We start from the raw sequence: 70,612 nt of genomic DNA, 5'->3' as shown, positions 1-70,612 counted from the left end.
CTATGTCTCCCCTAAAATGGGGTCCCTCCAGTGCAGGATCTCGGAGACCACAGAGTAGGGCTCATCCCCTCTTCTCCTCCCTTTAGGTGCCAAGGCCCAGGCTCTGAGCAGGTCCGCCATTTCACGCGCTCTGAATCTGGGTGCATGTGCCCCCTGAGGCCCTCTGCTTGCCTGAAAGGGTGGCTAAAGGCCTGTGCTGACACCAGCCGCCTGTGGCAGGCCATTGCATAACAGCAGCCTGGCCACAGGTTTCCGATGATTCAGCACTGAGGCCTACCCAGCCCTCCAGCCTCGGTGGGGCTGGACTTAGGAGGGGCCTCCTCAAAATCAAGGGGCAGGAGGCTCAAGGGTCCTGCTTCACCCAGGGACCCCACGGGGCAGCCCTGATACGCTGGGGAGAGATCGCAGTACTTGGGCCTCTCCTGGCTGCCCAGGCCTGGCCCCTCCAGGTGTTTAGACTGGGTGCAGGTGCCTGGACTTGGGTCCCAGCCTGGGCTGGGCCCGGGTGTCATCCTACTACTGGGAGCCCATGGTTGAGGCTTAGACCTCTTGAACAGGGTTGTGGCCCAGGAGGAGAGGGACCAGGGAAGGGACTCCAGGGGCCAGCCCTGGGGATGGGGGGTCGGCTGGGTAGTTCTTTTTCAGACCACTAGATGTCACTTCCATTTCAAAGGAACCCACTGGTAGGAATTTTCTCGGTTGGGTCCCCCCTCCCACTCCAAGTCTTAAAGATACACAGACCACAAGAAAACTTCTCTTTCCCTGAAGACCAAGACACTGGAACCCTGACCAGTAGCTGCCCTAAGCCTGAGCTAAAGCTTCCAGGAGCTCCTTAACAGCCCATGGCCACCACTGCAGGAAGCCAGAAGGTGCAGAACTGGTCTGCCCATCCCCCAACCACCCTCTGGGCCGGCATGGAGGTGGTTTTTCTGAAACAGGCAGCGGAACATGTAATCAAACCAATGTGAGTGCATTTGGGGGACAATATTTAAAACAGGGGATCCATATCCCACATACTCCTCAGGGCCAGGAACTCCTTCCGGTTCACCAGGGGCCTTGCCGTCCATCCCCCTGGATTTAGACCTTCACCAAGAAGGTCCAGGGGCTCTGCTTTTCTCCAACCGCATCCTGGATGCTCCGTCAACATCTCCTGGCTGCCTGGTGCTCATTATTACAATTTATGTCACGTTGTGTTCATTCTACTTGAATCCCCCAGCAATCTCTATAAGGTGTAGAGAAAGTTCTTCCTTCAGTCTCTGCTGCTGCCCTCTTGTCTTCCACAGGCAGGACGCTCTTTGAAATGGAGCCTGGGGTCAGCCAGCTTAGTTGATTTACAGGTCAGGGGGCTGCTCAGGACCCATTTCTTCAGCTCCTTCATACAAGCCTTTACCCACTGGTTTCCAAATCTGTTTGTGGGTTAGAATCACCACAGGAGTTTTTAAAAATTCTGATGTCCACTCACCCAGAGCAGTTAGTTCAGAGTGTGGGAGACTGGAGTGAGAGTGGACATCGGTGTGTTTTTAAAGATGTCCAAGTGATTCCAATGAGTAGACAATTGTGGGGAGCACTCTTTAGCCACTCCCTTGCACCCCCATAACTACCTAACCCAGAGAGAATAAGCTGGGTGCTCCTCATGATTATTTGGTTCATATTTCAATCACAGATACCTCACACGCTACAAGACAGAAGAACTGGCGTCATTGCTTTCCCACGGGGTGGGGGGGGAGAGGACTCGCATTCAGAGAAGCTAATGTGGGAGAAGCTGCCCAGAGCAGCCCAGCCCGTGAAATGGCAGATCCTGGACTAACTCCCACATCTTTTGAGATGTCAGACAGATGCTCTTGCCTCTTCACCATGAGGTCTCTGCCACACGGTCAGTTTCTTCCAGGGCCAATAGTTTCACACCCAGAAAACAGTTCCTGGTCAGCTCCTGACCCCTGGCACACCCACTGACCAGAGCCAGTCACCACAACTGACCCTCTATCTTCACCACCAGATCACTCTCCCTGACCCCTGATGACCCCTAATTGAGAGCACAGTCCGTTCCTAATGCCAGCTACTATCCCACTCAAGTTCAGTGTCGAACAGAACGTGGAGGCTGGACACCTGAATCACACCACGTCAAAACTGTACATCTTCTGATAATTACCACTACTAATAAAGTCACCATAGGGGACCTGTGTGCTGGTGGGGAATTTGATGGCTTTGTAGCCATGATTTTGTGAAAAGATTTCCAGTACTTCTCTATTAACTCTCAGGTCTCCAGGCTTCCTCTAGCTGGAGGACCCCTAGCCACCTCATCTTCTTGTACCCCAGGCTCACCGTTTCCTGCTGTCCTGTCGCACGCACACATGCATGCACGCTCCTCCTTGCTCCTGCTGTTCCCCGGCCTGGAATGCCCTTCCTCCCTCCCACACACTTTCTCCAGGATTCCCAGGCCTCCCTCCCCAGGAAGTCTGCAGGGCTCCCAGGATCTCCCGTTGTCCATGTTTACCAACCCCCTCCATGAGAGTCACCAGCCCAAGAGAGCCAGCAGCCACCCAGCCCACCCTCTTCTGTCACACCAGGTGAGGGAGGTCAGGCCAGCCCCTCCTGGGAAGTGAAACTTGGACGGGGGACGCTCGCCCACACACGCACTCACATACGCACATACTGGCCGAGTGTGTTTATAGAGTCCTGGGCATCTGTAAACTTGGCTGGCTCTGCTGCCCCCAGGAGAGGAAGGACCATAAACACCTCCTGCTCCACCAGGACTTGGACACCCCACCATTAGAGGGAACTGGCCATGCTTAGCTGCTTTCCACTGGGTGAACCGTGCCCACCCTCCTCCTCTCCTCACCCCAACACCCAGGAAGGGCCCCAATAGCTTCCTGGGGGTTCTCCCAGCCTTTGCCTAGCAATGACTGCCCTGGCAAAGCCTCATCCCCCATCTCTCCTGCCAACCAGACCTCACTCCCCTGACAGGCATCTCAGTCCCTCTGAGACTCTTGCACCGATCTCCTTAATGTACAGGGGGTACTTTCTGGAAGGGGCTTTGAGGGTAAAAATAAAAAGGGACTTTGTAGGATAGGACCTAATATGTACTCTAGCAGTCCATTCCCCTGGCTAAGCAATGGCTCTCTCCTCAGGGAAGGTCCTCTCTTGGGCCCTGTAAACCTATGTGGCGGTGCTAGAGGTACATGGGTGGTACCACCCTGGGGCGTGGATTCTGGGTCTACGGAGGGCACTACCTGCTTCTGGGGAGGACCACGGCCCTCTCTGACTACTTCTCTGGCATGCTTCTGGCTCCAGTTTTTAGTGGTTTCTCCTTCTAATCAAGTTTTTTTTTTTTTTTTTTTATTGGGAAATCACACAATTGACCTTGCCACCTTGAAATGTTGCCATAACTTTAAAGAGAGAGAGAGAAGTTCTACGAGCTGGGCCTACAGTGTGATAGGATCAGGTTGGCCGTAGCAGGGACTTTCAAGACTTCCATGCGTTACCACATGTAGGGAATTGTACAGCCAAACCACAGAACATCTCTCCTGGCAAATCTTTAAAATGCAAGAATATTTCTTTCTCAGAGTCAGAGTCTTGGCTGGATGTTAGGGGCCTTTATTATTATTAAAAGGACAGTGAGTGTGACCTTTCACAGGGCCAGGAAGATGGGAGGCAGGGGCGTTGATAGAGTTCCCAGTGCCGAATGATAGAGAGCTGAGGGGCCCAGGGCCTCACCCCCACCTCCTCCATTGTCCCCTGTTTCCCTTAATGAAGGCTCAGACCAGAGAAGCCAATGAGGCTTGGAAAATCCGCCTGTTGTGTGAGGGGATTTTCCATCCATCTCCCTCATTCAGGCAGCGAGAGCCCCGTGCCCTGTGGAGGGGAGACAGCCTGGTCCTGGGGACCCCTTTAAAAACAGGCACTTTCTGGCCAGTTCCCTGCTCCTCTGGGCCCATGGGAGCTTTCGGGGAGGGGGCGAAGAACACCCCCCGGCCTTCCAGGAACCAGCTCCACGGAAAATCACTTTGACCCCTTCAGGCCTGGAAATGGACATGACTCACCAATGGCCTGGCAGCTTGGAGGGTTGTGATGCATAAAGGTTGCCTGTCACCCGTCCAAGGGCCCCCTCATGAAACTTTATAGACCTGCGCTGTGGCGTACGGTAGCCACAAGCCACATGTGGCTACTTAAATTTAAATTAATTAAAATTGGGTTTTAAAAATCCAGGAACTCAGATGCACAGTTCCGGTGGTGCTTGGGACCCACATGTGGCTAGTGACTCCTGTTTCCCACAATGCACCGCTAAAGCATATCCACCGGGGCGTGTGTTCTGCCTGGACAGCACTGCTTACAGCTGATGCTAAGCAGAGCAGCCTGAGACCCTGAGTAGATCTGAAATGCAGGCATCGACTAGGTGGATAGAAGCTTTGTGTAAACAACGCAGAGGGATCTAGGGACTCAGGGAGCCCCAGCCAGAGGGGAAATCACAGCCCTGTCCTCAGGGAGCTCCCAGCTCAAAGAGAGTTAAATAATTCCTCAGCCAGATCTTGTTTTCCTGAGCAGGTGAGGGGGAAAGGATCCAGCTGTCACTTAGCAGGCTCATTAGTGATGTCTGCCAGGGCCTTGCCCTCCCCAGGGGTAATTATTAACAGGCCTCAGGTGTGAGAGAGCATGCAGCCTAGGCCCTTCCCTCCCATTCAGCAGCCTGGGCCAGCTGGGCATCCTGGGGAGGTCCAGAGCTGAGAGTCCAAGTCGAGAGAGCCCCCAGCCTGTGTAATTGTACCACGGGGAGCTGGCCGGGCTGCCTCTAACGGCCCTGCTGTCCCCCACCTCCGGCCAAGCTTTGCTCCATGTTCAATCAGATGAACCTTCAATCAGGGGACAGGGCACTGACCGGGAAAGTTACCCATCACCTCCCAATTAAAGAATGCAAACTGTCCAAAACTGGGGGACCATCCCTAGAACCTTACTGGGCCCCCAAACCTGGGTCCATCAGCAGAAATTTTGCACATTTGCTGAGATTTCTGTTTGCCTTCCCCATTAGCTCAACAAGCCTGGATGGAAAGATGACTAAGGTAATTAGTGAGTGACGGTAGCTAGGACTGAGAGGCCAGGTCAGGAGGGGGTGGCAGGGGGTGGCAGGGGGTGGCAGGGACTGGAGTGTGGCTGGAGAGGCTTGAGTCAGAAAGCATGAGTGCTACAGAAATCAGTGAGCACCGGCCTTCCGCCAGACCTGGGGCCTCAGACCAGAGAGAAGATGGCCCCGAGCAGGACACCCAGAGTCAGCGGCAAGGGACAGAGAGAGCAAGAGATTGCTCCATACTGACAGGCACTGCAAGCCCCTGGGTGGCTCAGTGGGCCTGAGCCTGCCTCTTCTGCAGGGGCAGGCAGATATGCCTCCCCAGCCCTCAAAAGGTCTAGCAAGGGAGAAACCTGCACCTGAGCCTCTCGCCCATGGAGCAGGAGGGACGGCAGGGGAGGAGAGAGCCAGGTCTCAGAACTTTCTTCTGTAGCGCATCCCAAGCTGGCTCTCGTCCACATGCACTTTAGTAGACTCCCAATTATTTTAATCACATACTTGTATTAATAAAAAGTTTGTGGCCTGGAGATGTGTCTCAGTGGTGGATGGCGTGGATGGCTAGCAGAGACCCCAGAACTGCAAAACAAATAAATAAATATATAAATCAATACATAGTTTTTAAAAGTCTGTAAACTGTGCCCCGCTGTACATATACTTACTTATGATTAATTTACATGTACTAGTATACTAATAAGTTATGTGCATTATTTCAAAATATATCCCAAAACAGACATTTTTAAAGGATGAAAGGGAAAAATAAATAGAAGTAAGGTTCCAATGCCTTCCCAAGTCTCAATGGGCCAGTCTTGCCTGCCCTGCTTTGGAGATGGCTGATGGACTTAAAGTGTGGGTGACACATTTCTAACTAAGCTCATTATATGAGCAAATCTTCCTGTGTTTGCAAATTCAACATCAGCCAGTCCTCCCTTGTTAACATTAAGATTAGTTGCTATCTCAAAATTAGTTTGAACTTGAGCTGACCCTTCTGCCGGGGTAGAGATGGTGGTGGAGCTGGCCTTGTCAGCTGACAACAGGCTCAGGGCGCCCTGCCCCCACCCACAGGGCGACTTTGCCCATTCTGTTCCCTCCAGGCAGATTCCCTGCCCTGCCCTGCCACTACTCAGCACATTTGTCCTTTAAAACTCTGCTCTTCCCTTGGACTTTTTTCCCTGAGTCCCAGGCTGGTCAACATCCCATCTCTAAGCTTGCACAATCCAATATGGACACCTCCATTCTGGCATCTGAGGGTGCTGTCCTGGGTGGATATGCTTAACCCTTGCTATCCCTGCTGGATGACGGGCTCCTCCCAAGCAGGGGACGGTTTAGCCATCCTGGTATCCCAGCTACCAGCACATGCAGACCCGACATACCGCTAGTCTCCTCTCAGCACTCGCTGACACTCAGAGCTCCCCAGGTTTGTGGGACAGACAGTTCATAAGAGCCAGGAGATGGCATCCCGTGCCCAGGATCCCTCAACCCAGGACTTTAGAACTGGATAGCTAACACCCTATCTCTCTTAACCCCGGAGTGGATAACTTTGAGACAAAGCTTTATGTAGTCTCCCAGTGGTCCCCAACGTGACTGAGCCCAGTGGCCCACAATAATCACCTGTTCAGTAACCCAGTTTATCAGCTTCTTCCCTTCCTTGCCTCCCTTCTGCACTCTTCAACTACACCTCCCAAATAAACTAATGCTTAAATCCTTATTTCAGAAGGAATCAGCCCAAGACACTGGCATATACTAAGTGCTCAATAAAATCTAATTAATGAAGATCCACCGAGCAACGTTTTATCCCAGCCATTGAGGGTTCCAGGAGGGGAAAGTTCACTGGAGTGTTGAAGCAGAAAACGGTTTCTGAGAAGGTGGATGGAGCTGGGCGGCTCACAATGGGCAGGGCTAGAACTGGCAGACGGGAATAGAGATGAAATTCCCCGTACAAGGAAGAGCTTGAGCTAAGGCGGGGAGCTGGAACGAGGGCAGCATACCCATCAGGCAATGAGGAAGCACTAAGCAACATGTCTTGCCCCTGCCGCACGATAAGTTCCTGAGATTCCTCTTTTCCTGAGTCCTGATCTCTGGCAGCCGGTCTGGACACTTGGCATCCTGGGGAAGGGACTTCTAAAAAATTCCGTGCACTAGCAGAGAAGCGAACCCCGGTGCTCAGCCTTGATAACCACCCTCGTTAGTATCTTTCCCAACAGGCAAAGAGGTTAGGCTGACTTCTGGGAAAGCCAGTGCCGCCACATGCCCCCCTCCTTGGGTCTGGAGAAGAGAGGGTGGCAGAGGGGTTCTCCCCTCGCCTCTGCTGATTATCATGCCCAGAAGACAAATCTGGGCATGTGGAGAGTGGGGCCTGTGCATCCTCTCGTCCAGTCTGGCCTCTGGGGGTCCTGCCTGAGTTGGCAACCAGGCTGTGGTGGCAGGAGCACCTCCACCAGGGAGGATGTGTGGGCTCTTTCTGGGGCTGCAGACCAAACCCCCTCCCCTTATTCTTCAGCTGAAAGAGGCCTACTGATAGGAGGGCTCAGAAAGCACCGGCCTAGGAGCCCAGATACCCTGGGCCCCTCCTGGCTCTGCCCTCTGCCAGTTGGATACCTTTGAGTGAGTTTTATTTATTTATTTTAACCTGGGACCCGGTTTCCCTAGTTACACTACATGATAAAGGAAGGAAGCGCATATTACCTAAGATTCCTTTAGCTCTGTTTTTTGTTTGTTTGTTTGTTTGTTTAATATTCTGAGAAGCTATTTTCTGCCCCATCAGCCCAGAGATTCTGGGTTGGCAGCCCACAAGTCTCAAACGAAGTTGCTCTAGGGTCCCAGGTTGGGGCCAGGACACTCTCCCTGGCCCTGAGCATCAGAGGGCCCAATTCACACACATGCTCTTGAATATCACCGGACCTGAAACGGAGGGGGAAGACTGTGGCAATGCACAAGGAAGGTGGCCCAGGGACAGGAGCCTGCACAGAGCACCCACCCCTCCTCCCCTGGACTCAGCAAAGCCAGGCCCACAGGCTCAAGGTCCCGCTCTCTGGCTTTTCCTTAGGAACAAGTCTCAGGAAAGACAGCGAGCATTGCATGAAGCGGGAGGGGTTCACACAGGACAAATCGTGTGAAATTAACCTTCTTTTCTCCTTTTTTCCAGCAGGGTCTCTGGCCTGAGGGACACCCTAATGCTGCGACTCCAATGAGACTGAAAGGGACTTAGGCTCCTGTTCATTCTTTGGTGCCTCCCAGCCTGTAACTCTTCCACTCTGCAGGGGACCAGCCTGGAAGAACAGCAGTCTGTGGCGGAGAGGGTTAGATCTCAGGGAAAATTTGCCCCTGGTGTGAGATCCCAGGGACCTGGAGCTGTCCTAGCACAATACGCTAACCTGATGTTCAGACCCCACCACCACCTTAGGCCAGGAGAAGGCCACGTGGCTTTTGTAAGCACCACTGGATCTAGAAATTACTTAGGTGGTCTCTGTCGGAGCCTCTCTTTAGCCAGTTGTCCATGGTTTCAATCAAATAAGCTCAGGATAGGCCCCTCGCCAACAGCTAGGCCTTAGGGAATCCTTTGCCTTCCTAACAGAATGCCACATTTCTTACACCTCAGCCAGACACTGTGTAAATAAAATCATGTCCAAATTAGAAGTAGAATAAGAGATCATTTTTCACCTATCAGATTGGCAGAAATCCAAAAACAAAAATTGATAGCATACTTTCTTGGCCAGGTTATGGAGAAATAATCACCCTTACCTATTGCTGTTGGAAGTTTAATTGTTCAAATCTCAGTGGAGATCAAACTGGCAATGTGTATCAAGATGAAAAATGCACATATATATCAAGATTACACACACATATTCCCTTTGAGTAACAATCCCAGGTGTAGGAATTGATTCTACAGCCAGCCTAGTAGCCTAGACTATATGAAATGATGCCTAGTAGCCTAGAATATATAAAATGATGCATACGTGAAATTATTTACTGCAGCATTGTTTGCAAAAGCTAAAGAGAGAAATAACCTTATGCAAATTGGATGAATAAATGACAGGCAAATCATCCATGCAATGGAATACTATACAGCTGTAAAAAAAGGACCAGCACATTATTTTCGGAGCATTAGAAAAAGTCCTTCAAGACAGAGTAAACTGAAGAGGCAAGAGATAGAGCCATGTGTAAAGTACAATACCTTTTTTGTGTGCAGACAAAGGAGGAAACAATGAATATATACATTATATATAAATATAACAATATACATATAATGTGTATATATAATACATTATGTCTCTATATACATTATATATATGTATGTATGTATCTTTTAATGGAAATTTAAAAAGTCATGCCTTCCCTCAGGAGACAGGGGGTGAAACCCTCAAAGCCCTGGAATGAACTTGCCCTGCCAACTTCTTCACCTTTGAGTAAGAAGTAAATGAGGTAATGGGTGACCGTTAAGAGCTCTGGACTCTGCCAGGAAGAAGGGGGAAGACATAGCTAAACCCTCACTGGAATTTATTCCATCCTGAGGCCTCCACCCTCACCCTCCAGAGTTTTCTCACTTCCTAGCTAACCTCAGGAAATGAGTTTAAGCACACGGCCCCATCTCATAACTGACTATTGTCCTAACCAATGAGAAAAGAGCAGGGGTGGGGCTTAATATGTAAATGAGACATTGGGTCAAGTGAAAGCAAATTACTCCCAGATCCCCCTTCAAAGTGGCTCGGGTTGGGGAGCTAGCTGGGAGAGTCTGTTCTGGGAATCAGCAAGCTGTTCACACTGAAGGCAGAGACTTGGTTTCAGCAAGAGACCTCACCATGGTGTGCACCCTCTGTTGGAAATGTATCTTTGTATTTAAACTGTAAATTGATTTTCCTTTTTGAGTTGTATCTAAGCTGGGAGAGAAAGGTGTTTTGTACTTTGGTTGTAAGTTTATATATGTCTACTGTGTGGGAACCTAATTTTAAGTTAACACTGGGGTCGACTGGGTATTATTTTCCCTTTAAATGAGGCTCTAGACATTATTCACAGTCGAGAAAAATCTGTACTTTTCCAAGGGTCTGAGAAGAATTTTTTTTTAGAATCCTCTTGGGAATACAGTAGGTGCTTAAGAAATGTTTGCTGAAATAGTGATCCAGAGGGAGCAGGAAGCTGAGGAGGTCCTGCCACTACTCCCTGATTGCAAGGAGCCTCTGTCCCCCTTCACCACAGGGGCAGGTGGAGTGGGGGCCCAGGTGCACTGCACATCCTCTTCCCTCCTGGTGCCTCCAGCCTCTGCCTGAGGGTGGGGGTGAGTGTCTGGCTGGGGGTGAGGATGACCACAGACCACTGCCAATGTCAGGCGTGGTCTCCCAAGTAGATGGCAGCACGTTCCTCAGATAGGGGCGCAATGGCCGGAATGTGAGGGGCCAGAGGCAGTGATGGGCCGCGCCAGTCAAAGAGCTGAACAAATATTGACCCTCAACCAGGCAGCCTCTTGAAAACCCTCCACAGGATGCCTCTCGCTGTTACCCTATCTCCAGCCACCCCCATGGCGGGCTGCTTCCAACAGGAGGGCAGGGGCTTGGGGGATGAGGGCTGCTGACTCCAGTCCCCTCCAGTCTCCAAAACCTGGTCCAGACCCCAGGGTCCTTTTCTGCAAACAGAGAAAGAAAAGGGCAAGGCCAACTCTTCCCAGGGAAGGGGACACCTGCAGCCCTCCCCTCACGAGTGCAGAGGAGCCTGGGCTGGGCCCCTCCAGCTCTGCTGAGGGAAGCACCCTCTGCTCAGAAGGAAACAGGCCCATGTTCCCAGGTGTGCCCCACCCAGCGCACCGTCACCTTCCTGGATCAATGACCTCAGGAACTTAGAGAACCAGGGAGGCCTCCCATTCATCCCTCTGCCTGTCTCTCCTGGACTCCCTGAACACCATCCCTGGAAGGCCTCCTGGGTTCAAGCCTCACTGCCACCAGCCCCCCCAGAGCTCCACACCATCTCACATGCTGACCCACCTGCCCCCCAGCCTTGCCCAGGCCGAAGTCTGAATGGCAAGTACAGAGTGTGTGTCTTGGGGGTTATAGAAGAAGCTTGGGTCTCCCCGTGCCCTCAGGTCATGAATTCTTTAGCTCCAGGAGAGGCTGGAGGAGGTAAGGAAGGACACAAAGACACCTTCCAGGGACCAGGACAAGCACTCAGGGAAGCAATCAAGTGTTGACACACTGTGTGGGCTGAGAACCAAGGAGGTTTCCTGGGAAGGGGAGCCAGGACCGAGACAGAAGTGGGTACTTCAGAACACAGGGGAAATCCCTTTGTTGATCTCGCTGGTCCACAGGAGTTAGGCTGGGACCCCCCTAAGAAAAGAGCTGGGAGGCCTGGCGAGGTGGCACACGCCTGTTATCCCAATGGCTCAGGAGGCTGAGGCAGGAGGATCGTGAGTTCAAAGCCAGCCTCAGCAACTTAACAAAGCCTTAAGCAACTCAGCGAGACCCTGTCTCTAAACAAAACACAAAATAGAGCTGGGGATGTGGCTAAGTGGTAAAGCACCCCCAGGTTCAACCCCCAATGCCAAAATAAGAAAAAAATTCTCCCCTCAATCTGGGGTTCCCCGAGGACATGGCCCTGTCCCCCTCAGACTGGGACTCCCTGAAGTGGGGCTGTGCTTCTTCTTCAGACTGGTAGCTGTCTAAGTAACAGAAGGTTGTTTTCCTCATAGACTAGAAACCAGGAGACAAGTGTAGAAGCTCAAGACTAATTTCACATCATGACCAGAAAGAATCTATGTTTTTCTTTTTCTCACTTCAGTTGATTATCTTGATGGAAAGTCAAGCCAACGCACCCATTCTGGATAGCAAATCAATTTCAACTAGAGTTACCAGCGCATATATTCTGAGAGACATAGCTTCCTCTACCAGGAAAAAAGATATAAACAGTTAAAATTTCATCTCACCCATTTTTACACCTAGTTCAAATATTGTAGCATTAAACCTTGAGGATTTTCTCTCTCAGGACCTCCCCTCCTCCCCCTTCCCTCCACCACGGGGAATCAAGGTAGTTGTCCCAGTGTTCGTTTATGCAAATACAAGTGACATTCTTACTTTCCCTTCTCAGAACTTTCTGATAGCTGGAACACATCCAATCGAAAGCCCAGGTTTGTACGCAATTGTGGCAGGGACCCCTCTGACTCTCGCACCCTCCTTGGGTAGGGTGACAACCACAGAGCCACCGGCTGTGAGGAAGGAGGCGGCCAGCATGACAAGTACCTATAGGCTTGGGGTTTTGAAAGACGTCATCTGAACTCGGTTTGTTTCTTATGCCCTTAAAGTTGGCCGAGCTGCGCCTGTGGGCAGGTGGATTTGGAGAGGAGAGTTCTTCAGGTGCAGAGGGTGCGCTGTGAGGGGGGACCTGCAGAAGTGGGGTGAGGCATTGCAAACGTGGCAGCAAGTGGCCCTTCTGCGGTCTGCGGGTTCTGAGCCTCTCCTGGCAAGGCCTCCTGGTCCTGGGAACAAAAGTCATGCCCGTGTTTTGCCGGGAGCTCAGGCGCTGCAGCCTGGGAGGCTGGGTTTGAAGCCCTATCTAAGGTACACAGCATTATCTCCATTCCTTCCCACCGGGGGAGCCCAGGCCTCCTGGAGGGCCTGGCTCCCACTGCTTCGTTAATATTTACCACAGCTGGAAAACAGCAGCCACACACGGGCTTCAGCTGCCTTCCCACACAGAAGTGCACACACAGCACATTTCCCCGTGGGTCCCCTGCACCCCCTTCACAGCCTGGCAGGCCCAGGGAGTGCAGACCAATGGCATCAATGCCCTGCGTGCCTGCTGGCAGCCGGGGCATCTTCAAGTCCAGGGAGGAATCACCAGAAAGACCAGCAGCCTAAACTCCAGCATCCAACACCCATGGGTGCTGCACCCTTGAAACATGGCTGGTTCCAATGGAGATGCGTCCTGGCTGTAGAATGCACGCTGGAGTGTGAGGACTTTGTGTAGAAATTAACATTTCCTATCTCACTGATCACCTATTGAAATGATATTTTGCATGTTAGGTAAAATAAATATACAAACATTATTAAAATTAAGTTCATCTGTTTATTATAGCATGTGTGTGGGTGCGTGTGTGTACGTGCGGGACTGGGGTTGCCAGGGCTTTGTGTGTGCTAAGCAAGCACTCTACCCGGCCCTACATTTTACTTTTTAATTGTGATTCCTAGAAATTTTAAATATAGATATGATTCCATTTTAGTTCTATTGGAAAGGGCTGGCCCAGAGTGCTAGAGGACGTATATCTTGGAGACTCTGACCCTGGCCTTCTGCCTGACCCAGGACAGGGTTCCACCACCTGTGAACCCCCTAGAGCCTGCCTGGGCTCCTGCTATAAGACCAAGAGCCCTCAGGGGCAAGGCAGGTCTCCCCTCTCTCCTAGTCTCTCTGGAGTGCCCACAAGTTTGCAAGGGAGGAGAGATGGCCATGTGGGGAAGCACCCAGCCATGCCCTCTGCCCAGTCAGTGACAGGGTAGCCCGGGCAAGATAAGCCCCCAGTCCATGGCCCACCGTATCAACCTCTTCTGGCTGATTGATGATCAGATCAGAAGGTGATCATGTCAGGTGGTCTTAGGAGGTCATCATTTCCCCAAGACTTGAGAGTCAGGCATTAAGCAAAGTGTGGGCCATGCCTAGGCCAGAAACAGCTTGGAATGCTAACAAATTATAAGATGTCATGGAGAATCCACAAATAAATGTAAAAAAAAAAAAAAGTTATGGCACAGTCTGTCTTCTTCCCACGTGCACTTGATCAGCCCAGTTCCACCCTTTTTATTTATTTATTTTTGACATGCCGGGATGGAACCCAGCTCTAGCTTGTTAGGCAAGTGCTCTATCTCTATGCTTCATCCCTCGTGCTTGTTCTTCCATTTTTAGAACCCAAACCACACTGGCCCTCCTCCCTAGGAGAGTCTCCCTGACAATGGAACATCGCCCAGGTCCATCCTTTCCTGAGCCCCATCTTCCAGCTCTTTACCCGTTCCTTGGAAAGCCTTCACTGCCAATCCTCTGCTTCCCGGGTGCTCCCTGCACAAACTCTGCTGGGTCTCCACTTCCCTCTTGCAGCTGAACCTGGTTCCCGTGTGTGGACTTGCAGCTGCTAAGCCCAACAGGTCAATCACCTTCCTCATTCTGGATATGACATGTCCATTAACCCCACCTATAATTGCCCTGCTCTCAGGATTGCTACACATCACTGCTGACACACAGGGAGTTGTCAGCAAGTCCCCAGGTCTTTTGTCCCAAGTGTCTCTACCCCCTCCCACTATACAGTTGGCACTCGGAGCCCAGTGCATGGCCTGAAAAGTGCCTTCTTGTATCTCTGGATCCATCGCGGCCCCTGCCACGGGCCTTCTGGGTCCAGATTCTCTCACGGGAGGTTCACCGTCTCTTCCTTGGGGTCGGCATGATATCTACGCCCTTATCCAAATCGTGAGCCGGCAGTGGGCCCACGCCCACCCCTGGCAAAGTACTCAGTCAGGATACCAGACTGTGGCCAATTTTCGGTCCTGGTCCTACCTAGTCCCTCTTGGCACCGTTTGTCACAGTGAGTCACCTCCTTCTACTGAACGATTTTCTCACTTGGTTTTCAAGTCATTGTATTCTCCTGGCTTTTTCCCCACCTCCCGGGCCACTCGTGAGTGCTTGTTCTTTCTCAGCACCCCGAGTCTTTAATGGTAGGACACCCCACGGCGAGTCCTCGGACCGCTCTTCCTTATCTTCACTCACTAACCTTGGTGAAAACATCATTAGCACAAATATAGGAAAACAGACCCTCTCAGACCCCCAAGATAAAGACAATAACAGGCATAAATTCTATGTGACGTGACAGCATCTATCAAGATTAAATAGGAGGGGGCTGGGGTTGTGGCTCAGTGGTAGAGCGCTTGCCTGGCACACGTGAGGCACTGGGTTGGATACCCAGCACTACATAAAAAATAAAATAAATAAATAAATAAACAAACAAAAAATAAAATAAAGGTAGTGTCCATCTACAACAACAACAACAAAAAAAATCAGATATGAGCCAGGCATGACAGCTCACACCTATAAACCCAGCCACAGGGGACAAGGAAGGCTGACATGGAGGATTGTGAGTTCAAAGCCAGCTTCAGCAACTTAGCAAGGCCCTGAGGAACTCAGCAAGACCCTGTCTCAAAATAAATCATAAAATAATAATAAAAGGGCTAGGGATGTGGTTCAATCGTTAAGCACCCCTGGGTTCAATCCCTGGTACCAAACAAACAAAAGATCAAACATGCACGTATTCTTTGAGTCAATTATTCTGTCTCCAAACACAGACACGTATATACCAAATGCACAGGAAGTGACATATATACAGTGATTTATTCTGGACACTCCATAAGAGAGAAAGGCTGGCTGAATAAATGATGGGACAGCTACACCATGGTATCCGATTGGCATCAAAACGTGAGGCAGCTCTGCGTGCACAGAGGAATCCCGACACATGTTAGAGGAAAAGAAAGTCACATAGAAAACATGCTGCAGCTTGTCTTTTCAAAAGGACAGGTCGGTAGGCCGATGAGAAAGAAAGATTATGCATTAAGAAAAAAAAAATGGTCACTCTGACCACGTTCCAGGAGAGGAGACGGAGGGAGGAGTTTTCACTTTTATACTTATTTGTACTTTTTGGGTTGAATTCCACAGCATCTCTTATCAGTCCCGGCGATCCCAGGCGGGCTCCTGGTGGATTCCATTCATAGAAGCTCACTAGCCATGCCTGTCTCGAGCCCCAAGGCTCCTGGCCAGGACGGCCTTCAGCTGCACATTTCAACCTCCCCCTCTTTTTGAAAGTCTGAACCACACCTTCCTTGTATTAGGCGCCCACGTCCCAGGCTTCCTCAGAGAGGACCAAGTGGACCCGCAGTCTTGTTCACAGGTTTCCATCTGCCTGAAATGTCACTTTATTGGGAGAGTTCGCTCGATTTCACCCCAGGAACCCAGAGCCCCCTGAGCCTCTCTTTCCTCTACTGATGTGGCCCTGTCCTCTAGGTCTAAAGGGGGACAGCAAGAGCCCCATATTTCTTCATTCCTCATTGCATTTACTAGCAGGTCCAACTTCCGCCTCTTCCTCCCTTGATCTTTTTTTTTTTTTTTTGGTACCAAGGGTTGAACCCAGGGGCACTTAACCACTGAGCCATACCCCAAGCCCTTTTTTGTGTTTTATTTAGAGACAGGGTCTTACTCTCGCTAAGTTGCTGAGGCTGGCTTTGAACTTGCGATCCTCCTGCCTCAGCCTTCCAAACCAGTGGGATTACAGGTGTGAGCCACTGCTCCCAGCTTTCCTCCCTTGATCTTGACCATCTCTGATGGATGCTTGGGTTGCTCCAGCCTCTCAGATGCCCTCTTTCCAGGCCCACAGCCCCATCCCCTATTTGTCCTTCCTCCCCAGCTCAAGCCTTCTGAACACGGCCATCTGGCACACATGGATTTCCTTGGCCGCCTCCCCTCTTTCTTCATCACTGGGACACAGAACATCCTGTGTGTGATTGCACAGTCTAATGTACATTTTCCCAGCCCTCTTGAGACATCTGTCCCTCCCAGAGGTTCGTGCCATGGAATCCTGCCTATCTTGTCACTGAAATATTGGCAACCTGACTTTGGAAAGTCTCCCCCAGGCTTGCAGCAGCTTTCATCTGGAGGGCTCCCTGCTCCTGCCTGTGCTTCTCCCAGCCTCTCCCAGCCTTGAGTAATCTGCCTAGAATGTGCGGATAGTTGAGCCTCTCCTCTTCTGGAACCCATTAAGACCCTACAGGATAAAACCCAAGGATTGCAGCCTGGCTTTCAAAGCTCACGTGGGCTGCTTTTTCTCCACCTCTCTACCTCTATCTCTCCCCCTCAGTCCCTTAACTAAATATCCCATTGTGTATACTTCTCTGGACACACTGTGTTATCTCGCATGTCTGTGCTTGGGTTCCTGTTGTCCTTCTCTGTAGGATGATTTTCCAACTGGCCTGTTAGGGCTGTTCAAGACCTCACTCAGGGGTCACCTTGAAACCTTCCCTGATCGCACCCCGCCACCCACCACCACGTGGCAGACACCACTCATTCTACCTAACAGCCTTCCCCTGGCCACCAGAACCCCTACCTTTCCAAGTGACAATGTGTCCAGGCCCAGAGGGTGAAGCAAGCTTCCTCTAACCTCTCATGAGCATCCTGACCCTACCTGCAGGGCCCCCCTCTTCCCAGCCTCCCTGGAGAATTTTCCCAGCTCTGGCCAATGAGACAGGAAGGGTCGTTTGCAAGGGGACTTCTGGGAAACATTTTTCTGATAAATATGGAGTTCCTGAATAAAATTTCAGAGTCACCGTAGCAGCTATCTGGAGACCAGGAGACCACAAGCCCACAGACAAAAAATTAACGTTTTGAGGGTGGCAGAGCAGAAAGACAGAAAAGGCCTGAGCTTTGATAACATCATTGATGTTATCCTCTCACCAAATCTGGAACCCTCTCCCCTCCAGACTTCCTGCTGTGTGAACGTGATAAATGTCTTTATTGCTCAAGCCGCTGTCTGTTGGGTATTCTGTTACTGGAGACCACATGCCTTCCCCGCTGATAGAGCAGGTCATATGAAAATGATCCTGGAGTCTGTTAGCCCGACTGCACAACCAGGAGGAAGGCTGTGTTGTTCATTTCCGAAGCCCCAGAGCATAAAGACACAAATGACGGTTCCAGGGAACTAAACCAGCCCCTTGCCCTTCCCTGATTATTATGAGTAAAGGTACAGGCTCACATTTATTCCAGATTTCCTTGTCACTGTCACTCTGTCAACCAACCCACCACCCACCTTTGGAGAGACGAAGTGGTCCCCAACACCAGTTGACAGTTAGTCGGGTGCTCTGCCCAGGCCTGTCCCCCACCAGCACCGTGCATGAAGACAGCACACCTGTGTCCCACCATCCTATGACCAGAAGTGGGACACACCCTGTTAACCCAGCACACAGGTCAGTGCCTCCCAACATCTCCATCCAGATTTCTACTGTTCTGAGGAATCTCACCTTCACTGTCTTTAAGAAAAGATATTCCTTGGGGCTGGGGTTGTGGCTCAGTGGTAGAGTGCTCACCTAGCATGCACCAGGCTCTGGATTGGATCCTCAGCACCACATAAATGTAAAATAAAGATATTATGTCCACCTAAAACTAAAAAATAAATATTAAAAAAAAAAAGAATAGACCTTCCTTGAAGGTAAAATCTTGACATTCAGACCCACCTGCAGGCCTAGCCATGTGTAGACACCTTTCCAGGGCTTCGCTTATGAAAAATGTTAAGATCCAGAGTGAGCATTCACCTCATTCATCCCTTAGTCTGGCTCATTAAATAATAAAGCTAATCATTTAAGGTACAAAATAGACTTTTTAAACCTAGTCAATGTTGAGCTCTTAAACTGCTGGTAGCATTTCAAATTGATTACTGAGGGCTCCAAATATGTACACTAAACCCTGAACAAAGAACTGCAAAGCATCACCCAGCTCTCCAGCCTGCACTGTCATCTGGTAAATGACCTTGCTGGGGACTTAGCGGGGTAACCCTTCAATCCCTCCTGAAGCCCACAGATCAAGGCCTCTCTCGTGGGAGGCTTGAGCCAAGGCCGCCCCAGTGTTCTCCTGGGTCGCCCATTTCTGTTTCCATCAGCCAAGCCAACTGTGTCCCAAGAACCATCATGTCTGTCCCCCAACCTGTTTGCCAGTTGCGCTTGTTATTGTCATTGCGTAATTTAATAAAATGTGACACAGAACAATAAAAATGAAATACGACTATGAGAAGAAAGTTTTCCTTTCTTAAAAACCCAAGCTGAATGCTTTGGAAGAGTTTGGTAACAGCAAACCGCTGAAAAAATTGAATTAGGGAGAAAAGAGACCATAAGGAAGAGAGGGGGCAGGTGGGGTAAGAGGTCTGTTCTGGTTGGTTCTTCAGAGCCATGAAGTTCTTGCTTCACTTTAAATAAACTCAAACTGGAAGCTAAGAAGCCAGAGTGTCATATATTGGTTTGTACAACACAACTATCTGGGCCTCGGGAGGGCCTGTGCCCAGGGGAAGAAGGCCTCAGCCATATACCACAAGACTTTAGCAAATGTTAGCACAGACACAGGTCTCCAATTAAAATGCACTGTAAGTCTTGTTTTCTTTATAACCTCCCTTTTATTTTCTCGTGTGTGTGTGTGTGTGTGTGTGTGTGCGCGCGCGCACGCGCGCGTGTGTGTGTGTGCGCATTGGTGTATATGTGTGGTGCTGGCAAACCCAGGGCCTTGCACATGCTAGGCAAGCACTCTACCATTGAACTTCAGCCTCAGCCCTTTTGATCCTCTTTCCAGTCGGCCAACTGCAGCCTTCATGCCATTGGCTAGGAGGGCTTCACTGCAACAAGCCTAAATCCTACAGCTAAGGTCTGGATCACTCTGAACCTCCATTTCCTTGTGGATTATCATCTGCCCCACCTCGGAAGGCCATGAAGATTAACTGGGATGGCGAAGAGGTTTGCAAAGTGCCAAGCACCGGTGAACTCTCCACTTCCACAACTGGCATCACCATCCAACCAATTAAGCTAGAAATCTCAGAACCAGCCCCAGCTCCTCCCTCTCCACCCAACTCCTTCTCTCCCCAGCCTATCACTGAAATCCTCCAAGTCTACTGCCCCCAAATCTCCTGACTCTGTCCTGGGAGCTCTGTTCCCACGCAACCTCCTTGGACCAAGTTGGACCAAGCCACCACCCTCCCTCTCTCACCTGAGGTCCCTTCTTGGTCCTGCTCTCACTCCTACCCCAGACTCCAGCTTCCTCCAGTAGCAAGAGAAGTGTCTGAGAAACATGAATCTGATAATGTCACTCCTTTGCTTAAAACTCTTTAGTGACTTTCAAAATTCCTTTAAATAACCGAGAAAGCCCCAAACACACAAACACACACCTGGCACACCAGTTGCACCAGCCACCTGTCAGAATGCAGTCTGCCCCCTTCCTGCCTCAGGACCTTTGTACATACGATCCCTGCTACCTAGAACAGCCCTGACCCATTCTTGACCTGATTAATCCCAACTCTTCCTGAAGTCCCCACTTCAATGCCCTTTTCTCAGGAATGCTTTCCCTTTCACTTATACTAATATATACACCCGCTATATGCTGGAAGGCATTGCCCAGGTCCTGAGAGTACAACTGTGAACAAGACAGACATAATCCCTGCCCTCACAAAGGTTATATTCACGCTGGAGGTGTGGCTTGGTGGTAGGGCATTCATCCAGTGTGCCCAAGGTCCTGGGTTCAATCCCCAGGACACCACCCACAGATTATATCCTAGTGGGGTAAAAAGATAATAACTGATTAAATAGACATTATTTTCAGACAGTGGCATTGAAAGCATCTGATGGAAAGGATTCATTTTATTATTAAAAGAGGCAAATCATTACAAAAAGTAATGCATATTTTTAACTAAGAAAATTAGGTTTCCACAGTATATCAAAAGCATGCATTTCTACTAGCAACTGTTGAAACTTAGTTCTAGAATTGTGTGTGTGTGTGTATGTGTGTAATTTTGAAGACGTGCATTCCTCTAATTAAAAAATAAAATAGAATTCAATGACACTGCTCATAGACACATATAGGAACACACATACCTCAAAACTGATGTGGAGAACTGGTCCTAGGTCTACACACATTTGTATACACACAAAGATATATACGTACATGCACAAAAGATGTGAAACATTCTCTCTCTCTCTCTCCCCCTCTGTCACACACACAGTCACAAACATACAGAAACAAGGGCCAGGCTGTCAGCAACTCCACGCACTTCCCACCCCATGCCTTCCAGGCCCCCTCCTGCCACCACCTGACCCTGCCTGCTGGAGGTACAGTAGCTGAGGGTGGCAAGTCTCCCTCCTCTCAAGACGTCATCATTCAGATGATAATCAGCAGCTGGGGTGGCAACCGAGGCCCTAAATTCTGCCCCCACTCCTAACAGTTACCCAGCAACCTAAGCCCTGGAAGAGGCTGAGGTTAAATTAAAATAAAGAGAGATCAAGGTACATTGTAATTTTGCGGTCATTCTCTACTCTGACCTCTACTCGCCCCCCAAGTCCCAAGCCCAGTAACACACTCAAAACCCCGTCCCCTCCGCTGTCCCTACTGTCCCCAAGCGCCCACACTCCCACTGGCCCTGCCCGGCACCCACCCCTCCCCCACACGGACCCCCTCGGATCTGACACGGGCCTGCACAACTGGAAAGTCACAGGCTCACAGGGTCTCCCCGTGCTTCGCATAACCCCCATCTTCACACTCCTACACCCACAGCCCATCCCACAGTGCATGCAGATGCAGGTCAGCCGCCAGCTTCTCGGAAGATGGGAACATCTGGGTGTGAACCCTGGTTCCCAGCCCCCTCTACACCACACAGTCCCCACGTCCACACCCCACCCTCTCTCCCCACCGCTACCCAAGGCGTGACTCATTGCACCTACATCCAGAGCCAGCCACACAGGGCAGAGTGGTACCCCTCCCCCCGGTCCCAGATCAGCCTCCGAGCCTCCCCATGGTCCACTGCCACCTGACACCACCTGCCACACTGACCAGAGCATCTAAGGAAAGGCCAAAGTCTTCAAGGACAAGGTTCCTCCTGTGTGGGGCAGGGCAAGTCATAGGACCTAAGGTGACATCACAAGACTCGGGACATCAGGAACCTGGGGAGGGCTGAGCCCTGGGCAGAGGGCATAGTTAAATGCGTGGGTCTGAGAGGGCCTGGCACCTCCCCCCCCAGGGCACAGCTGGCCTGGACGCAGTGACCAGTGGCTGGAGGGCAGCGGGGCAGCCCTCAGAGGTATCAGCTGTTGCCGGTGGACACGGGGAGAGAATGGGGGTGTCCCTCTGTCCTCACACCAGGGCTTGCAGTGGCCACAATGCCAAGGAGCCAATCAGAGAGTCTCTGGAGGAAGTCAAGGCCAGCACCCTTTCAGAATGCCTCTGTGTCATGTCTCGATCCATTGGAACCGAGAGAGAATAGCTGAGGTCTCTCAGTGGCTGCAGAATGCTCTAAGCCTCTGTGTTTTTGTGACTTGGGCAGAGGAATATGAGGAGAAAGAAATGGGAGAGTAGCAATGGTCCTGCAGCCCCTACCCTCATGACCTGCCACCTCCACCTGAGTCCATACCTGGAGAGGTGGACAAGGTGTGGCGAGATCTGAGGTTATAGATCTATCACTGCCGCCACCACCGGCCCAGCCCCTATCCCAGCCCAGAGCCAAGATCTGTTTCTGAAGGCTAAGAATCAGCAGTTTGCCTTCCTGGAGGGCCCCTTGCAGGGCTGGGGACAGACAGACCCATCTGTGCAGCAGGAGACCAGAGAACAAGCCCAAAGTAGCTAGAGTTACAACAGCAGAAACTCAGGGTGGAGTGAGGAGGGACTGTCTGCTTAGCAAAATGACAATTTAATTCAAATAACAAGTCAGGACTGAGTGCTGACTCTGTATCTGCTGGGGCCACAGAGATGCAGGAAATGTGTTCTCTGCCCCCAAACAGTTGACACAATAATGAAGTCATAACAATAACAGCCAGCTACAGTGCAGCATTTATGATGTGCTGAGCCCTGTTGTCAGGGTTTTACGGGTCATTTGATCCACACAACCAACCTTCTAAGCTAGATATTATTATCATGCCTATGGCAAAGACATCGGGTTATAGAGGAGTCAAGTAACTTGCCCGAGGCTGCCCAGCCAGGGACAAGGTTCTGAAGGTGCTCCTGCCCTCCTGCCTCCACCTCCTGCTGACAGTGGCAGATGATCACCCGCCCATCTCCATAGTGCTGGGACCCCAAGTCCTCTGTCCTCAAACTTAGGTGAAATTCACCCGTTCACCAAACACACGTTGAGCACCTGCTCTGTTCCTGGACCTGTGCTGGAAATACAGACATCAATCAGTGAGGCTGCATCCTGGCCCCTAAGGAGTTCTCTGCCCTGCGAGTGACATTATCCAGGTAAACAGATGTCACACGAAGGGAAACAGGTCTAGAGAAGGCATAGGCACAAGACACTTTGGAGCCACGGGGGAAGGAGCCACAGACAGCTCAGGAACTAGGGCCATTCGTGAAAATCACCAACTCTTGCACATGGCAAGACTCCATCCACAGACAAAAAGGCAAACTGGAGAACCAGAGAAAATGCTCGCAGATTGAATATCTGATAGGGGATTGATTTCCAGAACACCCAGAGGGCTTCTAAAACTCAATAAGAAAAAGACCAGGCAACTGGATTCAAAATGAACACAGTAGACATTTTTTCCAAAGAAGATAAATAAAAGGCCAAGCAGCACATGAAAAGCTCCTCAGTATAATGGATCATTAGGGAAATGCAAATCAGAAACAATGAGAGTAGGATGGCTACCACCTAAAAACCAGAAAATGAGAAGGGACGATGATGGACAGAAACTGAAACTCGTGCACCATTGGTAGGGACGTGAAAGGGCACAGCAACTGTGGGAAACAGGAGATCGGCTCCAAAAACTAAACACAGAATTACCCGTAGCACGTGCCTGCCATCCCAGCGGCTCTGGAGGCTGAGGCAGGAGGATCGTGAGTTCAAAGCCAGCCTCAGCAACTTAGTGAGGCCCTAAGCAACACAGTGAGACCCTGTCTCTAAATAAAATACAGAAAAGGAGTTAAGTGACCCTGGGTTCAACCCGTGGTACCTAAAGAAAGAAAGAAAGAATTTTTTTAAAAAAGAATTACCACATGACCCAGCAATTCTATTTACATATCTATATCTACATATATCCACATATACATATCTATTCAGAAATATTATATATATATATATATATATATATATATATCCTCAAAACAATTGAAAGCAGGGTCTCAAAGAGGCATTTGTACCTACATTCACTATATCTGAAAAGTAGATAGAATGCAATGTTATTCAGCCTGAGAATTCTGGGGATTCTGGGGCTAGGTTGTGGCTCAGAGGTAGAGCACTCGCCTAGCACATGCAAGGCCCTGGGTTCGATCCTTAGCACCACATAAAAATAAATAAATAAAATAAAGGCGTTGTGGTTTTGTAGTTATATATATATATATACACTAAAAAAAGTGTGTGTGTGTGTGTGTGTGTGTGTGTGTGTATATATATATATATATATATATATATATATATATATATATAAATAAAAGTAAGGGGATTCTGATACAGGCTACAACTCAGATAAACCTCGAGGACATTTTGCTAAGGGAGATGAGGCCATCATAAAAATGCTGGGCAATTCCTTTTATATGAAATAAATAGTCAAAACCATCTAGAGTCTGGGGGAGGGGCGGGAGTCGGTGTTTCGTGGACGCACAGCTTCAGTTTTGCAATATGAAGAGTCCTGGAGTCTGATGGTGGTGAGGGTTGCATAACAATATCTGTGCGCTTTATACTCGAGGAACTGAACCCTTAAAGATGGGTGAGATAGCAAATTTTGTTATGGTATTTTCCCACAAACAAAAGACTTTCAAGAAGAAGGCAAAGCCAGCCTCAGAGGGGAAAGCTCCCCAGGTCAGGGACAGACAGAGGCATGGAGAAGGCGCCCCAGGCGAAAGCTGAACGGGTGTGAGGCACAGCTGGCCTCGGCCACCAAGTCTGGCTTTGGATGTATCACCTCCCTGTTTGAAGGCTTGGCTTCCTCATCTGTCTAGTGAAATCAGTAAAACCTGCTCTGACAAACCCAGGGTATTCAATGCAGGAGGAGCCCTGAGTGTGTGGCATCATGAGACAGGTGGCTACCGTTACAAAGCCACAGCTGGGAACCGGGCAGACGTCTTCAGACTCGAACACCTGAAAAAAGACCAAAGGGCAGAGCCTGAGTGATCAGCTCTGCCAATCCGAAGCAGAAAAGGGCTTGCACACACCTGAGGTCCAACCTTCCCAGAAGGCACCCCCAGCCCACAGCAACTTTCCTGTGAGGGTCATCTTGTCCATCTCTCTGCCTCCTCCAGGTCTACCAAGGCCCTTACCCTGCCTCAGAGAGTCCCCAGGCTGCAGGGGTCCACAGCCTCCAACAGACACAGGGCCCAAGGTAGTAGCCCCCAATTCAGCCAGCTCAAGCTCAGGGTCACTAGATTCTCACTGGGAGGAGAAGGAGGGGACATGAGCTGGGTGGGATAAACTTTGAAAGTGTTCCGGAGGAGCAGCTGAGCCAGACTAGTGGGGACACGGCAGGGACAGAACCCATCGCTCAGCAGCCAAAGGCACAGGACTCTGACGGGACACAGAGCAGGGTCAAGTCCCCTCTACCTCTTGCTGTGTCTGATGGAGCCATTACATAAGTTTTCTGAGCTTCCTTCCTACTCTGGCAAAGGGAGTCTCAGAACCTAACAAAGGGGCTCTTGCGGTCACTATCAGTACTTATCCCCTGCTCCCTAAGGCTGGGAGGCGGTCAGCAATGAAGGATAGAAGAAAGACTGCCAGGATGAGATGGGGGGCTTCTGGGGCACCTTCTGTGTCTGGAGGATGCACGTGTATGTGGGGAACAACGAGGAGGCCCCAAGGCCTGCCCTAGCCCAGGCCTGGCCTCCTCAGGTCCTGAAATTGTCCCCCACATCTCACATTTGGCTAGGAGAGTCTCCCCTCTAGTGGGAATAAGCTTGGCAAGATTTTCCTTCTCCCTAATTGCTCTCCTGTCAGAGTTGGGGGCAGCACCCTAGACTTTACCCTCCCTCTGGGGCTCACAAGTTCCCTGGGCCATTTGCCATTAAAGACACACTTTCTTCCTCATGGCCCAAGGCCAGCCAGGGAAGAAGCAGCCCCTGTGAGGATGTATTCAAAGGAAGCCTCCAGCCTCCTCGGAGGGCTGGGCCACCCTTTTGTCACCATCTCACACCCATCCACCTACCCTTCTCACACACACTAACATCTGGGTCTCTTAGTAATCATTAACTCTGGGAGAGGTGCTGGCCCTTTAAGTTGTCCTGGGAAGAGATGACAAAATCACCCCCACTGGACTTTGTGCCTGAAGCTGGCGGCAAACAAGGCCTGGGAGCTTGTGAGAGCTGCCCGGGCAGGCCAAGGTAGGAGGCCCTGCCCAGGCAGCACCTCCACAGAGCGGGCTCTTCCCGCTTTCCACCTCTGCTGGGCTGGCCCTGTGCGGGAAGATTGGCTCTCGGCTGTGCCCAGTGGGGTCCAGGAGCATGCTCCCTGACGGGCATCCTCCCTGCCTGATTGTTAGACTTTGTTCACACCCCTCCTCTTTCCAACAAGTGTCTCATTCTGGACCACTCTTGCAATGTCCATCTGTATCTATGTGAGGAGGGGGGACCCTGGCACAGACTGGTCCAGCTGTGCCCAGGATCCAGTCAGAGCCCAAGGTGCTGGCTAGGGGAGGCCACAGGAATAGCAGATCAGTGGGAGAGAGCACAGGACGGGAGTCAGGACCCCTGGGTCCATGCAGGGCCTCCAGAGAACCTAGGCCCATCCTCTCCACCTGGGGGGTGACAGGCCCCCTCATGGCCAGCTAGCATCTGCAGCCCTTGAGTCGTGGTGATGGAGTAGAGGTGCAGCTGCAGGCAATGGTCACCCTCTCCCCCTCCCTGTGAGCACATCTGGGGCTAACATCAGGCATCGCTCAGGCTAAGTGAAATGGGCACAGCTCTTAAACACCTCACACCCCAAGGCAGGCTGTGTAAGAGTCTCTGAGGTGCCCCCATATAGAGTGGGCTTTCTCGAGCTGCACCAATCTTTGGTTTCAGTGTTGACAGTTGCTCTGTTAAGTACCCACCTCCCTGATGGTTGGTGACTTACCTGAGGCCAGAACCTGTATCTCGCCAACCCAGAGCCAGAGTGAGCCCGGAGCCTGGAGTGTCAAAGGCACACGGCAAATGCCTTTTGGGTGAATAAATGAATGAGCATCAGTGGTTTTAAATTATCAGCGCTGCACACAGTAGGAAGCCCCAAATCCGAGGTATCATGGACTAGTCCAGGCAAGGGTGAGCCCAAGTTCTTTCACAAGAAGTAGGCAACCTTCAGAAACCATCTGACCTTCCTGGTTTTGTTTTGGCCCGGATCCCATAAGCTAATGAGTTGGTGAGCATCCATTTATGGAGCTGCTGTGTGCAGGGCATTGGGTAGGGTGTCAGAGGATCACAGGAGAGAACTAGAAGACACAGACTCCCTGCTTTGCTTATGGTGGAATGTACTCATCTGGAATCATCTGAGACCAATAGCAAGAAAAAATCAGGACAGGATGGACAGATCAAAGGTAGGAATGGGAAGATACAAGGAATTAGGTGCAAGTTATCTCAGGAGGTTCCCAGAGAAGGTATGCTCTGATCTATAGACTCAGGACATGAATCCCATCCACCCATTCATTGAAATAAATATTAAAATCCAGGCCATGAGAATACAGCAGTAAACGGTTACAACCCTTCCCTTGACTTGCCTACAGCCTCTCTGAGGGCCAGCGTCTAAATTCAGGTGACCATGGTATCGGAGATAAGACCTGATAGATATCGTCCACATGCCAGAAGCTGGAGAAATGGAGCATAACTCAGCAGGGCCAATCTTGAAAGAATTCTCCAAAATCTACCCAAGGATCTGCGCTTCTACAGGAGCAGCAGATACAGGTAGCCAGAGAGGAGGCAGGAGGAGCCTGCAGGTATCCGACAGGTAAACAAGGTTAATGGTGACCTGTTGTTTTTCCAGGTTCTTGGTGACCTCACCTTTGACCAACAATTTCCTGGCACTGGCTCAGTCTGCCAAGGGGGGAAGAGGGGGAGGAAGAAGAGGGTAAACAGGAGGTAGGGCCAAAGGTGGACCTAGAAGGCAAGGGGCACATTCCAAAAAGTCTCCCCAGGCTGAGGCCTGCAGCAGAGCCCAAAGTCCAATAGGAAACCCACACCTGTGTTCTAGCCGTCGAAAATACCATAAATTCTTGATTACCTACCAATTATCCACCAGAAAGGATGCTTTGGGCTGCCTGGAACAGCTTCCCTGTCCTCGGTCTGCAGCCCAGCTTGCCGCCCCCCACTCCAGCTCCCCAGGTGCCCCCTGTGCAAAGGCCTGGACTGGCTGGAGGGAGCTGAGGAGTTCCACCTGGGCATGACCTGGCCTCCCACCACCTCCTCCTCTTTTCCAATAGCATTAACAGCTCTTAGGAGATGCTCCCCCACTCCACAGCCCTCAGCCCAGACGGTCCTGAGAACAAGGCCTTGCTAGTTTGCCATCCTGTGGCACTGCAAGAGGAAGCCCTGAAACTCCTCAGCCAGAAGTCAGGATCCTGGCTCACTCTGCCACCCACAGACTGAGTGACCTTGGGCCAGTCACCAAACCTTAGTTTAACCATCTGTGAAATAGACATGTACACGAGGAACATGCCCAAAGCTTTTAAAAGGAGATCATGTAGATGGAATTAAATTAGGCCTCATTATTCTAAACGCTGGGTGTTATTAGAGATCACCCAAGCTTTCAATTTTACTGATGAGGAAACTAAAGTTCAGAAGATTCAGGAACTCTTCTCTCCTCACCTACCTCCTGCACCTCCTGTGACTTATCTTCTTAGCTCAGTCTAAATATGGGTCCCTGAGCTTTGGGGGACACAGGTCACTTCAAGAATCTGACGAAACCCAAGAACCTCTCTCCCCAAAACACATTCACCTGCATACCCCAGGGGGTGGGGTTCATGTGCCCCAGATTGGGGAATCTTGCTCTATGTCATTGCAGAAATGGGAGAGGCTATCACAGCCCCAAGGAAGCAGAAAGTGGTCACAAGGAAAGCCTGAATTTCCAAAAGCAAACCTCATTTAGAGTCCCCAAAGCCCAGTCTCAAGCCCCTGAGAAGAAAGTCCATGTGACCCCCCGAACTCCTCATTTCTCTGTCCTTTCCCCCGACTTATCATCTTTCAATCCATCTAAACCCCTCGCCTACAGCTTTCTCCTGATCTGGCGATTTCCGTTCTGGTCTTCGGAAGTCAAACAGAATCTCGGAGACCATCTGTACAGACCTCTTTATCTCTGCAGATGAGAACTGTAAGCAACCAAAGGTATGCTGACTCGTGGAGGTCTCCCAGATAACCAGGACAGAAGTCAGCCTGCACAAACCAGCTCAGCCCCACACAAGCATGCTGAGGACCTACTATGTGATCCGTGCCCGGCTGGCAGGGGAGGGCCACCAAGAACCCATGAGCTATCACTAGATTGGCTGAGCACATCTAAAATCCTTGGAATGAAAGTGCAAACAGGGCCACCAGGCTCCTGATTGTGTAAGAGAGGTTGCAAAATCTCTAGAAGTTCAGCAAAGGCAGAGCCGATCATTCATTCACTCATTAATTCATTCAACAAATATTTATTGAACTTAAAGCACTAAGCAATAAGATAATCACCCAGACAAGCTTCCTGCCCTCCTGAAATCCTGGAGAGGGAGAAAGAGTCTCTAAACAAATGAATGGAATTTAGCTAAAGATAAATACTATGGGGAAAATAAAAAGGGAGAATTGCAAGCCACTTGGAGATGTCACTCATGTTGGTTGGGGGAATCAAGAGGTGACATTTTAATTGAGTCCTAAAAGGTGAGAAGAGGCATCCATGCAAAGGTGCGCAGGTAGAATGTTCCTGAAGGAGGGAACAGAAAGTGCAAAGTCCCTAAGGCAGACATAAAATTGATTGGTTCAAGGAAGGGAGAGATCGGTGTGTGAGGCCTTCTGGGAGGCTAGAGCGAGGGTCAGCAGCGGAGCAGGCCAGGCCTCAGGCAGGGGAGAAAGACAGGCTTCACACGGCATGAGGGGAGGGTGAGGCAGACAGGAATCAGGGTGGTGTCAAAGCCTGTCCAGGTCGCTGGGAGGAGCAAGAATCATAGAGGCCAGAGGGGCACCAGGGAGCCCCCGAGCCCAGGCCAGGAGGTCGAAAGAGGAGAAAGAGCGATGGAAATATTTTCAAAGCAGAATTGTTGATGGCATTGTATGAGGGGGTTGAGGCAAAAGGAGTGACCCCATATAAATGCTGGTCTCCGACTGCCAGAGAGGTGGCAGAGCCATTGACAGACTAAGGGAAGCCGCAAGTTCACCTGGGAAGCCAAGGTCATTTGTGTATCCGGGGGAAAGCTCAGTACCCTTTGCTCACAAAACCTGTCCCCTCTGAAGGAACCATAAAACAGTGTGTCCTCTTGACAACAGAAGGTAGAGCCACTTAAAGATTTTGAAGGAGGCCCTGAAGGAGGGTGGGGAAACTCAGCTCTCAAAACATCCCAAGTGTCCAAAATGTGACAATCCCAAGTAAAATCCCCCAAGGACTTTCGTGGGCCGTGTGGCAGGGGAGCAGGCCCAGGGTGCCTGTCACCGGGTGGTGGTTCTATGACTCGTGTGGTCCCCCCTGACCCATCTCTATGTTATGGGGAGAGTGGCCATTGGATGTTGGTGTGGTTCTTTTTTTACGAGTCAAGAGTTCCTTTTTATTGGAGGAAAGTCCCATCTAGAATCATCTACAAAACCACCCTCTCCGCACCACACTCTGTGGGGGTCATGGGCATTGGGGCACTGGGCACGGCAGCTGGCACACCCACTGGCACCTGCAATTACAGGGTGACACTGACCATCTGCCCTGTTTCTGTTGGTGTAAACTCCAGAGGGAAATGCAGCTGAGGCCTGTCTCCAGGGATTCTGGTTGAGCAAAACCAGACTCCCTCCAGCCCTGGGGCCTACGAATCTCACCAGACTCCAAGGCCTAGGCTTTGGGCCTCCACCAGCCTCACTCTCAGCCCCAGCCTCAGTCCTGCCTTTATCCGGAACCTCTGCTGACCACTGCCATATTCTCCCTCTTTTCTCTCCCCACATCCTGTCTCCTCTGTTTGGTCCTTCCTTACTTCTGACTGGAGAAGGCCTAAACTTTTTCCTCCTCGCTGGCCTGTTCTGGGTGCTGTCTTCCCTGACATCTGCCTCACGTCCCTTCCACTGACACAACAAAGTACCTTCTCTGAGCCAAACAAGTGCTGGGGGCACACCTGTGAGCGAGACACACGTGATCCCAGGTCTCAGGGACCTGTCACTGCAGCTGGGGATTCAGCTCATAAACGGGGAGTGGACGGGTGAGTGGAGAGCTGGCTGGCGGTGGAGGCAGAGACAGAAAAGACCGTCCAACAGCAGCAACAGGTGCCATTTCACTGCTCAGCTTCCAGAGTACCCACCGTCAGGGGCTGTCCCAGGGACACGTCAGTGAGCAGCAAAGACACCAACACGGTGCAACTTGCCGTCCAGATGAGACACCCACAGAGGACAAATCAGTCCATTTTGAAAAGTGACAATAGGAGAAGGTGATGTGTTCAGGAGAAAAAGATAAAATGGTATAAGGTAAAAGGGATGGAAATTGGGGCAAAAAAACTATCACCAGAAAAAAGGATGCTCAGGGCAGGCTGCACCTAGGTGATGTGTAAGCAAAGACTTGAAGAAGATGAGAGAGTGAGACCTGCAGATATCTGGAGACAGAACATTCCAGGCCAAAGGGAAAGGTTATAGCAAGACCCTGGGGCAGGAGCAGGCAGGCTATGTTGGAATCAGAGAATCACAGATCCAAGTGAAAGGTATGCAGAGATTCTGGGGCAGGCGCCTGCCGGCTGTGTTTAAAGGAAAGACTTGTATTTTTCCTGGAAAGAGATCATGTCGGACCTTGAAAGCCATTGGAAGAACTTTGGCTTTGAAGCCAGGCACGGTGGAACATGCCTGTAATCCCAGGAGCTTGGGAGGCTGAGGCAGGAGGATCTTGAACCTTAGTAACTTAGGGAGGCCCTAAGCAACTCAGCAAGACCCTGCCTCTAAATAAAACATCAAAAGGGCTGGAGATGTGGCTCAGTGGTAAAGCACCCTGGTTTCAATCCCTGGTACCCCCCACAAAATAATTTTGCCTGCCATTGAACTTTACCTCCCAGTCTCTATCCCTCACCCCCTCATCCTTCCTCCCTCCTCATCTCCCTCCTTTCCCTTCCCTCTCCTTCAGCCTCATCTCACAGTGATAGGGCCCTGCCTCCCAGAGCTCTCCGAAGGCAGTTGGGAGAAGCAGAGGGACACGCGCCGCGGGCTCTTCACCTCTGTGGTCAGGAGGGCCGCAGATTACAGTGTCTGGGTTGCTGTTGCTCTATAATCACCCCCGGTTCAGGTGCACCAGGACCTCGGGGCACGCCCCTGCTGGGCCAGGACTTTCTATCCTCAGCCAACCCCCATCCAACCCCCAACTCAGAGAGAGGTGGGAGAGGACAGAAAGAAGGGACTTCTGGGCCTTGAACTTTGCCCAGCCCTCAAGCCCAATGAGGACAAGGCTAGAGGGGACCCATGGTGCAGAGGACAGGCCCAAGGGAACGGTGCCTTCCAGCTCACATGGTAAGATTTGAACCCAGGATGCTGTCCACACCTCCACACCACTGACTGCTTCATCTTCTGGTCCAGGACCTGGGGATCAAGCAGTAGGTCAGTGGTCCCTACCTCAGGCCCAAAAGAGAAAGAGTTGTCTGTGGACAGACACTGAGTTACAGGATGGGGGCAGAAGCCATTTGCTGCTGAATGCCGGCTTCCCAAGGGCCAGGGAAACACCCCAGTTGAGGGTGACCCCAGTCCTGCATCACTGGGGCAGTAGGGATGGGTCAGGGCTGTTCTGCGACAGCCCCGCTCAGGAACCACTCAACAGGCAGCGGATGGCAGGCTGTGGAGGTCAAGCAAGCCACAGGCCCTCTTGCCAGCCCCACCCCGGCTCTGAGCCTGCAAATGGGACCCCTCTTGTCCTCTAGGAAAGAAAGCTCCAGTGTCAGCCTCCTGGGTCACCACCTATCAGGACAGATCCGGCTCCCTTTGGCTGTCACATGTCACGCGTGGCTGTGGCCTCCAGCACCTGAGTCATCTGTGATTCATCGCCCTCTGCCCTCGGACCAAGAGGGCTGGGCCAGGTGGATGGGATAAGGCCAGTCTGATGTCCCTAGTACAGGTCTGTCCCTCCCCACTCCACCCTACACTGGGACATAGAAGCCGGGTCCTTCACCAGGGACACCAAGGTGAACCCAGCTGCTCCTAGAGGGCCCCCCTACCCCATGTGCACACACCCACTCCCTTGTGGTGTCTCCCACTCGCACATGTGTGCTGGGGGACCCCACATTCCCCAGAGCACCAGATTGGGATTTAGGCTCATGCTGTGAATTATGGGAGTTCACACAAGACCACCACCCCCCATCCCTCTCTGGGCCTCCTATGACCTGGGGCTCAATGATCTCCACAATTCCTTCCAGCCCTTAATCTGAAGAGAGCTTTCCATAAAGGGTTTAAACACCAGGGAGCGAGACCTAGGAGCCCATGGCAGAATGGCGGCCGGGGAAGGAGGGGCTCTCCCGCACCCCGAGACGCCACCGCACCTCTGAACACAGGTAGCACAGCAGGGAGAGACGGCAACACCTACAAGAGTCCCCCCACCCCCCTCCCCCTGCCAAACCTGAGCCACCACCTCAGGAGAAGGATGGATAAGGAGAAATCCTACAGGGCTCCCCCTCAGGCTGGCGCTCCCGAGGACGGGCCATGGATCCTCAGACTTTCACAGGTCAAGAATTTTCGCTTCACTTTTTTTTTTCCCTGAATCTTCCTGTCTTGAATGAGCATCATGGTCACCCCCACCCCCAAGGCCAGTTCCCCTTTCAACCTGTTTTATCCATGCACAGATGCATAGAGGGCAGCTGCTGGTGAAAGCAGTGACTGTATCCTTCCTGCCTCGGGTCCCTTTCGTCCTCAGACCTCCTGTGGAAATGTGGGTCACACCTGGATCTGATTCCCCAGAGGAAAGACAGGACCGAGGGGTTTTGAAAGCTGGATATTTGGAAGGAATCACAGAGGCGATGGTGATGAGTCCCTGGCTCTCGCTCCGTCTGAATCGACTCACCCAGATCCCTGGTAAGTACTGCCTCTCTGGCCCCAGGAAGGGGTTAAGGTGCCTAGGTCCTCCTAGGTTGGAGGGAAGTTGGGAAAGCTCCGGAGGGAGTATGTTTCTCCACATGGCCTGAGCTTTGGTTTCCCAATCCATTATGATTACTGTGGGACAGAGCCAGGCCAAGCCTCAACTATGTGACCAACAGACAGTAGGAGAAACTCAGATCAGACCTGAGGAAGAACTTCTTTCTCTCCAGACCACAGATCCCTTCACTCAAGCAGTTGCCTTCTCCCCTCCAGAGGAGGAGAAAACATGACCTGGGGTGGGGAAGGTGAGAGGTTGCCTTTGGAATAGGCATGTGACAGTGGGCAAGGGAGCAGGTGGCTTCCTTTCCTCTTCCCAAAAACCTTGGCAGGCCATTTGAGAGAAGCCAGTCTTCGGGAAACTTCCTGTTAGGCCAAAGCCAACAGCTGGCTTCTGGGGCCTGGGCTAGGAGGGGCAGCTTCCCTGAAGTTATGGGGCCTGGGGAGTCCTTCCTTCGCACCTTGGAGCCAAGCAGATCCTCCCTGCACCACAGTGGATGCCCCTTTGGGGGTTTTAATGTGGCTGCTGTAACGGGGGGTGCCCAGGGTGTGGATGGGGTGGCCCCAGCCAGCCTCGGCAAGAGGGCACCAGAGCTCTTTGGCCTTCATGGGCAGCACGATCCCTTCCCTGGTCCCAGGAAGGAGTCAAGCGTGGGGCCTGGACTGGGCAGAGGGTGAAAGCAAGGCGAGGTTGCATCTGGGAGTCAGCCTGCAGTCACGTGCTGGGAGGGGACTAATGTAGGGCCCCAGACTCAGGGCCCTCGCCCCGGCTAGCAGCTGACCACTAAGAGGGAAAAAGGCACTTCTAGAGGAAAGGAAATGGCTGGTTTGTCCCTGTGCTTGTCCACACACCCTCTGAGGGACGGGCCATCTAGAATGCTGAGCCTCTTTGATTCTGCAGGTCAGACCCCAGGGCCGAAGCACAGAGCTCACCCGCACCTCAGGGAGCACACAGCCGAGGCAGGAGCCCCTGCACTGCCCTTGACTCAATGAGGCAGCTAATTTGGTTCAAGTCACCCATTCATTCATCAACAAATGCCGTTTATATCGAGCACCCCTCTTTTTCCGTCGTGCTGGGGGTCAAACCCAGGCCTCTGCTCCTGCTAAACCAATGCTCTGCCACTGAGCTACACACCCAGCTCTACTGAGCCCCTCGTAAGCAGCTGCCACTGTATGTTCATTGTCTAATCAATACCTGGGAGGGAGGGAGGACCATGTCCGTACTGCAGATCAAGACCTTGAGGACCAGGGAGATCAAGCAACTTGCCCAAGTTCACAGAGACAGAAAACTCTGGACTAATGTCAAAAGTAGAGCTCAGCTCTGTCCCATTTCATATTCTCTCTTCCCACCACTCTATACCCAGTCACCTGAATAGCTAGCCTTGCCTGGGCCCACCCATGTGCCTTGGGACATCAGCATTCATGCCTATGATGGCAACACTAGAGCCCATGTCTGGTACTGGGAGGCCTCGACATGATCTAAAGCACACAAAACGCTAAAGATATCAGGGAGCCTGTTTTACAGATGACAACAGGGATTCAGAAAAGTAATTTTGTGCTAAGGTATAATTTAGAAACTGTCAGGGTCAGGACTGTGTTTGGGGGATGTTCAACCTCAGGGCCCAGAAGTAGCAGTCAAGATTTGAACCCCTGGTCGGGTGTGGTGATGCAGGCCAGTAATCCTAGCAGCTCAGGAGGCTGAGTCAGGAGGATCATGAGTTCAAAGCCAGCTTCAGCAAGAGGGAGGTACTAAGCAACTCAGTGAGACCCATCTCTAAATACAAAATAGGGTTGGGGATGTGGCTCAGTGGCTGAGTGCCCCTGAGTTCAATCCTGGTACCCCCTCCACAAAAAAAAAAAAAAAAAAAGATTTGAACCCCTGCAATCAGGTGGGCCAGAGTGGCAGGGTGTTATCAACCCGGCAGCTGCCAGACAGAGGGTTATTAATAGCCACGAGGTGCTTATTACTGAATAGTCAGCAGTTCCCAGAGGGCAGTTCGGGGTCATGGGACCCCAGCCAGGTCATCCCTTCCCCACCCCCTGGTCCCAGGGAGGCTCGTCCTGAGAAGCTGGCTCCCCCAGCTGGGCCTCACCCTGCCCCTGGGAAGCCTTACCCAACCAGATAGCCACCCCGTGACTGGGCATGGTGACCCCTGTCACACTTGTGTGCTTGGGAGCCCTGTGGATGTGCTCCTGTGGAAGAGCACAGGCGACTGGCTCCAGGAGGAAGGATGCCTCAGGAGGGCAGCTGTGCGGGGTGGGCTTCAGATCACCAAAGAGGTTTCCACTTTATTACCCAAGGCTGTGCGTTTATATAGGTCTCAGGAGAGGTCGCCGGGCTGAGGTAGATAACAGGTCGCCCGTTTATTGGCAAGCTCTCCCAGATGTCAGTTCCGGAGCCCAAGAAGTGAATTCTAATTGGGGCTAAGGCTTCCCACCAGCAGGGTTGGAACACTGGCGCCGGCGGGAACGTTTCGAGCCAGTGAAAGAAACAAAGAGGAGAAAGGGGGTCGTTAGACGCCATGTTGGGGTTTTTTTCTGGGGTGCTGCCGCCGTTATATGTTTTCCCAACACCACCAGGTGCAAGGCCTCGAGGCCTCGGGGACCCAACAGGCCCAACGCCAGCCCTGCCGTCTTGTTTCTTTCTTAAACTGGAGAGGAGAGGGTCAGGGTAGAGCAGCTGGGAAGGAAGTCCCAGGGAGGGACTGAAGGGAGGCCTGGGGTGAGGCTGGAGATCCCTGTGATCAGCAAACAGCCTCCCTGAGCATTTGCCCTGGAACTGCAGTTCACAGCTTCCCAAGAGGCCCCAGCCTCAGTCCCCAGGCCTGCCCCTTACCTGTGCTACAACCTTGTTCCCCCAGAGATCCAGAAACAGCCAGATTTTTATCTGGATGGAATTTCTGAAGATGGAATTTCTGAAACTGACACCCCGAGGACCTTCCCTTGAGCCCCTTGGAGGCAGCTGGCAGCATGGCCCGCCCAGGACATGGGGTTTCTATCCAGAGCCCACCTGTGTGCCAGGGAGGACTCAAAGCTTCCTCCCTCAGAATGGTGTGCTTGGGGTGACAGGAGAGAAGACTGGCCTTGCATCCTGGTTCTATTTCTTCCCCATTGACCCCACAAATGCTCATGTCACCCAGTTGTGCCTGGCTCTGGGCTCAGAGCCATGGCTTCCCCAGCCCCACCCCTTCCCTTCATCCTGGACTCCAGGGCTGAATCTGCCCTGGCTTGCCTGCCCCCTCAGCACAAGAAGGGTGTCGACCCAAAAGATGACTACGAAGCCAGCCAGAGGCTAGGGGCCGGAGGACTGCTGGTCTGAGGCCAGCCTGGGCAACTTAGAGAGACCCCGCCTCAAAATAAGTGATAAAAGGGATTTGGATGTAGTTCAGAGGTAGAGCACCCCTGGGTTCAATCCCCAGTAATGCCAAAAACCCAAATAACAAACAAACAAACAAAAAATAGCCACAGTATTTCAGTTTACAAAAAAAAAAAAAAGTGGAGTACAGTCAAATTATTACAAATAGAGCTCAGAAAAGAAAAAAATACCAGGATAAAAGCATGGTTATAATGACCATCGTGAGCCTCCCTACACACAAGTCACTTCACAGGCACTTTCCATTGTCCCCGTCACTTCGACCTCTCAGGCTCCACATGTAGCTATTACCGTGCCCATTTCAGAGACGAGGAAGCTGAGGCCCAGGGAAGTCATTCATTCAGCAGTAGATCCAGAATTTCAACCTGGGTCTGTCAGAAGTCTCAGTGGGACTTAGAGAGTGGCCCAGAATGGACTCTGCAGCAGCACAGACGGCGACTGAGGAGAGGTCCCTTGGGGTTGGGCCTCACAGGCCTTCCCCCCATCCCTGGGGGACTTCCAGTCCCAGGAGACTGGACCTGCTGCAAATGGGTTGGGAGTGGGAACAGAGGCTTCCTGCGGGAAGTCTGAGAAGGTGATGAATGGGATTCTCAGACCTCAGAGAGGGCAGGAGGAGCATCGGGAAATGGGCCTGCGTTGGCATCTGCCCCACTTGGAGTCACACAGGGGGACGAACAGGGGAAGTATGGAGAAATAGCAGGAGCAGTCTGGTGAGCCAGGCATGGCTCATGACAAACGGGAGAGAGCTCTGTGGGGACTGTAACTGTAGGAGAGAAGGGTGGGGCTGGGGCCCTGCGAGGGCTCAGAACACCAATATCTCATGGTCCTGAACTCCCAAAAAGCCAAGCGAAGGCAGATGGCACCTTTCTAAGACTGGTTCCCAATGGCAGTGTTGGATAGTGGGGTTTCTCCATCCAAAGACTAGGAACTCCAGGGGCAGGGCCATGGCACCCCCTCAGATTGGGAGCTCCCTGCGGGCAGCATTCCCACTCCCTTCATGGGGAAAACACTCTCCAAAGCCTTTGAGAATCTCTGCTCCCAACTCTTTCTCATCCTGGGGAGGCCCAGGCCCAGCTGGGCTCCTGTAGCACCTGGCCTGATAGGTCCTCTCCTTTGAATTACTACTCCCCGTGGTTCTAGCTCTTTCCCTGTAGAATTGCCCCTTCTGTCCCCTCTGCCGTGCATGCTCAACCCTGTCTTGCATTTTCCATTTCCGGGAAGATTATAAATATTTACTGTTTCCTTCCCTGTTCTGCCCTCATCCTGTGGATGTAGCTGAGCCAGCCTGGTGGAGCCTTCCAGAGTTCATCTCATCCATCCTCTGGGTCTAAGCTGGCATGTGACAAAGCCACCCTAGCACATGAGAGACTGTCCTACAACAGGGCTTAGCACATGTGCCTGGTGTTCAGTCAATGCTGGATGATGGGAGGGAGCAGGGAAGCAAAGGATTCCACACATTTCCTGCAGATCCCACCTGCCTCTCCCCCTGGCAATTCTTCTCATCCTCTGTTCTCTTACCCACAGTGGGCTGTAGGTAAGGCCCACTTTCTCTTGGAGAGACTTCAATAGAGCTAAGTCACTCTCCTCACTCAAGAATTTGGACAAACTTGTTCTACCTGGGTCAGTCCCTGCCCTGAGTCTTCGTACCAGATACTGCAGGCAGACCCTGGTTTCTAATTATCTTAGAAACGTATCCTTCCTTTTGGAACCTCTCTCTATCCCCTGAGACTTTCATGTATACTGTAAAACCTTGTGGATGGAAAGGGACTATGTAATTCAATGGCTTAGTTATTTATTTCTTCTGGGTAGCAACCATTCCAAAACTTAGTAGCATTAAACAGCAACCCACACACTTGCTCACCACTCTGCAAATTCAGGCAAAGTATGGCTTCTCCCTAGTTTACATACTGTTGTCAAGAGTTACTGACCAGGGACCGGAGAATCCCAGTTCCCAAAGACTTCACTTGCATATGTGAAGCCTCAGCTTGGGGTGGTTAAAACAGCTGGAAGCTGCCTAAGACTTTCTCCCTGACCCCCTATCCTACCCTACAGCAGGGTAGTTGAACTTCCTGATAGTATGGCAGCTGCCTTCAGAGAGGGCAAAAAATACAAGCTACAACGCCCCCTATGGCCTAGGTTTGAAAGTCCCAGAACCTCTCTTCTGCCACATTCTTCATCAAAGCAAATCACAGGCCAGCTCAAATTCAAAAAGGAGGAAAAACAGAACTTATCTTCCATCAGGAGGAGCAGCACTTGGGCACAGGGATGGGAAGAACTGTTGGCAGCCATATTTGCACATGAGCCGCCTCAGTGGTCCTAACACAGGAAACAGACCCAGAACCACCAAGTTCCACAGAGATCCATCCCCCTCTTGCAGGAGGAGCTGTGGGAGGGAGGCAAGTAGGCAGGCAGGTTCCCTGGAGAAGTAGCAACTTTAAGGACCTTTGAGGGCGGTGAGCAGGATGGCAAAGAGAAAGGGTCCCAGGCTGAGCAGAGCAGAGTTGAAGGCGGAGGAGGACTTGGATCTCAGTTAGGTCTTCTCTGGGCGTTGAGTGATCCTTGGGAAGGTTCCAGGGGGCGTCTGCCCAGGTCTTCCATAATTGGGGGAGGTAGCATTTTCCTTTTCTCCTCCTTTTCTCCCTGGTCTATTTCAAGACTGTGTCTCTCATCCAAGCCTGCATGTTGCAATCTCTAGCGTGCTTAGGTTTCCGATCTTCCACTGACAAGCCCCAGCCCCTGGAGACATCTCTTGCCTTGCCTTACTTTACCATGCATGGGGAAGTTGGATTTCAGCTCTAGGTTTGGCCACCACTAAATCCTCCCCCTGTCCCACTTTTCTCCTGCCTGTTTGTATTCAGTCTAGACAATTCATTTTTATTTGTTGATTGTCCTGCCCTAGCCTGGGGCAGCTGTGGTGTCGGTGGAAAGAGAGCACTAGAATCGGAGTCAGGAAAGCTGGTTTAAATTCTGGCTGGACCGTTTACTGGTTGTGCGTTATTCATCCTCTCTGGGCCTCCTGCTTCCCATCTGCCCAGCAATTATAATGAGCCCCCCTCTCCAAGGTGGCTAAAACGAGACAGTACCTAGTACTGACAAACCATCCTCTGCTCCCAACCCAACCAGCTGGCTCTATGCACTTCTGGTCATCAGGACTCTTCTTGACCCACAAGTCCACTACTGATCGCTCCTGGTATCTGCAGAAATCCTGTGCCATCTCCATAGTCTTGAGATGGAACCCTCAGCCTCCAGGCCTCAGTTTCAACAATGTCATGCATTTAACAAATGTTTGTGAAGCATACACTATTCCAGGCATTGTTCTAGAAGTTGGAGAAACAGTGAATAAGGTCAACAAAACTTCTTCCCTCACAGAACTTGCTTTCTAGTGGAGACAGAAGAGACAGAAACTTATTTATTTATTTTTTTAATAAGACAGTGTGGATTTTTTAACCTTTGTTTTATTTATTTATATGCAGTGCTGAGAAGTGAACCCAGTGCCTCACACAAGCTAGGCAAGCGATCTGTGACTGAGCCACTACCCCAGCACCACCCCCCACCCCGCAAAGAAAATTTTAAAGCTATGCTGTTCAAAATGGTAGCTGCTAGCCATGCATGTATACCAAATTCTTGACACCTGCCCACAGCTAATTATAATATATGGTAGGTGCAAAATACACACAGATTCAAAAATTACTGAAGAAAATTAAAATCTCTCGTTAATAATTTTTATATAGATTAAATGTTGAAGTGATATCTTAGATAGGTTTGGGTTTAAAAAACCCTATTACTTTACCTGATTCATTTTCCCTTTAAAAATCTGACCCTTTAGAAAAATCTAAATTACACATGTATGGACTAAGGATAAGACTCAGTGATAGAACTCGTATTTAGCACGTGCAAAGCCCCAGGTTCAATGCTCAGCACTGTGAAAAAAAACAAATAAAATACATGTGTAGCCTACATTCTACTGCTATTGGCCGGCACTGTCCTAGAGTAGGCTAGAAGGTGGCATTGCTATGGGAAAAATGAAGGGGTTATAAAAAAGAGGGGCCCGCATGCAGAACTAGAAGGGGTGAACTGTAAATGCAGTGTTCAAGGTGAGCCAGACTGCGGTCAAGGTGAGCCAGACTGAGAAGCTAAGGAGACTTGAAGGCCAGGAAGCCACACATGCCATGAGTGGAAAGGGTTGGGCCAGGAGAGGGAAGCTATTATAAAGACAGAGGAGGGAGCATGCCCACTGTGTCTGAGGACATAGAAACCCATGTAGCAGGACCCAAATGACCAAGGTAGGTCTGAAGTCACTGAGTAGGCGGGAGGTAGCGGCCGTTGGACAGTACAGGGTCTTTTGAGGGCATTTGACTTTTTCTCTTGAGTAAAACAGAATCTCCGGAGGGTTTTGAGCCCAAAAGTGACATGACTTAACTCCTATTTGAACAAGCTCACTCTGACTGCTGTGTGAGAATTAATCAAAGGCAGGCCAGAGGAGAACCCGAGAGCCAGTTTTAAGGTTCCAGCAAAAGTCCCAGTGGGATGACAAGGGCACATGGCTCACGGGACCTCATGCAGATTTAGCATCAATTTGGTGGTACAGGACCCGGAAAGGCGGCTTCCTGGAGCACGGCCGCCCGTGGAGGGGGGGAGACCTCACCTCCCGCCTTCTTCCCACATGGACTCAACTCTGAGCACACAGCCAGTCACCTGCACACCTCACCGCCCTCAGGGGATCTCCCAAGAGGACAGCAACAACCTCCCCCTGGCCTCTCTGCCTTCCAAGCTGTTGCCAGGCACCACCAGAAAGCATCTCTAGCCAGGCATGCAGTGGTGCATGCCCGCAATCCCAGCAGCTCAGGACGCTAAGGCAAGAGGATTGTGAGTTCAAGGCCAGCCTCAGCCAAAGCGAAGCACTAAGCAACTCAGTGAGACCCTGACTCTAAATAAAATACAAAATAGGGCTGGGGATGTGGCTCAGTGGTCAAATGTCCCTGAGTTCAATCCCGGTACCCATCCCCACTCCCCCTAAAAAAGCATCTCCAGCTGGGATGCTCCATTTAAAACCCTTTAAACTCCGTTCCTCCCTGACAGTCCTCTTGGCAGGGTGCTACAGGCTAAACTAGCCCCTGCCCATCTCTCCAGCCTCCATCCCACAGCCACTCCTAGCCTGAGTCCCACCTCCAGGCCTTTGCTCCTGGATGCCCTCCACCTACTCCTCCCTGTTCTCTGGCTTCTAACGGTCCTTTAAGGGGTAGCCTAGGTCATGCCATGGGAAGACACCCCTTATCCCAATCCACCACCCACAAGCTAGATGAGGTGCCCCATCACATTCGATGCATCGTCCACGGCTTTATAGCTGTCTCCCCACACACCAACCCTTGCTAGATCTTGGAGTATAAATATCTGAAGCACACAGCATCAAATTGGCCCAATATTTAACCAAACCATTGTAGTTTCAAAGAATAAATGAGAGGTTCAGGAAGTGGATCTGGGAGCACTGTTCAGCAATGCCAAAGACCCAGGCAGGTATCCCCTTCCCCAGGACCAGGACACGAGGGAAGCGCTTATGCAGCAAGGGAAGAAAAGGAGTCCCCACAGTGTCAACCAGCGCTCCAGAGCTCTTTCTGAGGGTCAGAAAACTCCAAGACATGTTACGTAAAACTAAATTAAAGAAATTATACCCTTCTCGCTCCCAGCAGGCTATAGACAACAAGACCCCACAGCCAAACATGGCCCATTCCTGTCTCCAGTGCAGCCGGGTGGAGACAACCAGTTCCTTTCTTGACCGGGGCCAGGGAGTTGAGCCCCCTCCACCCGTTCCCAGAGCTCCCCACAAGACAGCAGGTGGACCTCCAGGGCCAGCCCAGCCAGAAAGCAAGACTCTGGCCCCCAGCACAGGACATGGGTTTCCCCAAATCGTACATCCCAGTGACCCCTTTCCTTAAGACAGACGCCGCCGTGTTCCCCAAGGGAGGAGGGTGGGAGGAAGTCTGAACAAGGATTCAATGGAGAAGGAGAGACCAAGAGGAGCTTTGAGATCAGAATTAAATTCTTTAATACAAAATGCTTTTTTTTTTTAAGATATATCTGTATTTCTTTGTTGTTGTTTAAAAATAAATATGTACTACGGAATATCTCGAAAAACTGCACTAGAGACAAAGACGTGATGTTAATATCTTTTTCCCCCACAATTATTACGGATAAACAGTAGCACCAATAAATAAATGATAACAAATATTAAAATTAAAAAAGGAGAGAGATTTAGTATGTAGAATTCTCTATTTTTTCTTGTTTTGTTTTTACATATAAAAAACAGAATAGCAATGTCTATTTTATCAGAATCACATATATACATAAACATATATATATATATATATATATATATACACACACACACACACAAACACAAGTTGCCAAATATATATATAGTATGTAAATGTATATTGAAACCTTATTTCAAAGGAATGTGTGGTAGGGAACTAGGGCACAGGGGAGGGCAGGACTGTGTTAGCAAAATTAAATATCTGTTCAGGACAAGCTAGTGACTGTCACCGATCAGGGAAAGAGATTGGAAACATGGATTTTACACACAAAAACCAATACAAAAAGAGCGCGATAAAGAGCAAGAGATACATCTCATAAATAGTTGAAATTAAATATTATCCAAGAATACTGAAAAAAAAAACCCCTACTCTTTTAATTAAATTAACTGTTTTAATTTCTAATTAAAAAGGGATATTAAATAAGTACCGTATATAAAAGACTTTCTCTTTCTCTGCCTCAGTGGTGGGCATGTGGATCCTGCCTGGTCTCTCTTAGCCTCAGGAAGGGACAGGTCAGGGGACAGGGGAAAGATTAACCACTCACACACACACACACACACACACACACACACACACACACACAGCCAGGTCTCCTGGGGACAGAACTAGTGGTTTCAATGGTCTGAGGACCTGAGGTCCTCGGCTGCACCCCGGGATGTGGGGTGAGGAGAGGATAAGGGGAATCCCAGGAGGAGGAGCGATCACCGGCCGCTTCTTCCACCAATGTCTCTTCTCTTCTTGAGGACACCTCTCGCTTGAGGACACCTCTTGGTGGCCTCCTGGGTGACTCAGAAGCAGGTGAGAGTAGGTGAAAACTGCCTGGACTCCTGCATCTTCAGGCAGTGCCCCCCGGGGGACAGAATGCCCTTGCAGCATTGATGGGGAGCCACAAAGCACACCCAGTCCTGAGGCTCCCCAAACTCCTGGTCAGAACCAGTGTCCTTGTCCCTGTACCTGTCTTTAGGTTTTCTGTTGGTTTGACTCAAGGTAGAGGCTTGGGGCCAGGGCTGGGTTTGTCGGTGTCCCCAGAAATGAGCCAAATTTGCCCCCACACCCTGGCCTTGCAAGATCCTGGGCAAAGGAGAGGACCCTGGCTTCCCTAAGAGGGACCCCCCCCAAAAAAAAAAAAACATGCCAGAGTCTCTTGTCCCATCCTCTTCCCTGTCGGCATCTGCGTAGGGACATTCTCCTCCCAACTGAAGTCCACAGCAGTCAAATACATCCAGTGAAGACACCAATAACATTAGCAAAGTTAATTTAAAAACAGAATATATATATTTTATATATATAAAATATATATATTTATTTTCATATATATATAATATATATATATATATATATATATATAAATGTATGTATGTGGGTGGGTGTGTCTACAGGAATCCCAGAAATAAAACTCTCTAATCTTCCGGGCTCGGTGATTTAGCAGCAAGAAAAATAAAATGACAAATCCAATTCCAAGTGGGACCGTGCTTGGTCACCCGCCCGGGAATGCTTCTGCCGGAGTCTCACCCTCCGGACCCAAAGTGCTCTGCGCAGAGTCCCCTCTTCCTTCATTTCAGGTTTCTGGATAAAGGACTTCTGTTGATGGCGACGGTGTGGTGGCGGCGTGGTTAGTCTCAGTCATTCTGTATCAGTCTTTGTTGGTGAGAGGTCTGGTTCCTGAAACTCTGAGGCAGGTTCCTTCCTCCAGCCTGGCTCACCGCCTTGGCTTGTCACATCTAAGGGAAATAGCAAGACAAAGACTAGGTTAGGGCCAGGAGGGGAGGCCTGGGATGAGGCAAGCAGCTTCCCCGTTCCTGGGAGCCCTTGGGTCCCTGTGTTGTCGTAGGAGCTGATGACAGGGAACCTGCAGTCCTGGGACAGGAAGCCTCCTTGGGAGGGAGACACCCAGCCCCACCCTCGAGAAGCCCTAGTCCAAGCAGCAGCCATGCTCAAGACAAAGACATGGAAACACCGCACAAAACAACAAATGAGCAAGTACCAACAGACAGCCCCGCTTGACATTTCTTTCTTTCTTTCTTTCTTTTTTGGCACTGGGGATTGAACCCAGGGCACTTTACCACTAAACTACATTCCCAGCCCTCTTAAATCTTTTATTTTGAGACAGGGTCTTCCTAAATTGCTGAGGCTGGCCTCAAACTTGTAATCCTCCTCCTGCCTCAGCCTCCCATGTCACTGGGATTACAGGTGAACACCAGGCTCTACTTGGCACTTCTAGAGCCGATGGGTGACCAAGTTGGGCAAAGTTAGCCAGGAGGACGTTTGTGCAGGAGATTTTCCAGTTCAGTCTCTTAGGGCTAGTTTGGGGCACAAGAATACCTTGAGCCAGGGAACCAAAGTGGCCAGAGAAAGGGAGTCTGCTCTGGGGACAGGAAGTCCCCAAGGGAGGGGAGTGGAAGGGCGTGGGGCCCCAGGAAGCCAGGGAAACCCCTCCGACCCCATGCCCTGTCCCGGCCTGGGCTGCAGGCCTCTTCTCTCTGGAGCTGCAGGCCTAGGTGCAGGCTGCTTGTCCTTTCCAACAGGCTGAACAGAGACAGCTCAGTGGCTTTGCTTTTCTCACTGAAGCAGAGGGGACCACCAAGAACTTTCTCATCGTGTCCCTGCCCTGCCTTGTCTTTTACTCTCCTCCCTGGGTGAAGAAGACAGAACACACGCTGCCCTGAAAAAGCCCCAGTAGGGCTTAGGTCAAGTCCTAAGCCTCCAACCTTGCGAACCAAACTTCCCAGACACAGCCAGCTTGGGCATGGGGTAAGGTCACCTCACCTATCTCCCTCCCAGACAGTTCCTCTGCAGAGGAATCACCAGGAAAACCCCCCAATGCCAAGTTCCTTATCTTCCTCAAGGCCTCCTGAAGAACTGAACCCCCTCATCCAGAGCCCCCATCCAGCACCAATATACTCTTCCTGCTTTCACACAGCACCGAGACACATGGAACTCCAGCTACGAAGGCCTGGTCCCCAGCACTGCCTGAGGACCCACCAGTCACAGAAGCAGACTGGAGAAGGAGCAGCGTACACTCCAAGGAGCCTCTGGACCAGCTGGGCAGTCTGGCCCCACCTAGGTCACCCCCACAAAAAGCCCCCTAATCCCAGACCACTTGGGCATAAAGAACTCCAGCCCAGACATCAGACCGCCAGCCGCCCCTGTGCTCCTGACTTCGCCACTGCTGAACTTGGCCAGGTCACAGTCACTCATGCACTTGATGCTTCCTTAGTCCCCACCATGGACTTAGTCCCCACATGTGTCCCAGGAAGATGTGGACACATATTGGGCCACAGGGCCCCAGACACTTGGGGATACCCCATGCTTCAGGAGTTCAGACTCATGTGAGGAGAGTGAGCACGGCCCCTCCCTCCACCCTTCCCAGGAGCATTTAGAAATGTGTAGGCTGTTTAGGGTCCTCGTGAGTGGTGCAGGATTAAGGCATCCTTGGATCCTAAATCTCCTGCACTGTGTAAGAACTGCCCCATCCTAAACCACAACAGATCCCTCCAGGGGCCCCAGTCTGAGCGGGAGAGTCAATCCTGGCCCCATGGAGACACACTGGGGGAGAGGAGCTAGCCGTGGTGACTGGACCGGCAAGGCCCCACAACAATGCCTACACTTGGTCGCCATCGTTCCACACCTGGAAGGGCTCTCCGGGTCTCAGCATTAGCACAACCTCAGCACCGACGGCCACCACAAGCAGCAGGACCACAGGACACAACACACAGCTTGCGTCCACATCACCACGTCAAGCCACACCAGCCTACCCGTTCAGGCAGCCAGGGCAACCTCCAAGCAGGCCCCGCCCGGCAGGCCCCGCGTCCTTGGCCCCACAGGTCCTTGACAGCAGAGGAGGCAGCAGTCGCCAGGCAGGCAGCTAGAAGCCCAGCCAGCATCTGGCCCCTCTCAAGCTCACGCGCTCGCTCTGTCTCTCTCTCTCTCTCCCCATGTCTTCGATGTGATGTCCCTCTCTGACTTGCTCGCTCACCCTCTGGGAACCAACCTGCAAGTACGTTCGTTTAACTCAAGCTGCCTCGCCTTGCAACGCGAGTCTGTGTTTTTGCAGGAACATTTACACGTCTGCGGATCTTGTACAAACAAATGTTTTCTCCTCTCTGAGCAAGGCCCACAGGGACTGCAAAAAGGCAAAAGGAAAGACATCTAAGCTAGAGCATCAGCAGAGAGAGAGAAAAAAACCCATGCAACACCCCCTGTCACGTCCGCAGCAGCACCCCTCCCGGCTCGCCGGCCCCACGTCCTTCCACGTCCTGGAAGGATCTGAGCACTGCAGCAAAGACAGAGAGAGCGGCGGAAAGAGGCAGCACTGGCTAGGACGCCTGCCTGCAGGAAGAGGAGGGCACAGGCCGGCAGAAAGTGCAGGGAGAGGGCTGCCATATGGGGCGGGGCTGTGTCCCTGGAAGATGTGGACACGTATTGGGCCACAGGGCCCCAGCTGCAGCTGCCCCCCGCAAAACACACCTTGACCCTTCACCTGCTGAAGACAGTGGGCAAGGGCTCAGACCCAGGCCCTTCCAAAGGTGGCTTGAATATAGGGCATGACGGGAAGTCAAGTTCAGAGGCAATGTCCAGGGGCTAGGCCACCATCAGCTACAGGGCCCACCACAGCCTCCAACCCAGAGGAAGTGGCCCTACAGGGAGACTTCCACATGTGGGTACCATGGGTTGGGCTAGAATTGAGGTCCCAAGTCCCTGAGAAGCCAAGGTACTTCTCCCAGACCAGAAGGGGCCACCATATGGTGCCTGACCCTCCTGAGCTCCTCCTTCAGCCCCCAACAAGCCACTTTCTGCCATCGCACCCCCTCCTCACATTGTCTCTGCCCTCCCCACCACCCTCAGCTTGCAGACATGTTCAGAAGCCTAGAGCAGTGGAAACCAGTTGGGTGAGCAGGCCCCAGTGCCCAGTCCCTGTGCCAACATGGGTCCACCACCAGTGCCCCGTGGGTGAGAGAAAGTCGGTGCCCAGCCAAGCCAGAGGCCCCTCCGTGAATCCTCCAGGCCCACTTGGCCAACCCCCCACCCCATCCCTGGACCAGCAACACCACCACAAAGTCTACCCGTTGGTGCCAATTAGTGGAATGAGAGTGAGAGAGAGACACTGGGTCTGGGAGGGAGGGGCAAGAGCCAGGGAGGGGCCGAGGGACGAAAGCAGGGTTAGGGGTTACTGCAGGCAGGGGTTTGATTGGGGGCCAGGGGACTCCAGGGAGTTAGCAGCGGGCACCAACGTACACGCTCCAGGGCTTATACCGGGATTTCTTGCGCTTTCGTTTTTGCCCCTTTCCCTTTCCTGGAACTGATTTTCTGGAAAATAAAAAAACAGAGACAGACCAGAGAAAGAGCGAGGGGGGAGGGGAGAGCAAAGGAAGCAGTGAGGGGATCACGGATGGGAAGGAGCGAGACAAAGCCAAACAGGCCCGCTCTCGGAAGCAGGCACCGAGGAGGCATGCGACCTCAGGAAGGTGTGTAAGTGGCACTCCTATTTAGGGCCGATTCCCCCATGGCTCCCCCTCCTCACTCTGCCCACGCTGGGGTGGCAATCTCAGCCCCTGGCAAGGCATGGGGTAGGGAGCAGAGACTGGAGGGCACAGGATCCAGATATCTACAGGATCATAGGGCTCCTGGTCCCAGACAGGGCATCTGGTCCTGAGGGCAGGCTCTCAGCTGCCCTGTACAAGTCTGATCCTGAAGGTCAGGCAGGGTATAAGAGCCAGGCCAGAGTTTGAGAGAAGGTCAGATTCCTGACCTGATGCAGAGTGAGGGGAAGGCCGTGTCCAGCACCGCCTGCCTTCCTCCCCAAATACAATAGCAAGGGGGTCTCTCCAGGGGCTGTGCTTCTGGGAATTCTAGCAGGTGGCGGGCGGGGACATTACCTTAGGAGCTGGCACAAAATTCAAAGCAGCTCATGAAAGGCAATAGCCCGCTCAGTAACCTGGGCTGGGAGTGGGGCTGGGTGTCTGAAGAGGGGGCAGGAGGTGGCAGGGTCAGCGGGCAGGGAAGGGAGGCTGGGGGAGGGGCCTAGCAGTGCTTGGCAGGGAGTTCTCTCCCCAGCTGCACCATCTCGCCAGACTCTTCCGAGCCCAGGCGAGCCCCGGCTCTCCCTGTGGGCAAAGCAGGCGTTTGGGGAACGGGCAATGGGGACAGGCTACAGCTTGCCCCCCTCAAGGGAGCCAGCACTCTCCACTCCTGCTAACCCCAGAGAAAACACTCAGCATGTCTATCACAGTGGGGAGAAGGGAGGGGCAGAAGGGATGGAGGAGAGGGTGAGTCTGTTCCCCTTGGGAGAAAGCACTAGAAGGATGGAAGAACAGTCTGCACACTCGTGCCGTGCTCTCACTCCCTCTCCCTGAGCCTCTTCTCCCAAATCATTCTAGTGCAGCTGGGGACTTAGGGAAGAGGCAAGGGGTCAAGGCTTAGGAGAATTCCTGTCTGTCCCAGAGTGGCAGAGCAGACAGGAAGGTGCGGGTCAGGGCATGGGTGCTCTCTCTCAGTCTCTCCTCCCTGCATGCTCATTCCAATCAATGCCCATTGCCCTCCTCCAAAAGCTCACTGCTCCCAGTCTTTGCCCCCAACCCCATTCTAACCCAACCCTCCATACTGGGCATCCGGAAGCCTCAGGAAATGGCTAACATCGCACTTTTCCTGCCCAGCCAAGAGGGCTTGTGTCTGCTGCCAGCCCCACTCCTGCAGGAAGGCATGTACTATGAAACCCCCCAGTGGCCCCAAATCCAACTGCACTGCCACAATAGCCACCAAAAGAAACTGCTGCCTCTGACACACAAAAGCTGGCCTGTCACCCACTCTCTCCCCTACTATGGATCCCAGGCAGGCCAGGAAGCCAGCATCCACACTGGCCTGAGACACCGAATCAGCAAGGACTACCCAGGAGAGACCTGGACACCTGACGGCACTGGTTTTGGTTTTTGTTGTTGTTGTTGTTGTTGTTGTTGTTTGTTTGTTTGTTTTTGTTTTTTGTTTTTTTTTTTCAAAAGAAACATCAAGTTCCAGGCTGGGTTTTCTCACTAACCCTGGAGCCACAAGCCTGGAACTGGCTCCATGTCCCTGCTTCCACCACAAGACCCCCAAGAAACGAACTCCCTGACCAGGGGAGGCCATCAGAGCCCCCAACTGAGGAAGCCAGAAGCCCCAAACCAAGACAACCGGCCAAAGAGCAGGAGAAGTGCTAAAGTCAAAACCACTTACTTTTCTTGCCTTGCTTTATCTTTCTTTGGTCTGCAATGGGAGGAGAAAGAGAAAAAGAAAACACAAAAACAGAAGAGTTACAATGGTGCGAATAACAGTAGAGATTATAGTAGTAAAAACTTAACATTTATGATACAGCAACTGTGTTTTAATCCCTTCACACGTAATAACTTCTTTAATCCTTGCAACAACCCTAGGAGGTACGTTCAATTATGGTGCTCATTTTACAGATGTGGAAACTGAGGCACGCTGAAGTGAAATACCCAAGGCCACACAGCTGGAAGGTGGACATGGGTTAACAAGTACAATGTGCTTCACTCCGGTGGGGACCATGGCTGTTTGCTGAATAAATTAATGAATGAATGGGCACCTTGGTCCTCACCTGCATTCACAATTGCTGTGCTGTAGGAAGCTCATCTCTCCTATGTGTTGGCCTTGGTGAGGTTTGATCCGCATGATCTAGAGGGGAAGGAAGCAGATCACAGAGGTTAGTGACCCAGCCAGCCATACCCAGAGGGGCACCCCAGGGCTCCTGCCACTTAGCACCCAGGGGCTCTACAGAGCAGGGATGGGTGGTGGAGGCAGGGGGACCAAAGGCTCTAGTAGAAAAGAGCCTCCGGCCACCCCAACTCTCCCAACCCTGCTGGCCTCAAGGAGCCTCTCTTCCTCTTGAGGGCAGACGTGGCTGCAAGGGTTGGCTAGGCTGGGAATTCGGGTCCTGGGTTCTTATAGGTTCCCATCCCCTCTCCTCCTTTCTTCCCTTCTAGGCCTCACCCTGATGTACCCCTAGCAGCTCCCTGAGAGCCACCTACCCCCAGTGTCTGAGTTCCCTCCCACTCACAACCCAAAGGTACCAAGAGGTACACAAAGACCAGCTTTTAACTCTTCACAGACCAGGTTCACCCAGCTCCCCAACAAGGTCCCCAAGGAAGGAGGGCCCCAGGCTCTCTCCAAGGAATAAAGAGAAGGGCTCTTATCAAAGGCAGCAGCCCCCTCCTGAGCCTTGGGAGCAAAGGCAGAGGAGATGGTGGGAGTTTGGGGATTTGGGCTGGGAACCGAGGTAGATAAGACCCCACCACACCACACCTCCCCACCCCAACCCCAACTCAGGGGCAGGAGCCGGACAAGGCGAGTCTAGTTCCTCCTACTACAAGCTTCCAAGGAAAAGGCCCAAACCACCTGTTGCAAAAAGTAAGCCCCCGCCTCCTCCCCTCTCCCACCCCCACAGAGGCTCACCTGCATAGTGATGTTGAACTCCTGGGTGGGCACGCACTCCAGGCCCTCATCGTTACAGCAGCCCCCGCACCGCATCAGGGGCACACAGGATGGCTTGAAAATGAACTCTATCTCATCTGGATACTCCTGGAAGATGTCCACCAGGGTCTCTATTGGACGGCAGTAGCTGCGCTGGTAGACATCCAGGAACTTCACCACTGCATGGGATGGAGTGACACGTGAGCCCAGCAGGTGACTCGCCCAGCTCTGTAAGCCTCTCCTTGGGGCTTCCATGAGAGGTATTCACTATCAGGAAAGTCCTTCCAAAATCTAACTTATATCCCTTCTCCTGAGTTGAAGCCCTTCCCTAAGCTGCCCACCATCGCTAGTGAAGTTTGTTTTCATTCTACCGATCACAAGAGCTTTCGAGTTCCAGGGCAGATGGCCTGCCACATTGAAATCCCTGCCTCACCGTGACAGCCAAGAAAATTCCTGAGCCAATGTTAATGCCAGAGGACAGTGTGAGTGTGGGTACACCTTTTGGGGGTGTGCTAAGCTTCACCTGAGAGGAAGAACAGCCGGCTTTGCCAAGCTGCTCTCCATTTTCCTATATCCTCCCGACAGATAGGGCCATAACAGACAACCCTAACCATTTACTGACTCCTGGTCAGGCACTCAGCACAGGCATCATCCATAGCTATCTAAACTGTGCTCCCCTATGATATTACTACTACGGGGGCCTCATCTTACAAATGGGGAGCTGGAGGCTCAGAGAGGCTATGTAACCTGCCACAAGGCCACACCGCTAATTAACAGGACAGTTAGAATGGGCCCCAGAGCCTTCCCAAGCCTATGGCATGCAAAAGAGAAGCTTCTGAAAGCACCTAGCCAGCTGCTGGTCCCCCCCAAGAAATGGACTGAGGAAGTACCAGCAGGTGGCAGTGGGCTGGCACACCGTGCCGGCCCTGCCAGCCACTACTGACCCCGCCCAAGAGGGCAAACTGCTTGCATCATGGAAAAAGCGGTGCTGCCACAGCCACGGAGCATTTCTAGATGCTGATCTGGAGGGAGACCAGGATAAAGACAGTTTCCCAGGCTGACCACAGAGCCTGGGGTGCACTGGAGCATGAAGGGGTAATTCTGGGCCATAGGGGCGGGGCCCTTGAGAATAAATAAATGCAGGACTCCCGGCATGACTACTTCAAACTGTGGCCCAGCCTGCCACTCCCCATCACAGTTCCACTGCCACCACATAGCAAGCCTGCCCGCGCAATGAGCTCCCCTACACGGGAAGGAAGAAGTAATACCAGCCAGCAAGGAGGCTTAGGCTTTGGCCATGACTTGAGGTGACCTTGGGCCTGTCCCTCCCCTCTCTGGGCCTCCAACTCTGCTCAACTGTGTAAGTGGGTTGGCCCGATCTCTAAAGACACTGAAACAGAGGCTGAAATGTGGGGAGTTGGCTTCCCATTTCCAGCACTGAGAACAACTACTCTTTTCTCATTCTGAGTGGAACAAAGTTTGGAACTTCACCAAGGCTTCTTAAGTGCACACCCCAATACACTACTGCCCCCCACCCAGAGACTAGAGCAGCCCCCCGCACACACACATACCTCTAAGGCTTGTTATTTTTTTTTTCCAGAAGGGTAAAGGAAAATGAAACCCAGGGGTATGTACACTGTAAGTTGGTTGGGGAGAACTTGGAGTATTGAGGAGAAGGTGGGGAGAAGGCCAGGGATATCAAAAGTGAAAGAACAGTGGGGGAGGGGGACCAAGACAGCCTCCTACCTTCCCTGGGATCTCTACTCATATCCAGACAGAATTCTTCTCTGTCCCCAAAGGATTAAGGGAAAGCATGGTCAAAAGAGAGTAAATGAAACCAGGGGTCTGAAAAAGTCATTTTTTAAACCAAGTCTATACTGAAGAAGATGACTAATCTAGAATTTGTTAACTAATCCTTCATCATGCATGGGACAGAGGTGGCCCAGGCCTGGAGCCCCACCCAGGAGGAGACAGCAGACAGATCTGGCCTGGGCAGTGGTGCTGATAGCTAAGGTACAGACCCAGGCTGGGCATGCCTTTGAACAGCTTCTCTTTATAATCCCCAAGGCCCATGCACAGGAGGTGAGAGGGCAGCTCCAGCACCCCTGCAGCCCAGTCCCTGCTGCAGGGAAGGCTGTCCTCTTTTGTCCGGGGTGTATGCACATGCTCTCCAACACCAGTCTTTCGTGGTTTTCCTTATTTATGGCAGACAACCTTTTCTCTAACAAACAAAGACCATTTGTCTTGCCTCTCCCAGACCACAGGGACCACTAGGAAACTAAAGGGGATGGGTGGTGCACTGGGAGTGGGGGCCTGTCGGTGGCACAGGACAGGGAGTGGCAGAAAGCCAGTCCCTGGGCCAAAGGAAAGGGCTCCTGGGGTTGGGAAGGAGGAGGCAGAACCGGCTGGGCATCACCACCCCTGGCGGCCACTGCAGCCACACTGGATTTGAGTCACAGAAACTCGCCCAGGAAGAAGACCCCAGGGCCTTCCCTCCTCGGAGGAGGTGAGCATGGGGAGTGGCATCAGGCTGGAGCAGAGGCCACACTCAGTGGTGGGGAGAGCCAGGGCGTCCCCAGAGAAATGGGAGGCTCCCCGTACTCCAAACCACAGTGGAACAAAAGGCAGGCAGACTCAGGGTTGGGCAGGGGGGCGGGGCGCCTGGGAGTTTCAGCCAGCCCTCTGCTGGCCTGGCAGGGAAGTTCACAGCACCCATACAGACCAGCAGGGCTTTCTCCACCCCTGAAGGAATGCCAACGGCAGGGGGTAGCAGGGTGTCTATTAGCCTGGGCCCCTGGAACCTCCAGCTCACACAGGAAGGGCCACAGCCCCCACACATGGGCCCATGGCTGGGTAGGAAGTGACATGGAACATCCATCCTCCCCAGGAAAGGGGGGCACAAGGGACACCTCCCTTGATATCAGGAATCCCCAAACGGGCACTACCTTCCTGGTCTGTGCTTACAGCTCCTTCTGCAAATAAAATTTTACTAGAAGGAGCTGAAGACAAAAGCAACAAGTCTGACTTCCAGCACAGACCTGAACGGAGAAGGGACCTTAAGAAACCGAAGGGCTAACCTCATGGTACCCACCTCTGTCTTGCTTCTCATATTCCCGCACCCCTCCCCCCCAGGTCTGAAAAGGAGGATTTGGACCTGCCCCTGCCTCCCGGGGACCCCATCCAAAAGCCAGAGGGACTCACCTTCATGGGGTTTCTGCTCTCCTTCTGCCATCGGTGCAGCCTGGGACCACTGAGAACAACACAAAACAGCAAGGCATTGGCATGGGCATAGGGAGGGGCAGGGGTGCAAAGGCCCAGCCACGGGGCCCCTCCCCCTCCCTTGCTTTCCTCCCAGTCCACAGCCTCTATCTTCTCCAAAGCTTCTGGGTGGAACAGGAATAGCTGGGGTCCCCACAGATCCAGAGCATGCCCACCACCCCTGGACTGCTCCAATTCTAAACCCATGTAAGTTAAAGACTAACCAGATGTTGGGGGCTGGGAAGCTCACAATGCAGGAAGAAAACACCAAAATCCTGTGCTGTTCAGGCCTCTGTCCTTTCCCCACAGGGCCCTCGCCTCACTCTAGCTGCCCCCGATTCCCTGGTCCAAAGCCATGGGTAAGTATTAAGGTCAAATAGGAGGACAAATTTGGACTGGGGCAGGAAGGAAGGACTGGGGGCGAGAAAAACAACATGGTGACCTTCTCCTGCTGACATGACAAATACCAGGGTGAGCTGGTGTTGGAGAGGGAGGGGGGTGCAGAGGACCGAAGGGCACCAACCACCCTCCCCCAGCCAAACTCTTCTATCCTCAGGAAGATTCAGCATACCCACAGGTTGCTTAGAGTAGAAGCCTGAGAGGAAGTCTTGCAGGGGAGAAAGAGACCCATTTCCTTTCCGGCATCAGTCTCTCCAGAGCTGCATGTACTTCCAAAGCCCCACTAGCTTCCCACTCCCACCTACTCTCCAGGCCCCTCTGGCCTGGGTGCCTTCCTCAAATGCATCCAGACAAGCCTTTTCTTCCTTAGCACTCCCAGGGGGTGCCTGGCTCTATCCCAGCCTAAGACCTCCTTGCACCCCCCACTCAAGAAGCTGTGAAGGTCAACAAGCCAGACAGTAGACCTGACAGCAGCTGCAGGGGAGGCTTCTAGTCCTTCCTGAGGTCTCCAGTGCCTGACAACTCCTCACCCACCTGCCTGCTCCTCCTGTAGAGCAGGTCCCCAGCAGCAGAGCTGCACTCAAGCCAGCTTGAAACTCCAGACCCCTCTGGGAGAGAATAACTAACTTCTTCCCTCCCTCCCTCTCTCTCTCTCTCACACACACACACATACACACACATCCCCAATGTACCCTAACCCAGGTTCCCCACACTTTCCTTCAGGGCCAAGGTCAGAGGAAGCCCCTCTCAAAGGCAGATAACAGTTTCCAGGCTCCCAGCTGGATAGCCTCTCACTGCAACCCCTTCAAGGACCCCCTAGATTCTGAACCACAGCCCCCTTAAAACCTCTGACATTCTCCCTAAGCTCTTGACTCCTCCTGAACCCCAATAATGAAAAGGAACAGAAACTTTAAACCCCCTCCAAGGCCAGGGGGCACAAGAGGGGAGGTTCTAGGCAGGGAGGGGCCAGGTGCCCTTCTCTGGGGGCCTCTGAAGGTCACTCTGTGGCCAGGCAGTCACTCCTCCCCCTCCTCCCCACTTGGAGGCCTGGAGCCAAGGCCTTTGTGCCAGGGTTTGAGGAACTCTGGGTGATGACAGGGACCCCTGCCCATTTCCTTCCTTCTGCCTCCTCTCCAAGGGGACACTCTCTGGCTGAGTGAAGGCGGAAGGGAGGAGCTGAAAAGGACCCCTTAAGTGGTTTTGAGAAGCAAACTGGGTGGGCAAGTTTGGAGTTCCAAAAAACCACCTGCTCCAAAGCCCAGATTTGCCAGGACAAAATGGGTATGCAAGGCTGGCAGGAGCTTTTGCCCAAGGTGCAGGAAGGGCTAGTCCCACGCTGCCCATGTCACAGCAAATTTCAAACCATTTTTCCAAAAAGTAGAGTGGGATGATGATAGTCTTCAGACCCTCCCTGAGCCCACCCCATAAAAGCTAACACACAGCTCACTTAGGACTGTTGGGGAAGGGAGGGAAGCAGCCGGTCACCAAGTCAGGACTTTGGACACAGTTTCCACAAAGCACCTGGGTGGGCTCTAGCACCCCGACTTCTGACAGTTACCCTTCTTTCCCTGGACTCTGGGGCCAGAAAGGGTCAGATGGGTCCTCAGTAAAGAGAAGTGAAAAATAAATGGGTGGTGCGGGTTTCTCTCCACACTAGGAGGAAAGGAGGAAAGGGGGAAGGGGCGTCAGAAATTTCTCCCAGCACAGGACAAGCGTAGGGTCCAGGGACTATAGAAAGGGGTATGGATGGTTCTCCGAGTCCCCGGACTGGGGCTACCTCGAGAGGTCACCTTCCCGCGGAGGGCTGGCGGGGGGAGGGGCTCGCTCGCTGCCCGGGGTTCCCGGCTCCAGCAGCCGTGGCTCCGGGAACACGAGGCCGGCCAGGCCCGGGCTGATGTAATCGGCTCCGCGCCGCGCGCGCCCGGTCGGGCGGGGGAGGGCGGGCACCGAGCGGGACGCGAGCAGGGACGGGCGGGAGTGGCGCCGCGCAGGTGGCCCAGCAGGCTGGGGGGGTCCCCGCAACAATCCATCCCAAAACTTTTCCCAAACTCGAAGCGAGGGCCGTAGAGACGGAGTGGCAGTGACAGCAAGCCCCCTGTCTCGCCTGCGCCCTGCCCCCTCCATGCTCTCTGCCCTCCCGCGGTCCAAGGTCCGAGCACCCCCCTACCCGCTGTGCTCTGGCTCCCGCCCCCGCTGCCCGGACTTCCAGTTCGTCGGGAACCCGCGGCCGGGAGCAAACTTCAGCCGCCAGCCGCAGCGCAAGCCCAGCCCCCTCGGCCTCCTCCTCTGGCTCCCGCCCTCCGCTGTTCGGCCCAGATCGTACGTGCGGTGACTCTGGTGGGTGGGCAGGGCCCGCGTGGGCGGTGAGACTATCCTGGCGCCCTCCCACCTAGCACGCGCCCCCACCCCCTACACGTACGACGACAGAGGGGGACGCCGAGCGCCTGGTGCCCAAGGACCCGCGTGGGTCACGAAGCCCCCACGCGCGCGCTCGCACGCACGTCCCCAACCGGGAGAGGCGCTCGCAGCAGCCCACGGCAGCCGGCGGGCACAGTCGCTTACCTTGGCATGGTGGAGGTAGAGCAGCAAGGCAAGGCTCCAATGCACCCAAGAGAGCAGAAAGTTCATGGTTTCGGAGGCCCGGCCGGGGCCGGCTCTGCTCACGCTCCCTCTCCGGCTCGGGCTGCGGGGCGGCCCGCTCTCCTCTGCGCCTTGGCGGGCTCCTTTTCCTCCTGGAGCCAAGGCCCGCGCCAGGGCCTGGGACGCGCGCGCGGCTGTAACACTGTCTGCGCACACCGCCGCCTCACCCGTCCATGAGCCCGGCTTCCGAGAGCCTAGTGGCCACCGCGGCCCCCTCTCCTCTTCCTTCTCTTCTTCCTCCTCCCCCTCCTTTGGCCGCGGCTTCTCCCGGCCGGAGCTAGCACTTCTCCCGGCTCCGCTCGGCTCGACTTCCCCGGCGCGGACCACGGCTCCTCCGGAGCGAGAACTGCCCAGAAGTTGGTCGAAAAGTTTCAGTGCAATGCCGCGAACCCCGAACCCCTCCACCCCGCCTCCGGGAGCGGGCTCCGGGTCCTGCCCGCGGCTTGCCGCCGCGTCCACTGTCGGCCGCCTGCCTGGGAGGAGGTGGGCGCTGGGGCTGGAGGCGGTGTCTGTCTGTCGGTCAGCGCTACTGGTCTGATGCGGGATCCTGAGGGGGAGGGCTCACGCTGCGCTCTGGCGGTCACCCCAAAAAGCAGGTCACTCACTTTGCCCCTGTCCCTCTAGCTGCTCGCTTGCTCGCGCGCTCTCTGACCCCGTCTCTCTTCCTCGACTTCACTCTGGAGCTCTCGCTACCTCTTTCCTCTCTCTTCTGGTTTCCAAAATCCGAAGTGATTTGGGGGAGTAAAGAAGCAATCTCCCCCAAACCGTCGTTCCGATTTAAGTGGAGAACGGGAAGCAAAAATAAATTAAAATGGGAAACAATAGTTTAAAAAATGTTTAAGAAAAAAAGAGGGTGGTGAACCCTGGATAAATGAATATCAAATTCCAGCGCAGAGACCCCTGGCCGGTGAGTGCTCTGGACAGTCCGCCTTGCTGCTGCGTCTCGCGACAGAGCTCCGCTGCCGCCAGCTCGGCTCGCCCTCAGCGCCGCGGCCTCCTCGCAGCCCGGCTGCCCCAAGCCTCTGCGCTCTTTCCTCTACCAGCCGACTGGAAAAAAAAGGGCTTGGCCCCGCCCCACCAAGGACCCGCCTCCAGACCCGCCCCGGGGCGGGGCAAGGCCGAGCCTCTGTCCCTCAGGCTAGGCACCGCCTTCCCCAGGGACGTCTAGTGAAGTCTGGGCCCCTAGCCCACCACTGTGAAGGGAAAGCTCGACCCCCACTAGAGTTCACAGCCTGAAAATTATCCATGTGTCCTCCACACACAACTCTGCCTAGACACACATACACGCCTGCGGGGTGTTGAGGGGGGAGAAAAACAGGAAAGTGAGGTTATGTGCGGACAGGCCCTGAGAGCAATCCTTTGATGGGACTATTAGAGGGGGAGGGTGGGAAGCTGGACAGGGACGGGTGGGGAGGTGGGCACAGGTCTATTGGAATCCTGAAGTGACTCCTGGCCTTCTTCCCTTACACACACACACGCACATTTTTGCTCTCTCTTTCTCTGCACGCCCCCCACCTCACTCATTGACATACGCATCCTCACGCAGACTAGGCTCGCCCAAGTTCACGAGTTCCCTGTGGTGGCCGAGCGCCCCCTAGTGACTGACGTCTGCACACCCCAGCTCTAGCTCAAGGGAATGGATCTTGGAAGAAGGATAGAAGGAATTTACTCCTGGACATCCCCCTCCCCCACCTCCTTTCTGACCTCCCAAACTGTTGCGTGTTTGGGACTGGAATGCCCTCGTGGGCAAAAAACCCAGTACTGTGTGCAGGGGGGAACAATGTACTTATCTGGAGTCCCTATCTGACCTGAGGACATTAGAGGGATCTAGAGCCCTGGGGTGAATGGGGTCCTTAGAGAAGTGTCCAGGGAAGTTGCCCTGGGGAGAATTTGGCACAAAACGTGTAACTTTGAAAAGGACAATCTTTGTGGTTCTGGGGTTAGTCAGTGGCCTAGAGGGAAGAGGACCTGTTGGAGCCCACGTATGCACTGTGGAGTCTGGCAGAGCCCAAAGGGAGAGGCAGCTGGGCAGACAGAGGCCCTTGTTCCTCCTGCACACACACCCCCCACAGATGTTGCCAAGGAACTGAGGCCAGGGGGCTGATGGGGGCGGATGAAGGCCAGGGTTTGAGTGATGATTCAAACCTACCCCCCCAGTACTCAGAAACGTCCTAGGCCAGTTGCCCAGAGCTCCCACCAGGCTGGGGGCCAAACCCCAGCCCAGGCTCACAGCTCATCTTCTGAGTAGTATTGGGGTGTCTACTTAGCCCCCCATTCCCTCCAGATCCCTTGGCTATTAATCCAGGCTTGCAGACTCTCCCCTCTCTTCCTCCTCTGTCCCCTTTCTATCCTCAAAGCCCCCTTCTCCCCCAACTCCCCACATCTTCCCTAAGTGCTCCCCAAGGCCCCCTACCCCACCCTTGGATATAGAAACCAGCCTGGAAAAATTCCTGGTTGGGCTTTGGCCCAGCTGTTCCCAGGCTCCCCCAAGGGAGCAAAGAGGGGGCTCTGATACCTGTGGGAAGAAAGGGACCAACCAGTTTCATTACCCACCCAGATCTGGGTCTGGCCTGGCTGAGGTAGCCTCTTGAGGGCCTGGGCTGAGAAGGGAAATGCAGCAATTTCCCCCAGTTTGCCCAAAACATCCAATATTACTTTGCCAGCCTACTCCCTCTGCACAAAGTGCTGTGATTTGATGGGGGTGATAGGTCATCTCTTGGGTACCCTAATTCTGCTGGAGTGGTGTCCTGAGGGCCCTAGAGGAGAGGAATTGGCTTCCATTCACTCCATCTTGCCTTTTCTATCATTCATGCTCTGGTCCTGTCTCCACCTCCTGGCCGGCTCTCCAGCAGCAAGGACAAGGTCTTTTTACAGTTTGTAAATGTTTATTTGCTGGCTCAGGGCCCCTTCCAAGCACAGGCCTCCTCACCTTGTTCCATGCTCCAAGCTGCTGAGTGAAATATGTAAGGGAAGCCACTAAACATCCTCCCTGTCTGCCCCTTGCCCCCAAGGATCACAAATGTGAACACCTTGGCAGAGCACCCTCCCGCATCCCTACCCTGGACAGGGCAGAGGCTCCAGATACTGAGGGCTCACTGTGGCCCCCTCCCCTGCATCCCTCTCATCTCAACCTTCTTAAGTCCATAGAGAAGCAGTGAGCATTAAAAGGAGGTCTCAGCAAAAGACCCTGAAGTTATGCCAAGTGCAGTGGCGCATGCCTATAATCCCAGAGGCACAGGAAGCCGAGGAAGGAGAATCCTGAGTTCAAAGCCAGCCTGAGCAAGACCCTCACTCTAAATAAAATAATTAAAAGGGCTGAGGATGTGGCTCAGAGGTTAAGTGCTCCTGAGTTCAATCCCTGCTACCAAAAAAAAAAAAAAAGACCCTGAAGTTGGAAGGAGGCTGGAGGAGTTCTAAGGAAAGTTAGCCATTAACCATCACTTTGCACCCAGCCCCCCACAACCTGAGCCTGCCATGCCCTGTGGGATATACTGCAAGGAGTGTTAAAACCTCCTATTCCTATTCCAGGATCACCCAGTGAGCCCAGGGCAATGACTATGCACAATTCCCTTTAGATGGAGCTAGGGTTGCAATCTGGCCTGAGGGGGTTTGAGCAACCTGTACTAGGGAGGGGAGGGGCCTCCCACCTCCACCCTGCTTTTTGGAGACAACCTGATGGTGAGTCAGAGGAGGACCCAACTCTGGATCCCATGTCCCAGTGTGGTGTCACTAGCTTTCACAGGGATACACATAACATGGACCCAGCCAATGTCCATATTGTCATCGAATTAAAAGTTCAAGTCACTTGGGTCTTTAAAAAGGGAGGAGAGAGACAAAGTAATCTTAAGACTCATGAGACTGTCTCCTCAAGCAGTGACTCTTCTAGAACTGAACAAGCTTCATTCCACTCATTCTCCCTCCCCAGGTCACAGCAGAACAAGGGGCATCAGGGTAGACTATCTTCCCAGAGAATCTCCCACAGGCCCAGAAATGGAACAAGGGGCTCAAGGTCACCCTGCAAATTGGGGGAGAGTGGATTCCAGAGCAGCTCAGACAGAGATCATGGGGGCTCCCAGTGGAGGGGCAAAGGCAGCCCCACCTGAAAGACCCCATGGGTGGCCAGGCCTGTGACTCCGGAGGCAGTTCAGAAGGCACCTAGAAGGAAGAGGAAGGTGTTCGTGGAAATGGGGAAGGGGAAGGAGGGACAGAGTGGGGGTGGAAAGGCAGCCGGGAGCCAGCAGTAGCTCCAGACAAAGTAAGGAGTGATCAGCTCAAAGCGCTATGGTTGTACTTTGTCCTAAAGTCCTTTCACCTCTCCTGTCACCTCCAATGTTCAGGGAAGCTCTCACTACATGGATGTGGGCAGTTAATCTGGAAACCTATGGAGGAACAGACAGAGGACCTCCTGGGGGGTGAAGAGGAGGGGGTCATTGAGTCTTGCTATTGCCTACCCATTTTTTCAAGTGGTTTACGATGATGGAAGGTCTTCTCTTCCGCTCCATCCTCTGACCCCCAGATGCCTCGCTAGTCACTGATCTGCAGGAAGGTCAGCAATCCAAACCTGCTGAATTGAAGGGAGGACTAGGTTTTTTTCTCCCCCAACCCTTCCCTGTCTTTGGTTGTAGGTCACCCCCCCCCCAGTTTCCTCCTCCCCCATCTCTGTCACTAGGTGTTCCTCAAACACTAGTTATTTGCAACAAAGCAACAGAAGACAAAGGAAAAGCAAAGGAGGAGGGTCTCCCTGCCAATGTCATGGCCCCGTGTGGACCTGCAGGATTGACTGGGGTTCATGAGAGGGAATGACTGTCAGTTGGTAAAGAGATTGCAGCAGAGGAAGCAAAGCGGGTAACCTCCCTGGAAGGATCCAGTCAGAAAAGCGGGGAGCCAGCCGGAGAGGGGAGGGAAGCAATAACCCTCCATCTCTCTTTCACGAGCCTCCATTTAACCCCCTAGCAGTAGGGTGTCTCCAATGGATTGCTTCTCCCCAACAGCCCCGGGCATAACCACTTCCTGACACCACAGTCTTTGCTGCCCCTCTACGCCTGACCCTCATCTTGTCCACTGCTGCCCCGTTCACATCCACCACCCCACCCAGTGTTGGAGACGGTCCCTCTGCTGGGAAGGTGGCACGAGGTTTCTGCTAAGGTCTCCAAGCTATGCCCTCCCTCCTGACTTGACTGACTGCTATCTAGGAGCTGAGCTTCATTTCAATGTGTGAATATGACTGGAGGTCTACCAGGCACAAGCCTCTGTGCCGACACTATAAGAGATACGGGGACACCTAAGTAAAGCAGTGGAAAGCATAGGGGCTCTGAAGCCAAACACAACCAAGTGGCCCTCCTGGCTTTGTCACTCTGTGTGACCTTTATGCAGGTTACTCAACCTCTCTGAGCCACAGAGTGAAAACACCTTATCTGTAAAATAGGAGTGAAAACACCTGTCTTGGAAATTCCTGCACACAGAAAAATGTGTACACAGCGCCCCTAAAAGGCAAGATGGGGAAAGGGCTCTGGAGGAGGTGCAAAGTGTTCCAAAGGTATGGAAGGAAAGCAACCAAACTGACAGGAGTGGACATCAGGAAGGGCTTCCTGCGGGTGGTGGCACACAATATTGATTCCATGAGTGATTATTAAATTTATCCTGCAAGCCCTGTTTGGGGCTTGGTCCTGGGGCTTCCACAGTGCGGAAGAAGCTCCTTGTCTGGAAGGAACCAGAAGAACTGAGAATAGGAATTCTCTGGTGGGGGCTCCTCTCAGTAAGAATTCTCTGATGGGCTCTCATAACTGCTGAGTAAGCAACGGCTTCCTGGAGAAGGTGACCCTTGAGTTGGATTGTGTTTTTTAATATTTTTTTATTTTAGTTGTAGGTTGACATAATAACTTTATTTTATTTATTTATTTATTTATTTATTTATTTATTTATTTATGTGGTGCTGAGACTCGAACCCAGTGCCTCACACGTGCTAGGCAAGTGCTCTACCACTGAGCCACAATCCCAGCCCTTGAGGGGGATTTTGATGGAAGAGCAGGGGTTTAGCTAACTAAGTGGAATGGAGACAGAGAAGAGGCAGAGGATTCTGGAAAATTCTGATGGCTCACAGGGAGCCCTCCCAGGGTCTAGGCAAGGCAGGGGATTAGGACTTCTTCCCAGCCAGAGCCCACAGGGACAATGCTTCTTCCTCAGGGGGTGAGCTACACTTTGCCTTCCCCGCCCTCTGGGACAGCATGTCTCTGCCAGAGACTTTAAACAAACAAGCAGACACTAGAGGTAGGTACAGCTCATACATTGAGCACCACTATTATTTGACTCAGGGGCCAGCGAAGGGCAGAGGACACCAGCCTGTGACAAGCACCGGGCCATTCAGCTGGAGCAAGCCATAAAGCAGAAAGATATTTTCTCCAGTTTTACTCCCTCCCTGTCCCCACCAAGTACCCAGAGCCTCCAGCCTCCATATCACTGACGTGTGAAGAACTGGAAACAGCACTGACCAAAAAAGTCTAGAGGCAGCTGCATGCTGTGTGACCTGGGCTAAGTCGGTCTCCCTTTCTGGACTCCAGCTTCTCCCAGGTAAAGCATAAGTTTCTTAAGTTTGGAAGCTCTCAGAGAGCATCCAGCTCTAACTCTCCATTGAGATTGCTGATTCTAAATGTCCATCCTCTAGGTGACGGTGTCTTTAAAAGGCTCTTGAAGATGGCAATGCTATGCTCAAAGAAATCTAGTACTAATGGTGGCATCTGGGACCCAGCACCAAGTAATGAAGGGAAGATACCCCTCAACCCCCAGAAGATATGTTACCTGAGAGGCCAGAATTTCTGTCCTTTTTGAAAACTGCTTGGTGAGTCCCACTGTGGAAAGCCTTAATCCCCATTCACACCCCTGACCCACCCCTCTACCCTCACAGCAAGGAATAGAAAAGACCAGATAGGCAAGGGTCAAATCTTGGCTCACTTCTTCTGTGAGACTTGAGGCAAGACACTGTGTCTGTCTGAGCCTCAGTCTTCTCATCTGTAAAATGGGAGTTGTGGCATTTACCTGCCAGGATTTTGGAAAGATAAATGGAGACAGTGAATACAAGCTAAATTCCCAGCCTAAAATGGAGGGGTGGGGGTGGTCACCAAATGCTACTGCCCTTTCTCCTGTCCCTACCCACCTTGAGTGAGCAAATTCTTAAGAGAATGCAAACCCACAAACATCTGGCCAACAGAAAGGACTAGGGGAATGGGCTTACTGCTCCTCAAACCCTAGGAAAAGAAATAAAGAAAGAGGAAGAGAAAGGAAGGAAGGAAGGAAGGAAGGAAGGAAGGAAGGAAGGAAGGAAGGAAGGAAGGAAGGAAGGACACGATGCATGCCAGAGATGACTTGGGTGGGGGTATATGTTGGCTTGGTTCCTGCTTTTGCCTTTCTTTAGAGCAACTATGTCACCAGTTTGTCACCAAGTTGGCTACAATGCAGGTTCCTTCAGGAAAATCAGGGAAAAAAGAGGCAGGGACTATAGATGTCCCCTGTCAGCAAGAAGGGTTCCTTCCCCCAGTGGCCCTCTGGGCCTGGGCCAGAAGCCTGGCCCCTGCCCTGGACCCCCCAGGATGGTTCACAAAGATAAAGTCAGTTAATGATTTTCCCCCTGTGTGGGTCACCCCCACCATCCTGCCTGCCTTCCCAGACCCAGAATTGCAAGGGATGGGGGGGGGGGTTCCCTCAGCTTCCAGAAACTTCCTGGCCTAATATCCTTGAGATAAATAGTGAAGCAGTTAATCAAAGGATCTCTGCATCAGGAGAACATCAGACACGTTCCTAGGAGCCTCAGGATCTTTGGAGAGAGCGGGGCAGACACAGCACCTCCAGTCTTCTCTGCTCCATTTATTGGCATCTCACTTGGGATTTCGTTTGAAGAAAAGGCTCCACCACTCAAGAAGAAATGTAAAAACCCATTCCCTGGCCAAATGAGCGGAAAGAGGCCCAGAGTTGTCTGAAGCCGCACCGAGAAGCGAGACCTCTACTCAAATATCTCATCTCACAGCCTGGGGCTCCTTCTACCTCTCCAAGGGCCACGTGAGGGGCCCAGCACTGAGCCAGGCACCTTTAGAATACACAGTCACCAAAAGCCAACTGACTGGCTGTGGAGCCACTCCACGTCAGGGAGGGGCGCAGAAACAAGGTGTCACCCCACTGGAGCACATCAGAAGCGGAACTTCCCTCCTAGCGAGGCTCACAGCTCCCTCGCTCCAGGTGGGGTTCCCCAGAGGACACAGCTGGTGTGAGCCATGCCTGAGTGGGGTCCTCGGAGAAGCCCATCCTGCCTACCTCTCCCTGCGTGCCAGTCAACTTGCTCAGACCCATCTCCTTCCAGAACACCGCCTTAAGCCTCAGGAGAGGCAGGGCAGGGCACTCTCAGGGTTGCCCGCCTGCTGCTGGCTTCCCCAAGACCCTGTGGGGTCCCATCCCCCACTCAGCCAAGGACGATGGCCAAAACATTTCACAGCTGTTCTGCGTTTGGCACAGTACACATAGAGCTATGGGCATATGTTTGGCCAAGCATAATGGCCTTCGTTTCTGGATTATAGGAAGGCCAAGGGAACTCAGGAAGGGACTGGGTGGCTAGAGCTGTTGGCCAATCAGGTGGTTATGCACAGGCGGTGTCCAGGCTAAATGACCACCCCAACCCAGTCCACTCTTCACTCTAGGATGGAATGTGTGGTTCCCAGGATGAGGCCTGCCTTGGCCCCTGGTCTGCTTGCCTCCATGTTCCCTGCATTCTTGGAAAGACTAGGCAGGACTCTCCCCAACCCTCCATAGTCCTCAAGTCCAGGCCTGGGGCGACAGACCCTTGGGTTGCAGCCATAATTGAAAACATGGCCGACAGGGCCTGCCCAAGCCCTGGGCTGGAATTCCAACCCAAATCTCAAACCATGGACAGTTAGGAGGAACCAGGACATCTTCCCTTCCTCCCTCATCTCCTTCTCTCTCCCTCCTTTCTTCCTGAACCTACTGTCCCAGGGGACCTCCTGGCCAGTTCTGTTGACTAAATGTTTTTCTGTGCCTGTCACAAGCCTCAGCTTCTCCAGAGTCCCCTGGGAAGTGTTTGCTCCCCACTTCCCATTCACTACTGAGGCACAAGCCTGGGCAGTGAGGCACAAACTAAGGGAGAAGGTGTTCCCTCCATCTCCCCAGTTCCCACTGACCCTCCAGAAGCTAAAAGACAACTAACAGAAAGAAAACTTCTGAGAACGAGGGGCATAGTCCTGCCCGCCCAGGTGCCCGGGGAGCCAGCAGAGCAGCTCTGGGGACAGCAAGAACACAGTAAGGAGCACCAGGTCTCTAGGCCCCGGCATGGCCTGTAGCGTTAAGGGGGACAGAGGTAGGTACAAGGAGACCACCCTTCACCCACCTCTAACCTCTCCCTGCACAACCCTCTCCTCCCCCATCCACTCATCACCACCCCTCCCCAATGTCCCCTCAATCTCCAGGCTGAAGGCCGGGGACACTAATAAACTACACGTATACACACATGCACAAACAAACCCACCACCACCCGCCACCACCCACGACAGGGCCCCACAGAGAAGAGGAGTGTTCCCAGAAATCCAGCTGTTCCAGGCAAGCTGACCTGGGTCACAGTGCTCTCCCCACCAAGGCTGCAGAGAGGCTGGGCATCCCCTCAGCACCCCCTCCCAATACCACCTCAGAGATTACCTTGCAAGACCCTCTGACAAAGGGTGTCTGTGACATCCTGTCCTTAGGTGCTGCTGTTTCCTGCCAGCTCCTCAGCCTGTGTGGACCTGGACTGGGAGACAGGACCCCTGGGTTCAAAGCCAGGCTTCAAAGGCTGCCTGGCAGAGTGGGACCTGGAGTCAGGTACTCCCCTCCTGGCCTCAGCACCCTCCTTTCTGGACCCAAGGGGCTGGATGGATCCCTAAGGCCTTGTTAGAACTCCAGTGCCCTAAGGACAGGGATGGGGAGAAGGCAGAAAGGATTAAAACGGGGGACACTCTGGCCTCTGTCCTGGCTGACTGCAGGAGATAGAGGGAGGACTAGGAAAAACAGCCCAGGACCACTTTTTAAATATACCATAAGATTACTCAGGTACCAGTGGGTGGGGAGGCAGAGAAAAGCAAACTCTTCCATCCATTGTCTGACCCACAGCTTGAGTTTGCCCATTGCCACCAACTAGAACAGTAGGGACTACAGCAAGAAGGACTTAAGTTAGATAAGCAGAGATTTACCAAACTCATTTTCTCTGGGGGATGTGTGGGATGAGAGCAGCAGGATGTTTATCTAGAGACTTCTAGGTCCATTCCTGGCCAGGAAGAAATGCCAGGGAGTTGGAGGAAGGAAGGGGAGACAAAGAAGGAGAAGGGAGATAGGGCACCCCTTTGGGAGACGTGGTAGGTGGGGTGCTCCTGTCTCAAAGCTGGTAGCTGAAGTGGGGAAAGGAATGTATCAGGGGTGTGGCGGAGTTGAGAACAGGACAGCAGGGGAATGGAATGAGAAGGTTGTCAAGTGGCACAGCAAGTGTTTATGGGAAATGTAGAGAAAGACCCTTTCCCAGTAGGAGGAGGTGAGAGGGAGACTTGGTCCAGGGACTTCTGTCCTGGGCACCCTCAACCACACTCCAGGGACCACAGGACCTCCAAAGGCAGGCCCTGGGCTCTGTGCTGTGACATCAGCTTGGGCAGAGAATCCCAGAGACACTGTTTAATAGAGATGACACCCAGCTAGCCTGGGCGCAGGCACTGGGGCAGGCAGGGCTGAGGGTGTCTACAAAGGGGAGCAGGGGGCTTCCTTCCCCACAACAGCTGGGATACCCAGGCCACTCCTGCTTTCCCTGAGTGTGACCTTCACCTGCTCTTGGGACAGCTCATGAGGCTCCAGGGAGATGGTGTGTTTGCCCTACTCCTGGTCTAGCCCTGGGCAGGTGGAATAGTTTTGTGACTCATTCTGTGGTCCCTCCTCCTTGTCTGTTCCAGACCCAGGAATCTCTAGGTCTCCTAAGCCAACTGAGGCTGAGAAGCTACACGGAAAGGAAATCCATCTTTTCCCCTAAACACCTGCCTTTTTGCTTTTACCAGTTAAAAAGAAGGGTGAGCAAGAGAAGGGGGTCAAGCCCACAGCCCATAATTCAGTCAAATAACGGAATATTGGAAGTGAGTCTGGCTTCCTTGATGGAGGCTGGGTGAGCGGATGTGCTGATATGCAAATGAGCTTATGCATATATACTAAGAAGAAGCTGGGTCTGCTCCCCCCTCACTCCCCCCCCCACACTCCTGAGGTCCAGGTCCCAGGACCCAATCTTCCAGCCCAGAAAGGTTTGTTGAGCGATTCAGTGGTTTCTGTCCACTCTTTTCCATCTGAGTCCCAACCAGGAAATGAAGATTTCTCCTCCTGTCCTCCCAGGTTCCTCCACACCAACCTCCCCTGGACACACTGCTCACACCTTCTCACTCCCAAAGCTCTCGGGGATTCCTGGATCTCAGAACAGGGCCACCACAGTCCTATTCCACTCCCCCTCCTCCAGGGCTGCCAGGGGCACCTCCAGCCTCCTTGAAGCTGCCCAGGAAGAAGGTGAGAAGCAGAGTCCTGCTGGGCTAGCCGGGCTCAGCCCCGGAGCTCCTTCACCAGGCCTTGAGCCCCTTGTGCCTAAGTCAACGTGACAACCTTGCTGGGTGCCTTCCAACAGCAGGCTGAGCTGTTCCCCAACAGTGGACATCTTCCAGACATTTTCTGGAAGCCCAGGCCCCTCACCTCAGTCAGGCCCCCTCCTGGGTACCTTACCCAGTGCCACCCCAAGCCTCTAGAGGGCGTGGGAGAGCAGTGCTCGACTTCTTAGCCCCTGGGGCCTACCCAGGTGGCTCTGTGCACAGGCTCTGACCCCTGGGGAAGGCACCCCATGCTGAAGACCATCCAGCCAGACTTACCCTCTAGGGAAAGAAAAGTGTGGAGGTTGAGCCAGGACTGGGATTGGGGCTCCTTGGAGGATGCAGGGACAAGAGAGGTAGCCTGGGCTGTGGGGGACTCTGGAGAGGAGTGGATTTGGACAGGGGAAAAGATTATCTGCAACCAAACCCTGTCTCACTGTTCATTTGGGAACAGAAAGGACAGCAGTGTGTTGGGCCCTAGGAATTTCTACCTGACTGTAGTAGAGGGAGGGACTTTGGGGTCCACTCAGCAATGTTGCAAAGCACA

General features: G+C 52.6%; 1 protein-coding gene across 6 annotated transcripts; it reads right to left on the bottom strand.

The window, feature by feature from the left end:
• Nucleotides 1-43,390: 43,390 nt before the first annotated feature.
• Nucleotides 43,391-58,562, bottom strand: VEGFA (vascular endothelial growth factor A). Of its 6 annotated transcripts, none has more exons than XM_081295768.1 (8): nt 58,355-58,562; nt 55,337-55,385; nt 52,118-52,314; nt 51,264-51,340; nt 50,882-50,911; nt 48,911-48,982; nt 47,667-47,798; nt 43,391-45,396 (listed from the first exon to the last, which is right to left on the bottom strand). In XM_081295768.1, exons 1-8 carry the CDS (start codon nt 58,418-58,420, stop codon nt 45,375-45,377), a joined length of 645 nt encoding a protein of 214 aa, XP_081151894.1. In that variant the 5' UTR covers nt 58,421-58,562; the 3' UTR covers nt 43,391-45,374. The 6 variants fall into 6 exon arrangements, with proteins under 6 accessions (XP_081151894.1, XP_081151895.1, XP_081151898.1 ...); XM_081295769.1 differs by having other exon boundaries at nt 48,929-48,982; XM_081295772.1 differs by lacking the exon at nt 58,355-58,562 and adding an exon at nt 57,960-58,297.
• Between the last annotated feature and the right edge of the window lie 12,050 nt (nt 58,563-70,612).

This window comes from Spermophilus citellus (genome assembly GCF_964194105.1).
Source record: "Spermophilus citellus genome assembly, chromosome: 5".
Taxonomy (NCBI): domain Eukaryota; kingdom Metazoa; phylum Chordata; class Mammalia; order Rodentia; family Sciuridae; genus Spermophilus; species Spermophilus citellus.
This window is presented reverse-complemented; position numbering and strand designations above follow the sequence as displayed.

Coding starts and splice junctions, on each gene's coding strand:
- VEGFA (XM_081295768.1), bottom strand. CDS start 58,420: ATGAACTTTCTGCTCTCTTGGGTGCATTGGAGCCTTGCCTTGCTGCTC. Junction 50,912..51,263: donor CACAGCAATTGTGAATGCAG/GTGAGGACCAAG, acceptor CTCCCATTGCAG/ACCAAAGAAAGATAAAGCAA. Junction 48,983..50,881: donor GATAAAGCAAGGCAAGAAAA/GTAAGTGGTTTT, acceptor TTTATTTTCCAG/AAAATCAGTTCCAGGAAAGG.